This window comes from Populus nigra, chromosome 13 (assembly GCF_951802175.1).
Source record: "Populus nigra chromosome 13, ddPopNigr1.1, whole genome shotgun sequence".
Taxonomy (NCBI): domain Eukaryota; kingdom Viridiplantae; phylum Streptophyta; class Magnoliopsida; order Malpighiales; family Salicaceae; genus Populus; species Populus nigra.
In genome coordinates, this window is record NC_084864.1 from 3,455,588 (window position 1) to 3,527,101 (window position 71,514).

The 71,514-nt window shown below is 33.0% G+C and overlaps 6 protein-coding genes, 1 long non-coding RNA gene and 2 pseudogenes across 11 annotated transcripts in view; 2 read left to right on the forward strand and 7 right to left on the reverse strand.

Moving 5' to 3' along the window:
* The first annotated feature begins 502 nt into the window (after positions 1-502).
* LOC133670556 (transcription factor bHLH143-like) lies at positions 503-4,618 on the forward strand. 2 transcript variants are annotated; one of them, XM_062091069.1, is made up of 4 exons: positions 504-690; positions 1,511-2,143; positions 2,338-2,495; positions 2,595-4,618. In XM_062091069.1, the coding sequence occupies exon 4, from the start codon at positions 2,612-2,614 to the stop codon at positions 3,716-3,718; it is 1,107 nt and encodes a 368-aa protein (XP_061947053.1). In that variant the 5' UTR covers positions 504-690; positions 1,511-2,143; positions 2,338-2,495; positions 2,595-2,611; the 3' UTR covers positions 3,719-4,618. The 2 variants fall into 2 exon arrangements, with proteins under 2 accessions (XP_061947054.1, XP_061947053.1); XM_062091070.1 differs by lacking the exon at positions 2,338-2,495 and having other exon boundaries at positions 503-690; positions 2,621-4,618.
* An 8,663-nt stretch (positions 4,619-13,281) lies between these two features.
* On the forward strand, positions 13,282-14,740 carry LOC133670455 (uncharacterized). The gene is made up of 2 exons (XR_009834090.1): positions 13,282-13,956; positions 14,101-14,740. It is a non-coding gene; the product is annotated as an uncharacterized LOC133670455 (long non-coding RNA).
* A 4,156-nt stretch (positions 14,741-18,896) lies between these two features.
* Positions 18,897-22,511, reverse strand: LOC133671685 (root phototropism protein 3-like). Of its 2 annotated transcripts, none has more exons than XM_062092510.1 (4): positions 21,972-22,511; positions 21,677-21,746; positions 20,259-21,542; positions 18,897-19,611 (listed from the first exon to the last, which is right to left on the reverse strand). In XM_062092510.1, exons 1-4 carry the CDS (start codon positions 22,082-22,084, stop codon positions 19,060-19,062), a joined length of 2,019 nt encoding a protein of 672 aa, XP_061948494.1. In that variant the 5' UTR covers positions 22,085-22,511; the 3' UTR covers positions 18,897-19,059. The 2 variants fall into 2 exon arrangements, with proteins under 2 accessions (XP_061948494.1, XP_061948495.1); XM_062092511.1 differs by having other exon boundaries at positions 21,677-21,706; positions 21,972-22,110.
* An 18,353-nt stretch (positions 22,512-40,864) lies between these two features.
* On the reverse strand, positions 40,865-43,169 carry LOC133670430 (uncharacterized). The gene is made up of 2 exons (XM_062090925.1): positions 41,815-43,169; positions 40,865-41,407 (listed from the first exon to the last, which is right to left on the reverse strand). Exons 1-2 carry the CDS (start codon positions 42,985-42,987, stop codon positions 41,015-41,017), a joined length of 1,566 nt encoding a protein of 521 aa, XP_061946909.1. The 5' UTR covers positions 42,988-43,169; the 3' UTR covers positions 40,865-41,014.
* A 653-nt stretch (positions 43,170-43,822) lies between these two features.
* On the reverse strand, positions 43,823-48,418 carry LOC133671321 (serine/threonine-protein kinase PEPKR2-like; annotated as a pseudogene).
* Positions 48,419-57,178: 8,760 nt separating this feature from the next.
* Positions 57,179-60,588, reverse strand: LOC133670505 (pentatricopeptide repeat-containing protein At5g09450, mitochondrial-like). Its single transcript, XM_062091008.1, has 3 exons — positions 60,433-60,588; positions 59,999-60,287; positions 57,179-58,676 (listed from the first exon to the last, which is right to left on the reverse strand). The coding sequence occupies exons 1-3, from the start codon at positions 60,465-60,467 to the stop codon at positions 57,771-57,773; spliced, it is 1,230 nt and encodes a 409-aa protein (XP_061946992.1). The 5' UTR covers positions 60,468-60,588; the 3' UTR covers positions 57,179-57,770.
* A 953-nt stretch (positions 60,589-61,541) lies between these two features.
* LOC133670990 (uncharacterized) lies at positions 61,542-64,258 on the reverse strand. 3 transcript variants are annotated; one of them, XM_062091600.1, is made up of 3 exons: positions 64,139-64,258; positions 63,937-64,012; positions 61,542-62,868 (listed from the first exon to the last, which is right to left on the reverse strand). In XM_062091600.1, the coding sequence occupies exons 2-3, from the start codon at positions 63,994-63,996 to the stop codon at positions 61,828-61,830; spliced, it is 1,101 nt and encodes a 366-aa protein (XP_061947584.1). In that variant the 5' UTR covers positions 63,997-64,012; positions 64,139-64,258; the 3' UTR covers positions 61,542-61,827. The 3 variants fall into 3 exon arrangements, with proteins under 3 accessions (XP_061947584.1, XP_061947585.1, XP_061947583.1); XM_062091601.1 differs by lacking the exon at positions 63,937-64,012 and having other exon boundaries at positions 64,013-64,251; XM_062091599.1 differs by having other exon boundaries at positions 63,937-64,251.
* A 1,237-nt stretch (positions 64,259-65,495) lies between these two features.
* LOC133671503 (purine permease 3-like) lies at positions 65,496-70,380 on the reverse strand (annotated as a pseudogene).
* Positions 70,381-70,407: 27 nt separating this feature from the next.
* LOC133670989 (2-oxoglutarate-dependent dioxygenase 19-like) overlaps positions 70,408-71,514 on the reverse strand; it is a 7,319-nt gene continuing 6,212 nt past the window's right edge. The window contains exons 4-5 of the mRNA XM_062091598.1: positions 71,002-71,329; positions 70,408-70,881 (exon numbers count right to left, since the gene is read on the reverse strand). Of these exons, the coding sequence (XP_061947582.1) occupies positions 70,561-70,881; positions 71,002-71,329 (649 nt within the window). The 3' untranslated portion in view covers positions 70,408-70,560. The remainder of the gene's footprint in view (positions 70,882-71,001; positions 71,330-71,514) is intronic.

The following is a 71,514-nucleotide window of genomic DNA, read 5'->3' on the forward strand; positions in this document are numbered from 1 at the left end:
ATTTTTTGTTGAAAAATATAAACTACCAGAAAATCCTAGCCATACGGGCTAGGCCTAAATAGTTGGAAAAAAGTTTTTTATAGAGTAAAATCTTATTTAATTTCTTTTATTTTCTTTTATTTTTATTATCACCATGTAATTTCCTTAAACAACACGGGATCAAGTCCAAAATTTGGACCTTCTAGTAATATAAAAGGTTGCTATTTAAATTATATAAACCACCAACACAATACTTTCCCCTAGCTTTATAGTTATGTGGCATTTCATGATCTTAAGCTCAAAAAAATTATCTTAAAGAAAAAAAAAAGGTCCAACGAGAGAGAGAGAGAGAGAGAGAGAGAGAGAGAGAGAGAGAGAGACTGCTAGCGTTCCTCCATCAACGGTAAATAAATAACTAATGTTAGGTTAGCTTAACCAGGGACACAGGTCAACTACTATTCTATAAGAGTAAAGGGGCAAAATGGTCATGCAAAGCTCTATAAAATCTTAACATCTCTTAGCACGCTTAATTCTTTAGACATAACCTTCTTCTTGTACTTCCACTTTTTACTGTTCCCTCTATCTCTCCCTCTCTCTCTCTCTCTCTCTGTAATCTTTCAGTGTTTTTAAGATTTCCTTTTGAGTCAACTCAACTCTTTGTGCATTTGGATCTGAGCAAGCAAAGATCCTACCGATACTATATTTTTCACTGTAAGTGATTCAACTATAGATTTCTTAATTTTCTCTTTCTGGGTTCTTTCTCTTGCTGTGTTCTTTTTTTGCTTGATATGTTTGTTGGATTGTTGTTTAATTTGTCATTTTTTCAGCTTTTTTTTCGGTTTTATCTTCATTTTTTCTTGATGGGTTTTTGTTTTTCTGTTTGGTGCTTTTGATTTATTTTATGTAAAAAATTCCAGATTTTACGACATGGGGTTTGGTTGATTCAGGAGAGAACTTGGATTAGCTTGCTCTCTTGTTGAGATTAATTGATAGCGAGGAGAAAAGAGATAGAGTGGTTGAATTTAACTTGCGTCAATATTTATCTGAGTTATGATTTTCTTGGTTGCTTTTGCTTGGTGGGAAGATAGGATGTCGTGATAGATGCCAATTTTAGGATTTTGTTCGTCTGGTATCTTGAACATTGAAAGACTTCAATCATGTTCATGTGCATGCCTCTTTGGTTTTGTAAAGAAAAGCTGGAAGTTCAGTTTCTCCGGCTTGTTTTTGTCATCGTTGTTATCTTTATGGGATCTTAAGTTGGTCGAAAATGGTAGAACAAGAAAGCAGAATATGATGATTAAATCTTGTGTTTCTTGGTGTTGTCGAGGGGAGTTTATGAAGCGCAGTTATTTAGCTGTAGTTTCATGGTGACATCAAATTTGATTGCGAAGGTTTAAATTTGTATAGAATTTTTACGAGTCAGTTCCACATGTTTTTACTTCATATGGTTTTATCATCTCAATGCATTTCTATCGCGATTGTATCATCTACCGTCTAGCTCATTTTTTTCTTTTAATTTTACCCTTTGCAGGAAATCTGGCCATATATAAAGAGTAGATATCTGAGTATTACTCACTATTGAACTGAAGGAAAACAATATGCCTTGGTTGAGTCCACCAGTTGACGTGTTCCGCAAAGTCATGCGCTTGAACTTGTATTGCAGGGTTATTCTGTAAATCACTTTTCTAGTGAACTTGAATTTTTAGACTCTTGCCTTGTCATTCTTCACAAAAATTGTTAATGGGATTGAATCACTTTTTCATTTCTTATTGTGACATTTATAGGATTATCTGACAAGATAACTAGAAAACAATTTAACTTTCCTTAGTGTCTCTTTCTGTCTGATCCTCGTTCTGTTTTTTTCCAATTCAAGTTTTCTGTCTCTGAAACTTCTCTTGCTCCTTTTGCTGTCATTCCAAGTCCAGCACATCTTAGATCTTTGTAACAAGCTTTCCTTTGTCCTGCTTTGTATTATTAGGTAATTGTTTTGTGTTGTAACCTACATCTGGATAGTTTGAGTTTTAAGTGGTCGAAAGAAGTTATGGTGTGCCAAGCAGCAAGTCAAACAAGATTTCGGGCCCTGAAATACGAGAATGGAATTGCTGGAAAACCAACAATTATAGTTAGAGTTATTGCATGCTATCGACCATTACAGGATTGCCAGGTTAGTACAAAACATTCAATGATTCTTTTAATAGCTAACTGTTTGCGTGATGCAATTAATTGGCAGTTCCAGGAAAGTATGCTTGTCAAAGAGTTAACTTCGTATATATTTTGTCTGCAAGAGTCCTTGGATTTATTTTTGCTCAGTGTTTGGTAACGATAATAATTCATTCCTTGTTTCTGTGCTTTTTCCAGGCTGAATACTTCCGTCATTTGCTCAAACCTGTCACGTAGTTTGACTCCACGTTTTTGTTATATTATCAAGCTGCAATTTGTAGTTTTTCCTTTTCTCTTTCTTATTCCTAAAAGAAGCAGAAATTAATTGCACGTTGCAGATCAAAGGATAACTCTCGGTATGTTTGCGATTTCATACAACTGGGTCTGGAGCTAAAAATGGTAACGGATTCTTCTCCAGAGACTAATTTATTTGTCTTTTCTAATTTCACCGGCAGGTAATTCTCTTGGTTGGATGGTTAAGGCTGAAGGTTCTTGGCTTTCTCCACCACATTCTACTCGGAAATTGCCAAATTTCCATTGCATGACCACATCATTGGATCCTGCGCAACTACAATGTTTGCCAGAATGTATGAACCCTGGCACGCGCATGACTTCTGCAAATATGGCAATGCCAGGGCTGGCAGTTTCAAGCATTCCAAATTTCAAGACACAACAAGGCAATGAAGCCTACGGGTTGCCTCAGTGTTTACCCTCTAACTTCCAGAATTTTCTTCTCGCTACAAATCCATATGTCAGAGAAAATTTGTCTGTGTTTTCTTATGGGTTTGGTAGGGAGGGTGTGCGAAATCCAATCCCTGGATGCCAGAGAAGGTTCCTTGTTTTCGATCAGTCTGGTAATGAACAAAGGTTGATCTATAGTTCCTTTGGCCCTCCTGTCCCAAAACCAACTGCAGCTGATGCAAAGCCAATTCCGGGTTATTTTGACCACAACGAATATGCTGCAAAAATGGACCAGACAAAGCTAATGAAGTTGCCTGAAGTATCAGACGAGAATCACTTTACTAGTGAAGAAAGTGAGATGCATGAGGACACTGAAGAAATTAATGCCCTGCTATACTCAGATGATGACTATTATGATGAAAATGGTGGTGGCAGTGATGATGATGGTGATGATAGTGACGACGATGAGGTAAGGAGTACTGGTCACTCTCCCATTCTGATTAAAAGTCACGGGACACAAGAACAGGCAGAGACAATAATAGAGGAGGAAGGTACTAGTTCTGATGGCCCAAACAAACGGCAGAAATTGATCGATGGCGGGTACAAAAAATCATCACTAGCAGACACTGCTAGTTCAGTAAAAGTGGAAAGATTTCATGGATACGACGATGATATGGAATCGAACTATGCTAAACGGCAAAGCCAAGATGGGGAAATGATTTCCATTTTGAGCAGCAAGCAATTTAGAAAGGACAAGATTCGTGCAACGTTGAAAATTCTGGAGAGCATAATCCCTGGTGCAAAGGATAAAGAACCATTGTTGGTCCTTGATGAAGCTATAGATTACTTGAAGTCTTTGAAGCACAAGGCCAAAACTCTAGGAGTGAGCTACCTCTAAGTGTTTTTCCTCCTTCCATGTTATCATGTTAGCTAAAAAGTGAAAGGAAGGAAGGAAGGAAGGATGAAGGAGGTAGAAACTCAAGAATTCTTGGTTTGAATGATTGATGGGTTTGAAATCACTATATTAGCTTTTCTCATGTGGGGACTCCTTTTCCTACTTTTGTTCCCCAACAGCTTGTATATAATGGGCCAATAAAAGGAGAGTAGTGGTGGGATGATATGGCTGTTTTGCTCGCAAAGGTGAAGAAAAATTGCGTTTGTTTGTTGACCATAAATGATTATCTTTTAGCCTTATTGTGGATTAAAGGTTAACAAAAGTCACAAAGGACTTGAACGCATGGGTTGGTTGTAGAGGTGGGCTGTGCTGTAAATGAAGACTTCCTTTTCTTCAGTGTTGAGAACCCCCATGGATTTAGTGCATGCGCGTTAGGTAATTCGGGTCCCACTATCCACCCTTCTCTTTTTCTTTGATTTCATTGCTCTTGTCTCTGTCTCTTTACCCCCACACAAATCATGCCGGCATCAAACTCCTATTAAAAAGTAGTTCAAAGAAAACTCCTGGTGTGAGAGAAAACTCCTATTGTTGGGGTCCGCTCTTTGATCAGATGATCTCAATAAAGGCTTGTTTGTTTTCACTCATTCTACCCTGGCTTGCTCTGGTACCCGCACAGTATCGAGACATGTGACCATAGCTGTGCTGTGAAGTCCCTAAGATGGGTTTGTCAGGTTCATCTGCATTAATACTTAAGAGTGTGGAGGTGTGTTCGTAGTAGTAGTGGAGTGCCAGAGCTGAGTGTGTTTATCTTTGCTGTTGTGGTGTTGTTCCTGTTGTCCTATGTATCTAAGGTTTTTATGTGTCTGTAATGGATAAAGTGAATAAGATTCTGTTGTTGTGTGATCTTGTGAGCTGTGGCTGATGAGTAGTGTGGGGACTGGTGGATCATGAAGTTGATTTCATGGACAAACGTCTATGGCTTTGCACTGCCACTGCAATAATATGCACTTATGATAGCAGCTAAAATTTGTTGAAACGTGACTGGACACCATGTTAAAAGAGAAAAGCTGGCTCACCACTCGCCATACTCTTGCAAGGAATGGAAAGAAGAAATGGGAATTTTTTATGCTTTCTTGTTTTGTCGTTGTTACCTTGCATGATAACCCGTGTAGTACATGAAAGAAAGATTCTTGATCAAAAAGAAAAATCTAAACTGGCATGGATGGTGAATAATTGTATGCAAGTACTAGAATGATAAATCGGAAGGAGCAGTGTCATCACATCATAACCTGTTTCATTACCCTCTTGACCCCCATGCCCTGTAACTCTCTCCCACCTGCTGCAAATTTGTTTTTATTCCTTCAATGATAGAGGAGTGTGCTCAGATGTATGATATTTCCCCCTCCTTTTTCTCTCCTGTTCTTTCCCGATCGCCTCAGCACTTTCTAGACCTCCATTTTGGAGGATTTGTTGGGATAAGGTCAGTCGGATGATCATGGACCACATGCGGGTCTTGAACCAGTGAGTAGTTTTTCTAACTTTCTTCTTCTTTAACTTTATTGATGGAGTGTGTAAACGATTCCCAGTTCCTTGAAACGATGCTAACTCGGATGAAGAAAGCGTCGCGGACCAGGATATTAACAGAAACAATAAATAGCGTCTGTAGAAATCAGTATGCACGCGGACACCTAAGACTATTCACTGCGACGGTTAAATTACACTTCTGTTCTTTGAAGAAAAGATGGGAATGACTGGTAATTTGGTTTTTTTTTTTAATCATCCTTAAAGTTTCTCCATCTATTTCTATTGTTATTTAATTTAATAAATAAATTTAGTGAATATATCAAGCTAAATTTTTCATACAGGTCAAATATCATGTTCTATAATTATCTTCGAACTTTTATAATTTTGTTTTTAGTTATTGTTAACATTTTTTTTGTTTATTTACACAAATGTCTATTAAGTTATTTAATTAAATTTTTGTATAAATTTTTTGATTTATTTAGAATTTTATGTTAAAAAAACTTCTATATCCAAAAAAAAAAAAATGTGAGAATCATAGCCGAACACGGATGAAGTAGCTAGTATAAATATAAACCATGTGAAAGTTTTGGAAGTATTCACTTTGCCTAACCTAGCTCTAATGGAGTTGTGTTGTGAAGGTGGAGGATCAAAATCTCCCACAGGAAGTTGTCCCTTCCACCAAATATATATATATATATATATTTATTTATTTATATCTTCATGGAGAGGAGAGTGTAGCTGTCCAGCCTCAACTCACGTACGCAATTGGTTCATGTCGAGTGCTGCATTAGGATCGAAGAAGAGCAGCACTATCTTTTGAGAGACAAAGGAAGAGAACGCACTCTGGTCTAGCTAGGGCCTCTAGGCACAAGAAGGCTATAACTTCAAGAATGTGACAGAAGTCCACTCTCAACTCCATCTCTGTTGCAAAAGCTTAGCAGCTGAAAACACCTAAACAGGCCAGATGCATGCTAGCAGAAACAATATCAGTCAATTATCCCAGCAATCCATTGAACTTGTAGCCACTTCCTACCTCAAATCATGCATCATGTAGATGCAGATAGTCCTTCACGTAGGGTTTGGTCCTTTGCCTACAGCTAGCTATGCCTAGCGCATGCTCGATGCTGTCTGCATTGTGTGGTTCAGGTTGTAGAAGAGGTGTCAGTGTCAAGCGATCAAAGTCCTTTGTGGGATTAATTTAGGCAAAGGACATTCAATTTCTGTTGCCTTTACAGTGAGTTCGGCCAGCAATCTAAGCATCCAATTAAGGAGGTAGACGTTAGGGCTCGGGAGGAAGTACTTTTACCATTTTTTTTTTATAACCGGATATTCGATTTAATTTACACATATCCCGATTAATTTTATTCCAATTAATTTTTGAGTTCATTAAACACTCTATAATCCCGATTAATTTTATTCCAATTAATTTTTGAGTTCATTAAACACTCTACAAACCTAATTGATAAGTAAAACATTGCGGGGTGACAATTATATACAAAAAAAAAAAATTAAACCCAAATAACAAATCCATTCTTTTGCTAAACCACTACCTCAAGTGATACTTTTACCATAACTTGAACTTAAGGGTGATTTCACCTTTTGTTTTGGGAAACTAATTCCTCTGTTTAGATAACTCAAATTACATCAAAATGATTAAACTTTTAAGTAAAACTTAGTGCTTTATTTCAGATTTATTAATGAGGGCATGCTTAATTACCTCGAGTCGTGATAGAAAATCCTAGAATTAGTGGCGATTAAAACAACAAGAAGCATGTTAGAAATGAAAACAAATAAAAAGGATATTTGACATTTTTGGATTGAAGAATGCATTTGAAAAGAAGACTCAATTTCATAAAAGGAACAAAAAGTAAAAACAAAAATTAAACGAATGAAAATCAAATTTGAAAAATAAAATTAAAAGATAAACTGTAATTTTTTATTGAAGGATCAAATTAAAAATAATTTTAAATTTTAGAAAAGATCCATAATAAAAATTTAACAATAAAAAAAATAATGATGAAATTTAAAATGATAATAAAATGAGAAGTAAACTTTGGAATTTTATAAGAATAGTACAAATTTGGAAGAGAAAAAAAACAGAAGAAGAAAAAAGGTTGTTAGGAATTCACATATAAGTGTCACTTCACCACGGAGAGTACTCCAAGACGCATTGATTGTCACTGTGTAAGAGCGTGTATGACAGTGTGATTGTGGGTGCTTTTCAAATAATTTTTTGTGCCAAAATACATGTCAATGATATTTTTTTATTTTTTTAAAATTATTTTTGACATCAGCACATCAAAACGTACAAACTATATTAAATTTTAACAAAAAAAAATTAAAATTTTTTAAAAACACAGCCGCAGCCGCATTTTCAAATACGTTTTAAGGCTAGGTTTGGCTATAGAAAATGCTGGATGCTCTATCAGAGCATTGCGACCTCCTTTACTCTCTAGCACTTGAAATGCACGCATTATCCTTTTAACCTTGCACGTTAGCTTTAGTTCCCCATATTTTTATTTCATAATCAAATTGGGCACTTAAGCCCTAATTGCTATTTATCAATATAATTTAAATATATTTTGACAAACTGAGTATCAAAACTTTTCCTAGATACTGCGAGACCCTTGTATCTAGGCAATAAGAATAAACTATTAAGTTAGTTCGAAGAAAAAAAATATAATTTAAAGAAAAAAATAACCAAAATTAAAAAAACAAACATAAATATTTGTCTTACCCAAGCAAACTAGTCCCTAATGGGATAAAATTAAAGGTGCTAAAAAGTTTTCAAAGCCTCAAATTCGATCTCCTAACTCTTAATTGCTCTAAATTAATAAATATAAATTTTAATTTGTAAATTGAGCATAAAATGAGCAACAAAATATTTCCTCAACACCTCAAAGATCTTTATTTATAGGGAGATAAAACAACCCAAGAAGTCCAAACCCAGACTATTGCAATGTTAAAGGAAAAAAATTGAGGGATCAAAATATAAATTTTAAAAAAAAAAACCAAACACGGTAGATTACTATTGTAATTTATAAAAAAATAAAAATTATTTTTTTATTTGAAAATATAAATCATTGCAATCGCTATGAATATTTATTTTAACTACTGTAGAATCGTATAAAAATAGGTTTTGATCATAGAGTCTGATTTTTTTATTAGTTTTTTTAATTTAATTTTTAATTAATATCATCTCTTTTATTTTTCTAAACTATCTAGTTTAACTATTTTCTAAAAAAGTAAATTTTTTTAATGGTTTCTATAATTTTATATACCTCCAAGAAATTTTTGTAATCTATTTTTAATTATTTTATTAAATTAGTTTAAAGTAGTTGCATTTTTACTATGAATTTATAAAAATGAAAATTATATGTACTTAATAATCGTAATGAATCTCCAAGATAAATAATGAAAATACATAGAATAAAAGGTGGATATTAGAGGTACAATATTTGCATTTATATCCATCTTTTACTCCTTATTGAAAAAAAATTGCTTTCCCACTTTAGTCTTTAATTAGCTTTCATGATTTTTTTTATTTATCATTTAATATTTTTTTCATTTATTGTATTAACCACATGCATCATCTTTCTATTCCTTGTTTAACATATTATATGATATGAAAAACACACGTCTATAATGTTAATTCCTTCTTCTCTTGCATTCAAAACTATTTTGGAATATAGTGTAGGGCGTAAATATTAACTAATTTTTACTAAAAAAAATATACCTTCTTTTTATTAAATTATTAAATTTATTTGAATATACTAAAATATATAAAAATTTATTTTCAAGATCTTCTATAATTTTATTTTTTTTTATTTCAATTAATTTATGAGTTGTTCAAAAAATATTTTTAATGCCTAAAAAACTTAATTTAATTGTAACAAGGCAACATCAATTGTGGTGGTAGATAGTTATGTATATAATGATACCAATTAACATGGGATTTTTTTTTCATGAAAAGCCATTTGCATAGAACTAAGTTTCCATTAAACTTTCTCCAAAAGATCATTTTCATTTTCCAAATTCTCATCTTAGTAATAGTAATAAGAAAAAACATATGTTCTTGCTCTTTTTACTCATTTTCTTCCCTTGATGCATATATATAAAAAATTCAAACCTAATGAAGTTGTGAAAAGCTTTAAATAACATCTGAACTTTCTATAGTTATATTATGAGCTGGTGACTGACCTGTAAAATAGGTTTTTTATTAGAATAAAAAACTCTTCAATACTTAAATTAGTAAATATAAGATTGTAAAATTTGTGTGTGAAGAAAGAAAGTGTGGCAAGAAGAACAATGTTGTACATAAAATACAAGAATAATAAAGAATAATAAAGTCAAACGAGCTTGAATATACCTTTCTTTTTATTTGGTGACGTGATATTTATAAATACTTGGGGTCACCTAAGCTTACACGTAGTAACGAAAGAGAAATGATGAGAAATATTTGTTTTCCTATAAAGTTGAGTCATTAATTGATTTGGCACGCTTGATATTGATAGATAAATTTGTGTTTGAAAATAAGTCATCATTGAAAAGGATGGTCATGTTAAGAAAGTGATAGTCATTAATGAAAAAGATAGCTAGCTTGAGAGAATATAATTCAAGAGAAGTTGTTTACTGGCTATGAAATGTGGACTAGGTATAGGGGTTTGGTTAAATGCAATTTGTCACAAGTTTCAAAAAAAAAATATATTTTGATCCTTTAACTTAAAAAATCATGAAAATTATACAATTTTAGTTCCTCGAAATTTTTCCAATTCTATTTAGATACAAAAGTTTATTTTTATTATTTTTTGTTATTGATTGAGAGAGGAAAGAGAGAGATCTTTAGATTTCAGCGAAAGAAAGAGAAATATATTGTTAGCACTGATTTAGACTACCAAAATAGAAGATATTTATATCAAATTATTCTATTTGATAAAGAGAGTTAATATTATGTGTTTTTGTAAATTAAATCACCTAGTTTATAATATACTGTTGGCACTCATTTTCTTCCCTCGATGTATATATATAAAAAATTCAAACCTAATGAAGTTGTGAAAAACTTCAAATAACATCTGGACTTTTTATAGTTATATTATGAGCTGGTGACTGACATGTAAAATGAGTTTTTTTATTAGAATAAAGAACTCTTCAATATTTAAATTAGTAAATATAAGATTGAAAAATTTGTATGCCAAAAAAGAAAGTGTAGCAAGAAGAACAATGTTGTACATAAAATATGAGAATAATAAAGTCAAACGAGCTTGAATATATCTTTTTTTTTATTTGGTGACATGTGATATTTACAAATACTTGAGGTCACCTAAGCTTACACGTAGTAAAGAGAGAGAAATGATGAGAAATATTTGTTTTCCTATAAAGTTGAGTCATTAATTAATTTGACACGCTTGATATTGATGAATAAGTTTGTGTTTTAAAGTAAGTCATTATTGAAAAGGATAGTCATGTTAGGAAAGTGATAACCATTAATGAAAAAGGTAGTTAGCTTGAGAGAATATAATTCAAGAGAAGTTGTTTACCAGTGATGAAAGGTAGACTAGGTATGTTCGGTGCAATGCAACTTGTCATGAGTTTCGAAAAAAATACATTTTAGTTCTCCAACTTAAAAAATCATGAAAATTATACAATTTCAGTCCCTCAAAAGTTTTTCAATTCTATTTAGATATAAAAATTTATTTTTGTTATTTTTGGTTCTTGATTGAGAAAGGAAAGAGAGAGAGATTGCTAGATTTCAGTGTAGAGAAAGAAATATATTGTTGGTACTGATTTAAACCACTAAAATAAAAGATATTTATATCAAATTGTTCTATTTGATAATGAGAGTTAATATTATGTGTTTTTGTAAATTAAATCACCTAGTTTATATTATACTTTTTTTAAGGAAAAAAAACTATTGAATCACAATTAACAATTAATAATTATGACTCACAACCTAACAGGGATGGCCTCTAACAGCTTGCCTTCTCAGACAAATGAAAACTGTAGTTTCTTTCCAAAAACTCACCTAGTTACATCACGAGATTCAACCTTGTACTGTCTCATTGCAAGAACAGTGCCTCACTCATTTCCAGGTCTGAAGCCTGTTAGTATAGCAGTCGATCATAGTCAAACCATGTCAAGCTCTCAGCGTTTAGAGAGAATCCGCCAGACCTGGCCCCAGGTTATGGAGAAGGGACAGTCCAAGAAACTGGTGGCCTGGAAACCTGTGTTACTGGCCCTTCAGATTCCAACCTTGCCATCCTTCTCATTTCTGATGTTCTTGGTAAGAGTCCATCAAGATTTTTTTTCCCTTTTCAATTTATTGATTTCCATAATGGCTTGTGCTAGGTTTGGTTTTGAGATTACCTATAATCTAATTGATGTGGGTTTTTAACTGTGCATTTTTTTACTGTTTATTTTCTTATATTTTACAGTAAATGAAACGTGCAAAATTTTGTTTTTTTTTTTCATTTGATTCTCAATTTTTTTTTGATTCTCAAAGAGGAGGGACTAAAATAAAAAACACAACAAACATAGATAATATGTCATAAGTCTAGAAAAAGATGCACTTTGATATTCCAACATAAAAAATCACGAAAATTATATAATTTCAGTCCTTCAATTTTTTTTAATTTTATTTTGGTACAAAAGTTTAATTTTTATTTATTTTTGGTCTTTAGTTGAGATAAGAGAGAGAAATCGATAGATTCTGATGGTAGAAAAAGAAACATGTTATTAGTACTGATTTAGGCTATTAAAATGAACGATATTTATGTCAAATTATTTCATTTGATGAGGGTAGTTCATATTAGGTGTTTTTATACCTTAAAAGTTAATGTAAAAACACATATGAGCTTGATTGGATTTTGGGTTTCAGGTCGAGTTCAATTTTTTAGGTGGTTTTTTTTATGTCCATTGATAGGTTTATCATGATTTCTGAGGTGTTTTGAATTAAAAATAGGTTGAAAAATAGATTTTTGGGTTAAAATAACATAAACCTTAATTTTTCAGCCACCACATTGATCAGGGAAAAAAACGACACGTCATCTATTTTTTTCTCAAAAAAAATTGGGGCGTACAACATGTTGTCCGCCCTAGGTACAATTAAAAAAAGAGCCCAGATATGCGGGCCTGCCCCAATAGACCTGTGCTTAGGCCTTGATGAAATGGGCCAAGTGGGCTGACCTGGCTTGCTATGCCTAGCAACGTCTGACTTTTTTTTTAATTTTTTTTATTTCAATTAATTTTTTTAAAACTTAATTATATTTACATTAATACCCCTTCTTTCTTTAATTTTGTTTAGAGAGCCTTTTTAAAATGACGATGATGATTTTTTTGTTATGCATTTAATTTTTGAAGATATTTTTTATGATTTATCTATGATTGTTTTTTGTATAGATGAACTATATTTTTTAAAATAAAAAATATTTATTTTTAGATAATATTTCCAATATGCGTAGCCTTACATATTATTTCTTTTTTCCTTTTTATTTTAGTCAATCAATTTAATATGTTTGTCTATTTCTATTATCGTTTGATTAAATAAAAAAATGTTTTAATTAACAAAAATTAGCAAACATGATCGGGTAAATATCCCGTCTTGCGAGATTAAATATCTTGATTTACATTTACCTTTTGGGTTTTCATGATTATATGTATGTATAAAACTTTTGTTTTGTACTTATTTTTTTTAATTATAAAAATACATTAAAACACTTGTATATATATATTTTTATATAAAAAATAAAAATATTTTACCTATAGTAGAGCGTGGGTAACAAAATTAGTGGTTTTTTTTGTAATTATAGATATCTAGGCTAATTTATGTATATCTCGACTAATCCTCTATAACATATCTTGAGTTATTTACAAATTAGTGGTTTTCTATTTGATGTACTTGTAGGTTGTGGTTATTTACAAAGTTAGTATTTGATCGGCTTTTTATCATCAAACATCTTTTCCAAGTTATGAAGCTCCAAATTTGAGGTATGGTCCATTAGATTTTCGCAGTTTCATTGTATGATGAACTTAGACGATGGTGTTAGGGTCTGGAAAGCTGATAGAATTCTCTCTTGTGCTAGCTATAGTGAAGCTAGTTAATCTCCATTGGCTCTTGACTTTGTTGTTTAACAGAGAATAATCATCAAACAAAATAATAATGTTGAAAAAGGAAAAGGAGGAAATCCTTGACCATTTTTAAGATTCAATTCAAAATGGGGAAAAGAAAACGATGACATAGCAAGAATACTTGCCCTGATATAGACAGTTCTTAGCTTAATCAATATTAACAATTATCACTGATCTCATCAAAATATTTATGTAATTTCGTTGTTCTTCCTGGAAAGGAAGCTCGCAGCAAAGTCGCAGCTGCTGGATTCTTTGTGGTGGTTACTGATTTTTTATATGGTGATCCAGTTGATCTAAGCAAGCCTGATTTTGATAGCCACGGTGAGTTTCTAGAGCAATGGACATCACCATTTGTGGGATGTCATAGAAGTGAAATCCATGAGTTGGAGAAAAAGACTAAGTGACAGTCTTCTTACATCTGGAGGACAAAGGACATGAAGATGCGAAATTAGTAATTGCTGCTCTAAGAAGTAAAGGCATGAATTCCATTGGTGCTGCAGGTTCTTGCTGGGGAGGTGAGTCATTCTCCCCCATAGCCACGAACTTGCTCAAGTTGGAACAAGCTCAAATCTAAGACAGAGAAGAATTTAACGGTAAGATTCCCACTTTTCAATCTTCCCTTTGTTGCTTCTTAATCGTGACTGTTGTGTCTAGTTTCACCTTCCTTCTCTTGAAAATAGTTCAGGATAATTAGGGAGTGCTAAGTATTTGTGCACTGCAATTGACATGCTATACAGTTTCAGAGGTGAAGATTCCAGTTGCTTTTCTGGGAGCTGAAATTGACCGTGCTTCCCCACCAGAACAATTGAAAGAATATCTGCAAAATCTCAGGTGATGGGTCCTCAGTCCCAAGATTGATGATTGTCCCATAGAGGTTCTATGGTTTAAGGAGATAATGTTTTTTTTGTAACTCTTTTCACCTCATGACTTGGAAAATATGATTTAGCATTTTGGATTAAAGTCTCTTTGATCTTTCTATGTCACGCCGCGACGAAAAAGCTGAAGAGGACTCTCCTGCTTCCCTTGCTGTTGAGGCTCTAAATTTCATGCTCACAACGCATCAAACCTGATTTCTATATTTTGCAATTTGATAGCCATGTCAAAATACTCCCTGGCGTCAGCCATGGATGGACAGTTCGTTACAATGTTGAGGATGAAACAGCTGCCGGGAGTGCTGAAGAACCTCACGGTGACATGATACACTGGTTTACCAGTGAAAGAACCTATAATAGTTATATGGATGTTCATGGATCTCCTCCAAGTTATATGGATGTTCATGGCATGATTATTCCAGTAGTCCTTGAAAATGATCACATGTTGTTGGTTAACTCTAAATAATTATTTCCCCTTCTCATCTTATGAACTCTATTTAGATCATTTTGTGCTTGCAAGGTGGGTTCCTTGTGTACTTCGTCTTCCCTAACACTGTCAATTCCTCTATAAAGATGATGCATTTGTGTTGTTAAACTTGAATTGTTGAATTTAAGTTGATGAATATAATTTTATGCAAGGACAAAAGAACTCTAAATACTCTGCTTTTTTTTTCTTGAAAAACATAAGAGATTAATTGGACCATCACAATGAACAAAAAAGAGGGATAAGTTGCCTTTTTCATAAATAATTTCTATTTTTAACATATGTTACGCATTAAACTCATAATTTTATAATAAAATAGGCTAGCTAAGTTTTTTTCAACTCAAATTAGTTTAGATCTTAAATTAGTCTCGAATCGACTTGATATGTCAATTTAAATTTTAAAATTATAATTGCACTCTTATTTTATCATCATTGTCAAAGATCTTTATATAGTTTTAATTTTCAATTTAAATTATATATTAAATAATATATAAATAAGTGCTATTAAACTCAAATTAGTGATCCATGAATTAAAACCTTGTTTAGGTAGTATTGCATGTCAAACCATGTTAAAACATGACCTAATTAAAATCAAGCTAAGACTTTTTTTTTTTTTCAATACAACATTATTTCATTTTAAAAATAAATTAAAATTATAATGTTTTGCATTAATCCGCCTAACTTTTAACATGAATTTTGAGTTGGGTTATGAATTAAACCGTATTTTATGGTATATAAAAATATTAAAATGATAATATTTTAGATTAACTTGATAGAGAGTAAAGATTATAAATATATGTATACTCGCATAAAATTTTCAAAATAAAAAGTATGATATATATATATATATATATATATATATATATATATATATATTTCATATCATATTTTTTGGTGGAAGAAGCTGTTATATGATTTTAACCAAACTAATCAATTCTTAATTTATTAATTACTTCAACCAGTTTGATTGTATTGTCCAATTAAAATTATTTTGGTATAATAAATCCTCCTTCTGCAACAATTTGTCGTATTTTGCTATATATGCTAAGAAAAAGTTGAGTGGCAAAGATTCCATGCTCGAGGTGCCCCAATTGCAAGACAATGGTGCTCTTTTCCTATAGAGTGGATTAGAACAGTTCATGCAAGTGCTTCATGTTATACAGTAAGAGCACCCAGTTTTGTCTCCTTGACAAGCACTTCAAGCTGCCCCCCCCACCTTGAGTTTTATGTCTCCTCCTATTGACATTTTGCTTGCATGAGGAGGGTCGAGAAATTCTGTCAAGTCTGCTACTGGGTTCCACTTCGGTGACAATATAGTGCAGTCTGAAGCTAAATACATTCATTGAAAAGATTTAAGCAAATTTTCAGTGTTCAAAGAGATGAATTATTGTTCTTTTAAGCACAAACTGATGGCTTTTTACTTGTGTTATTGATTAGTTTATGCGTGTCCTATGAGCTTGTAGCTCAATCAGCATCCATATATACCCCCCTCTCCCTTCAGAGGTCTCTGGCTCGAACCTCTCCTTTGTAACCAAACCAAAATCTTTTGCAGATATTTGAATGCTGTGGCATTTGAACTTCAGATTGTTAAAATATTAAATCTGTGTTGGTTACCTCGTAAGCTATATGGGGCATGGCAGAGAATGGTCAAGAGAACAGTACAGTGTCCTGTAGAATCAGTAGAGATTTCAAATAGGAGGCTAAAAATCAGAGCTGTTTTGTGTAGATTCTTGAAGCAAATATCACAGTGAAATGCAATAAGATTCAGGGAATTTCATTTTCTTTTTAGGATTCTTGAGATGGACTGAGACCCTAATATCCAACCCCCTCCTTCTGCAAAGCATGAGAAAGTACATCAGGCTAAATTCCTTCTTGTCAAGAATTACAGTTTTTATTAACTACTTCGCCCGTGGACTGATAACCCGAGAAGAATATCAGCTTACAGAATTCATTACCAAGATATCCATGTCGGTTACAGAAAGATAGTAGCTACAGTGTTGTTGATCCTGAAAGATAGTAGCCACAGTGTTTTTCATTGATGATGATTTCTTTCTATGGACTTGCATGGATATTTCCATGTTGAAATGAGCGAATATTTCAAACAACTTGCTACGTTTATTGATTTGCTTGCGTTTCAGATGATTAATCGCCTTGATTTTCTGTGGTCAATACCCGTGGAACATGTGGGCTGTGCTGCTGTGAGATTGAGATAGTCCTCTGTCAAAAAGTTGAACTGTTCTTTCTGACCAACAGGCCCAGATACATTGATAGCCAAAAGAAGTACAGCCATCTCCACTATCTGGGGCAGGTTTGAATTTCTCATCCTTTCTTAGAACCTTTACACCTTCTAGTATCTTACCTATAACATCTATTCTACTGTTTAGCTATGATTGGCGGCTTGGTGCCTTTGTACGATACTGAATTCTCTGGCAGTGCATATCATCCATCCTTCTGTTTAGACCATTTGTTCAGTAGATGGTGACTAAACAATTCTGTGGTAACAATTCCATGCTGGTGATGTTGTCACATAGCTAGCGAGTGGTGCCACTTGAAAAGCAATTGCTTCGGTAAATGGTCACACTAGGGCACGTAATCTTGTCTCCCAGTTATTCTGTTAAAGGCACTTTCAAGGTATCACTGCCTTCAGCTTCTTCTGAAAGTAAATGTTGGCATCTGAATTAAGGATAGAAATAGAACAACCTGGATTGCTGGAAAGGATTTTGTATGCTTGAGCTGATTTCTTATTTAACTGATTATTTGTAATGAGTCTCCTGAAGAAATACTAGAGGTTTTATATATTCTTCCTGTCAATTTGCTACTTGATTCTGCACTCTTAATTTCTGAGATTGTCACTCTGCATCTACATAGTTTCAACAATGATTGAAAGTTTTGGTGGGCTATATATCACCTGGGTTTATTCGAGGATTTGTCATAATAGATGGAATAATGGTAATCAGTGCCTACAATGTCCAAGATCAGCAACATATTTGCTCCTGTGTTGAAAATAATGTAACACCATCATTAATCACTGTCACTCTTCCTACATGATTAAGGTACCATGGGACCTACTGCTTTCCGCCCATAAACAATTCTGAATTGGAAGTTGAAGGCAACTCTTCAGGACCATATCTCAGAGATGCCTGCCATTATTTGCCTATGGATATCAATGTCAATAGCACTGTTCACACCTGTTAGGTGAGTGCGGAGAGCGAATGATCTTCCGTATCTAGGTTTGTCTGATACTTGAATTCTGTCATTTGCAGTCTCTTGCCTCGACATTTTACATCAGTTACACCTTTTTCATTGAAATATGATTTAAAGCATGGATTGTCTTTTTGTGTTTGTTTCTTACTGTTTCCAATATAATCTATATCAGCTTGGAGCTGTGGACCCATAGAATCACAATTGTGAATTCTATTATCACCACTCGTTGCCTCTTTCATACTTCAGGATTTCATGTGGAAACATAGGGCCTTTCAATCAAAGACACTAACTAAGAACATGCTTTATAATCAGCAGTTCAAATCCTTTGCAGTTGAACCACAGAACGTTGGAAACCATACCAGTGTGGGTTAAGTTCATGTCCTTTTATCATGGCCATTCTAGGAACCTTGGAGCAACTCCTTCCAATAGAGAATCTTTAGAAGATTCCCTTCTTTTGGATGCTATAAATTTTCCCTGCAAGTACATTCATAGCATGGTCTCTGGCAGATGCCAGTCCAGTACATCAGAGGGCCATGTTTGGTGGTTAGCACTTGGCATCCAAAATCATCTTTTCAGGAAATTTCTAATTATGGAACACAAATTTTAGCAGATGATATCATTCATCTTGTAATTAACAGCATCAAAATCTTGTTCTTTGCTATCTTGCTGGTGAAATGCTTGATTTCTACAGGCACAAATATGATGCATCAAAAAACTATGCTGCCCACTTTTTTTATGGTGATCAAAGGAAATGTCTCATCATGTTCTTTCAGTGTCCATCCAAAAATCATTTTATGTTCTTTCACTTTTATTGTGGTTTTCCCTAAGTTTGATCTCTTTGGAGTTGGGGGAGGTACATAAATGTAGTGACACTACGCAGTTCACCAAGTGTATCGCAATCAGGAGTCTTCCTTCGAAAACTAAGTACACTTTAATGGAGAATTAACAAACTCATTGATGACACAAAAGCAGATTTTGGTAACAAATTGGACTTGTACTAGTTTTCTTAAGGTAATATCTGAAATTGAATAAAAATAGAAAGAACGAAAACCCTGCACTTCCAAAGAAACAAAGAAGTAGAAGGAAAATAAAAGTAAACAATAGGAATACAGAATCAAAATGAACTATATCACCTTTTAGGAAATAGAATTTCTCCACCTTCTAGTTGTGTTACTAGTATGTTCTCCAGGAGCTGTAGCAACCTGAGGATCGATATCATGGTTTTCCAAAGTTGTCATCTTGGTGAATTTGCTTAGTTTCTTCCACCCTGTGGTCCATGCTGACGCCTGTTTCTTATTTGTCAATTTATCAAACCGTCTCTGCAAAATGTCCATGTCATTTTGGAGCTCATGATATTTAGCCTTGACGGTTTCGAGTTCAAACTTGAGTGAGTTAATGTCCTTCTTGGCTGCTGCCCATCCTTCCTGGAATGATTGTGGCGTCCCTTCAAGTAGAGATTTTCGGTTTGATATCATAGGTTGGTACTGAGTTTCACCAGTTTCTTTCAGGGAATTGTTTGCTAATGCATTGCTTATTTTAACCTGTTCAGAAAAGAGTACTTGGACTACAACTCTAAGTGGTAGTCTTTCATTTTGAGCAGCATGCATACAGGCATCAATTGAGAGTTTTTGACAGTCCATCACACGACAGAGGCGCTTCCTTTCATGCTCAGACAGTGTTGGATGAGCCTGTTGAGTAATAATACAGAAATTGCTTAATGTGGGCATTCGTTCAGATAATATTGCAGAAGTATGGAATACTTGAACATCCTCAAAATGATTTCCAGACTACCTACAATATCATTTCTTTCCTTCCAAGCTTTCTTCGAGCAACAACTAGGCTTACATTTCTACTCCTTCCTAATCACATATTAGTTTCTTAATTAGAAACAGCTCACTATTTGCTCCTTCAAGATTATATATACATTTGTTACATTGTTACTCCTTTCACTATCCTGATGAGCTATTTCTGATAATGATGGAAAGAAATGTCTGCCTGTGGTCATGGTTTTACAAGGGGGGCATTATATATGATGATATGTCTTCTTCCTTTTTGACCCGCAGGTATGAATTTTTCAGATTTATAATTTATTTCCAATTATCATATCCTCTATGTCTGCATTTATGCATTGATATGCCTACTTATCAACAGGTGCACAACCTGGTTCTGTGTCTAGAACTCTGGTAAGCACTCTCTATTTCAAGTTATTATACTTTAAATGTTACAGCGTAAGGTTTAGAACTAGTACATAAGGCTCAAATTTGTATGCAGCATCATTCTTGCAGAGTGATAAAAATAAATGCTGAAATAATAAAAAGGGAAAGTATGGAATTACCTTAAGATAGGAATCAATTGCTCTATATAGTCCATCGTCGCAGGTCCTTGCAGAATCAGGCAAAGCTTCTGCCAGCACCTGGAATTTTGTTAGCGAAAGGTTTCTATCTCTGGACACCTCTGTAAGATAACTGTCAACAAGCCTTGCTACTCTGATCTTGGCACTTGGATTGGCACCCCTTTGAGCTCCGTCGTACATATGTTTGTCAGAAAATGATTGCGTGGCAGGACTTGAACTTTCTATCTGCTCTTGAACCAGAAAATGCTCGAGAAGTCTCTGAACCAGATCCACATCATACGAAGTTTCATTTTTATTGTAAGAGGGAATTAGAAGATCTGCCAATGTAGCCTGTTCGAACTGCATTCCTACGCGCTTCTCCAATTCAGTTACCAGAGCAGGTGCCACTTTCAACATGTTTGCCATTCTCAGCAGGCGAAGAAGGAAGCTGCAAGAGACACTATCCTTCTGTGGTGGAATTATGCTGATCAGGCTCTCGACGATCATCCGTTGATCTTTGGTTTCAGCTGTTGGGGTGTCATCTTTAGAAACTGCCACAACCATATGGAGTCCACCTTTCCAACTACTGCCACCACTACTATTGCTGCTATTGCTTGCTTCATCTATAGAACTTCCCCCATCTTTAATCAAACCTGGAAGCCACTTTCCTGTGTAATGCATTATAGCAGCTCCAATCAATTCAAACCTCATCCCCTTTACCTTGATTGCAGTAATGACTCTAACAAAGTGATCAATCCTAAGGATTGAAACATCTTCAAACCACCAATCAGGCGGAACTTGCGAGTTTCTACTAGGACTTGAATCCTTCATCTCATTCCATTTTGGACTAGAAACTTTAGGGGGTTTTCCGGTGTATGCCCACCTTATTCCTTTAGGATTTGCGCAAGCCTTCCAAGCGATGGACTCACTACATCTTCGAACAATCTGAAGATTCTCTGCCCATGGTGAGAGCTTCTCACAACTTTTCAATACCACTATAGAATCTCTCCACGAGGATAGCACCACATAACTGAGAAATGCTTCGGTCTTGAAAGTAAGATTGCCTTCTTCCAAGTCCTCTGTCATTTCAAGGTACTCTGCAGCACATCTTAGGCCAGAGATATTGGCAGCTGTTAGATCAACGGCTATGCCATAGCAGAATTTTGCTGCAAGCTCAAAGGCCTCTGGTCCACCCGGAAGATCATCCAATGCCACCTTGTTGAGGCCCAGGTCACGCGATTCATATATTAGTCTATTCATCTTTCCACTTCTTGAAAGCAATGGATACTTTCACGGAAAAAGAAATAACAAAGGAGGGTTAGTAAACACAATTCTTAAAAACTATCTGTTAGTTGTTGAATTCTGAAATTTAAAAGCTTAAACGGAGTGAAATTCAAGCATCACGGGAGGAGAATAAGTACCTTATGCAAGTGGAAATTTACATCTCCAACCTGAACTAGAAAATCACTTGGAATATCAGTCGCAACATACCTGCATATTAATCACATCCCATCTAAGTTTTCAGAAGTTCAAGTACAAAACAAGCTAAACTATTGGCTGAAGAAGAACCGTTTCAAACTCTTATCCATGCTCAAACTTTGTCATGATACTATAGACATGCCATAGAAAAAGAAAAGCAACCAAGGAAAGGTTGAAGAATTTCACAGTTTATAGAGCATGAAACCTTACTAAAGTTACCATCTTTCACATACATACCACGAGTGATCTCTTAGCTCAAATCCATCATTCTTGACACCATGCTTGCTTGAGGAAAGGATTCCATTTTCATAATCTCTACCAGTAACAGATTCACTCTCAGAGTCCCACATGATGATGCTGGGCCAAGAAAATCCAAGAAAGCCCGAGCAGGGATTTTCTCGGCAAAAGGGCTCTTCTAAATCAGAGTTAAAGCAGAGAAAACGAGTAGGAAAAGCAGGCAAAACAACAAGTGAAGCACAGGGAGTTGATGAACAAGAAAAGGAGAAGAATCCCACATGGGGTGCTTGGGATTATCTTTTATATTACAGGCTGTGAAGTAATGGGCATGGATTTGAGCACTGTTTTTGGATCATTTTGAACGAGTCCTGTCTTGGATTTTCTTGGACACTTTTCTACCTAGCTGTGTGCATAAAAGACAGAGAGATTCAGCTTCTAATCTTTCATATCATGCTTTTTATGATTTATTTTCTCTTTGTGTTTTCTTTTTCAATCATAATTTTCTGCTACTATTTATTACACAATCCCAAAACAGACAATCATTCCTGTGTGGACAAGGGAGAATGAGAAGTTGATTTTTACGTATATTTATGGAGGGGGGACCGTCACTCTTAATGATTTTGGCTCCTTCCCAATCGCCTGTAAACACCTCAACTAAAAGCCTTCACTTCCCCTGTATTCAAAGCATATTTTTCAGCAAAAAGTTGATTAGCAAGTGAATGGTTTCCTCCTAGTTCACGCTAATCACATAATTCATCGTTAATTCCAGTCAATTTAGATCAATTTTCCAAGTCAATGAGACTAGACATATGGGAAAAGTCCTTTTCTTTTAATTGAATTTGATAAAGCCCATTACGTGGGTCTCTCTTGATAGGAGTTGTCGTGCTATTTTTTAAACTATTTGTTTTTGCAGTGATAAAATGCTTTTTTAAAAAAAAAATCCGTGTTTTAAATTAGATTTTTTAGGTATTTTTAGTTTTTTTTAATGTATTGATATCAAAAATAAATTTTAAAAAATTATTTTTATATATTTTCAAATAAAAAAGTATTTAAAAAACATATTGTTTTATTTAAGATAATTTTTAAAATTATATTTTTTACGATTTCATTCTCCTTTGATTTTTTTATTAGATTTGATTATTATTATTTTTACTTTTTTTCAAGTGATTTTTATTTTCAATTTCATCATTCAACATTAAGTTGGTTGAGATTGAGTTTCTTAAACGAACTCGGGCTTAAAATTTCACGAATTGCAAATCTGGAAGATTAACCTAGATTTAAAAGATTCGTTCGAGTTTGCTTAGTTTTTTTAAGGTCATGTATATTCAATTTTATTCTTCAATATTTATTTAATCGAAGAATGATCTTTTTTATTTTTTTTTAGAATTTCTCACCTTTTTTAATGATTTAATATACGAAGAAGAAGGTGAAATCTAAAATTAAAAATACATAAACTAAATCTAAAATGAGAGAGTAAAATCAGTTTATCACAAAAAAACAATCTCATTTCCTGAGTGGACAAGAGAGAATGAAAGGCTAATTTTGAGGCAGCAAGAACTATATATTTGTGGGGGGATGAACAATTACTTTTAATGATTTTGGCTCCTTCCCAATCCCATGAAAATACCTCAAATAGTAAATTTAGATAGATTTGAGTGTCCAGACATGAACATGTACAGGCATACAAAAGGGAGATCAAATTTCAATCTTCTGTGGCATAAATGGTAGGTCCATTATTTCGATGTGTTTTTCTTGCAGTACTGGCAGCAAGAAATAATAAGCTTGTCTCCCATACTGGCTAGCAGGATTAATAACAAGTTTTTTTTTTGTTTTTTGTTTAATTAATATGGGTATTCGTGTTAAATTGTATGTATCTTCATTAATTCTACAGGCTCTCGCATCCTGAAATTAATGAAAAAATATTATTGACATTACCACGTAAAAATTTTCTAAAATTTTTTTTATATTACAGATTTGATCAATTGAGCTATCCTTAGAGTTAATGTCCAGTGTGTTTATATTTTATTATTATTATTGACATTACCACGTAAAAATTAATGAAAAAATATTTAAAAAATAATAATATTATATTTTTTCACACAAAATATAATTTAAAAAACAAGCGAAGACAAAATGACTCCATATATTCTTCCTGTTTGATCCTGGCCCTACCTTCCACTATTTATTTTTCTCCTTTTTCTGTGAGTGTTTGTTTATATGGACCTATGTGTATCTTCTTTTCTATATTCTTTTTTTTTTTCTAGTTTTACAGCAAAAAAAAATTTCATATTGAATTATGCCCACTTAATTTTGCAGTTTGATCGAAAATAGGTTTTTTACATGGAAATTAAGAGATTCAATATGAAGATTTAATTTAGTTTTAAATTTTAATATTAATGGAAAAACAAGAAACACGTTCTTTACTTTAGAGGAAATAAAGTTCTTTAAAGGTATAAAATCATAGCATTAAGATAAAAGAATATATTAACTATAAAAAAAAGGAGGGGATTTTACTGTATCTCTATTTACAAAGCACTATTTATTAAAATAGTATTTTGCTTTGTTTTTTTTTTAATTAATTTTTTTTGTTTATTCTTTTTTTAATATTAGATTTTTTTATTTAGTTATCATACTTTCGTGACACGGATACCAAGTTTAACATGTTAATCTAGTTTAATGGGTTAACCCAGTTGACTCAGTTTTTTTTCTATTTTTAATTAGTTTTTTCTTTCAATTTCATCATTTAATATTGATTTGATTGAGAATTAAACTTCATGATTTGTTTTGTTTACTTTTCTTTAGATTATCTTGATCTCATGACATGAGAATAATACTTAATGGATTAACCCGAGTTAACTCGAGTTGTTTTTTGTATCTTTTATTTAATTGATTTTTTTTTAATTTTATCATTCAATATTTGATCGGTTGAAAATTGAGTTTTATAATCTATTTTGATTTTTTTTTATAAGAATATCTTGGTCTTAAAATCAAAGTAATGAGTTTTGACATTTTAATCCTGGTTAAATCAGGTCGGGTTTTTTTTCTTTCTAAAATATTATATTGGTCTCATTAACTGGGTCACGAGTCCTTCAACATTGGTTGTCTTATGACCCGAGTCGCGGGTTAATCTAATTGACTCATTTTTTCCTTTTCTTTTTAGTTGACTCTTTTTTCCCAAATTCATCAATTAATATTGTGTTTAATTGAGAATTAGGTTTCATGATTTGTTTTGATTTTTTTTTCATTAGGTTAGCATGGTCTCATAACTCGGTAATAATGCTTAATGATTAACTCGGGTTAACTTGGCTTATTTTTTATGTTATTTTTTTATTTAAATTTTTATAATTTTCTTTGTTCAATATTAGGTCCGGCATGGACGACTGATAATCAAGTTTTAAAATTTGTTTTGACTTTCTGTCCATATGGTTATCTTAATCTGAAGACCAAAGTAGCAGATTTGACAAGTTAACCTGGGTTAAATCATGTTATATTTTTATAATTTTTATATAAAGTTATCTCAGTTTGATGATGACCCGGGTTATGGGTTTGGTGAATTGGTTTAGGTTGTTTTTTATGTTCTTTTTTAATTGATTTTTTTTAATCTCATCCTTCAGTATTGGCCTGGATCGGGATTGAAATTTGTAATTTGTTTCGATTTGTTTTTCATGAGGTTATCTCGGTCTTATGACCCAGGTTGTAAGTTTGACATATTAACCCATATCATTTTTTAGGTCCATTTTTAATTGATTTTTTTTATATAATTTCATCATTCAATATTGAATTGATTTGAAATTAGGTTTAATAATTTATTTTGATTTGCTTTCTATAGGGTTATTATAATCTCATAACCCGGGTCATGAATTTGACACGTTAACCCAGGTTATCCAAGGTCAATCCATATGTTATTATTTTAAAATTCAAAAAAGATATCATCTTGAAATTTTGTTTAGTCAAAATTTGTTTTTATATGTTATATGGGTTAGTTTTTGACTAGTAAAGTCAACCGAGTTATATCAAGTAAATTATAACACAATTATTTTTTTTTTATTATAAAAAAAATAACAATATCTAAATTTTTTTTTTTACGTTCAAGAAAAATTTCACTTGACTTGTAAATTATCACGGTCAATCATCTAGTATATCGCAAGACTATACCACGGGCAATCATCTAGTATATCCCAAGACTATTTTTTTAGATTATTTTTAAAAAAATATGTTAATTTTTTTTTTCAGAATAATAATGTTGATCCGTAAAATTTTTATATGGTATAGATTTGACACATTCACATCTTCTTTCATTTTAGACTTGAGCTTTTGTGGATCCCACACAAGTTATATTACGCTAACCTCATAAATGTTGAAGCTGCAATTAAAGACATGGCAGGAATTCTTGGAAGAAGGACTCTTCGTAATTGTGTTCTAAAACGGTTTTTTTAAAATAATTGATTCTTTTATATTTTTTAATTATTTTAATTTATTGATGTTAAAAAAATTAAAAAATATATTTTTAATATATTTTTAAATTAAAAAATTTTAAAAAACAACTATTTTAACATTGAATAAGGTGGGACAAGCATTTTATGAACTTTGATATGCATAATTTGTGTGCACTAGTTGGATTATTATTGTTACTATTATTATTTTTAAAATGAATTTCTATGCACTCAGAAATACTCTCTAAATATTTTATGAACTTTCCCATTGTCTAAATATTTTATGAATTTTCATTTTTTTTTAATTTGATTAATGAGGTGTGTGGGATTAATTAATCTTAAATAAAATTATTTTTTATGCCTTACCAATTTAAAATCTTAAATGAATTTTTGTTTTTATATAAATTTTCAGATTTTTCTTTGGCTTAGCTAATCTTAACCTTTTGGTCTTACATGCATTGTGTAATGAAAAACTCAAAGTGAACCCGAGGTGTTTAAATTAGCCAATTTCTTCTGAATTGATGCATTTTAGGTTGTGTTTGGTATGAAGTAAAAATCAAATTGAAGAAAAAATGTAAAGAGAATAAGATTTAAGGGTGAAGTGTTAAGAGTATAAAAAAATATTAAAAATAAATTTTTAAGAATGTTTGACAGGGTTCAAAAAAATTATTGATAATGATAGACCTAAATATAAATTAAATTAATTTTAAATTAAATAACATATATTTGTGGTTTAAAGTTGAAATGGAAGAATAAACAAGAGTAAAATAATTTTTAATTCAAAATAGAGCGGGAATGATGTAAAACAAAATCAACCTTGAAAATTCTCTTACCCTTCCTTCTAAGTTAATCCGGAAATTTTCAACCAATCTAATATTAAAAAATAAAATAAATAAAAATAATAATAATTCAAGTCAACTCGGACTAATATGTTAAACCTACAACTTAGATTACGAGACCAATATAACTTCATAAAAAAGAAATAAAAAATTTAAAAGCTTCATTTAAAAAAAAATCCAATTTTAAAGGTTGAAATCGAGAAAAAAAATTAAATTTATAAAACTAAGATAACTTCATAGAAAATAAATTGAGGATAAGTATGAAGTCTAATTTCCAAACAACCTAATATTCAAGAATGAAATTAAAAAAAAAATTAAGTTGATGGAGGGGGTATATATATATATATATATATATATATATATATATATATAACCAAGTCAACTTGTCAAATCCGCAATTCAGATCATGAGATCAGGATAACTCCGTACAAAACAAATAAAAAAAATGACGAAGCCCATTTAAAAAGATATTTAATTAGAAACGACCTAAGAAAAGAATATAGACAGTTCAGGTCAACCTATCAAACATGTGATTTTAGTCAAGAGATAAAGATAACTCTATAGAAAGTAAAAAAAATTACGAATGCTAATTTTCAACTAATACAATGTCAAATAATGAAATAAATAAACATTAATTAAAAAAGCGGTAAAAAAAACCAAATCAACTCGAGTTAACTTATTAAACTCGTGATCTAAGTCATGAAATCGAAATAAATTCATAAAAAGCAAATCAAATAAAATTATAAAACTCATTTTTAATTGATCTAATATTAAATATTGAAATCGAGAAGATAAAAAAATTAAATTCATGAGACCGATATATAACCTAATATAAAAAAATCAAAAAAATAAAATTATAAAGCATAATTTTCAAAATACCCTAATATAAAAAGATGAAATTAAAAAAAAATAAAAAACATAAAATACTATTTTAGTGAAAGGTGTTTTATGAGTTTGGTTAGGGTGATTAAGCCACATTCTTTATTGTTTTGTTAATTAGAAGGTAACGAACTTTTACTGTTCCTTGAACGGTAAAATTAATGTTCATTGAATAGTGCATATTTTTTTGCAAGATAACGAAAAATTTCCATCAGTAATTTAAAATAAAAACGGTGACAGAATAAAAAAAAAATCAATTATTTTCGGTATTGCTGACGTGTCGGGCATCCCCTCAAGACCGAGATCCCACGAGATATACAAAACCCAAATAAAAAATCTAAGAAAAAATAATTCAGTTTATCTTTTTTTCAAGATGATGGTTTAGAAGTAATTTTTAAAAATATTTTTAAAAAAATTTAAATTTTTTTTATCTTTAATTAATATATTTTTAATATTTTTAAATTATTTTAATACATTAAACTCAAAAATAATTTTTTAAAAATAAAAAAATATTATTAACATATTTTTCTAAATAAAAAACAAAAACAAACAACTATAACCGCACTTATACCCACCCTCTTTATCTTTTACCCATCTCATACAAAATTAAATCTTCAAACCCATTAAAATCCATTTTTCTTCAATAAAAAAAACCCAGAATCTCTAATTTCTTCCATTTAATAGCCTAAAAGAAAAAATAAACATAGGGTTTTGGCACACTGAGCGTTATAGGCCTCAAACACGTCCGAAATCCTCCAAATAGAATGGGTTCCTTCATTGTTTGAACTGTGAAGTTCTCAGCCTCCCTTCTCTGTCAAATTTGGAGACATCTCCAAAAATAAAGAAAGAGAGGCAGCAAGTTCCCTTCTCGGGACCCAAACACAGTAAATATGCTTTTTAGAGTTTAACAAAAATTGCATCAACAAATCAATTTAATGTAAAGGAAAAAAGGGACTGAGGGGATTGATCTGAGAGCGAGAGAAGTGAAAAGAAAAAAGAAAAATGATTATTCCATGTTTAGGAAAAGAAAAGAGATGAAAAGAAAAAGGGTGATCGTTCTAGAGAGAGAGAGGAGAAGAGATGAGCTTTTTAGAGAGAGATAAGAGATGCATAAATGGGTTCGGTTTATTTTTTAATATATATATATAAAAGGATAATTTATTTATTTTTTGTCGGATTTAAAAATTTATGCTAGTCTAAAATGTAAATTATTATTTTTTAAAATATAATTGGTAAGTGAAAAATAAAATAAACTACAAGTCGATCCTCAATTTGCACGAGAGAATCAATTGACACCAACATAATAATTGGGCGATGGGCCGATGGCCATGTGGGGATTCTCCCCGACAAGCAGTCACGACAAGCTAGGAAAAACTATTTTTTTAAATAAGAAATATTTTAAACAATACTTAAAAAAAAACATATATATATATATATATATAGAGAGAGAGAGAGAGAGAGAGGCAACTACACAAATATAGTATAAAAAAGTAATTTTCATTTAAAATCATGCCCCCGCACCGTGGTACGGTAAAGTTGTATTATGAAAAATTTATTAATATTTGTTGGATAATTAGAATTCTTTAAATGATTTAGAATCTACTATAAATACATATAATGAATTTTTATTTTAACATATAAATAAAAAAAATCTTTATTTTTATGGATATAGTATATTATTGAACAATATTAAATTAAATTTTATATTCTTTTGGTTTATCTACATGTGCAATATTATATTTCTCACAACAATGGCAATTGTTTTTAATGTTTAACTAATCATTTAATAACATTTAAGATGAATGGTTCTGCAAAGAAGTTTGTGTGTGTGTAAACTAGTGTATTGTTTTTTTTTTTTTTAAGATTAACATAGGTGTTTGTCAGCTTGCACACACCTCGAGTAATTCTACGAGTTTTGAAGTTAATGATCATATAAACCTTTAATAATCCTGATAAAACTTAAACTTGTAATAATTAAAAAATAAATTCAAAATTTAACTAATTGAGGTAGACGTAAATAAATATCATTTCATAAGATGTGAAATTCTAGAAATTAATTTTGAGTTACTTTATAATCTAAGATATTTATTTATGTATAACTCAATTTGCAAAGAAGTAAATTTCGAGTTACTTTATAATCCAAAAAAAAGAGAGTGATTTGGATCGTACAATAAGTATTTTTTAAAATCAATTTTAAGTGTTATTATGGGTACTATAATTATAATTGTTTTGCATATATGCTATTGAAATGATATTTGTCCAAGTTGATTCAAAGATTAATCCAGAAAAGGATGTTGTATTGAGTTATTAGGTTAATTTATTGATAATTAAATCAACTCAGGTTAATTGTTTTTATTAAAATAATATTATTTCATTTTCTTTTCTTTATTTTTTTTTAAAAAATATTATTGGTTTTTTCCTATCATCGAGTTTATGAAATTTACTAAAAATTAATTTAAATAAATCTAGCTTTATCAAATCAATATCTTATTTATTTTCATAAACTGATTTTTATGGATGATATACTGGAACTCCAACCTCTATATGAAATGGGTTTTGCATTGTTGCTGAGGAGCTAGTAGATATGAAATTCTGCTGGTAACAAGGTGTGTCTCCCCCATTAATCTATTTGTATTAGGAGTGAATAAAAAAAATAAAAAAACTGAGAAAACCGAGAAAACTAGATAAAAAATAACCGAAAAAACAGAACCGTGAAAAAAACCGATTAAAATCTTGAAAAAACTGGCTGGTTTGGTTCGGTTTTATAAGCCTAAAAACTGAAAAAACCGAACCGAACCGAACCCAAACTGAAAAAAAACAAAAAAAAACTGAGCTAAACCGGTTTTTATCCTAAAAAACCAAACTGAACCGAAAATAATCACTCCTAATTTGTATCATTGGAGCGCTTGCTCATGTTTAGTAAGCTCGTTTAAAAGAAGGCTAACATATTTACCTAGGTTGATAAAATATAATATTGATTTTATTTACATAAATATATTTAATTTTAATATTCATTAAATATTTAACTAATGAATCTAGAGTAAAGAAAAGTTTCTAAAATAAATATTATTTTTTTTATATAAAAAAACCGTTGATTTTATTTATCTTGTTAGGTTTTGAATCGAGTTTAACAAAGTCATCAAAAATCCATTCAAATCAATCGAGCTCCACCAAATTAATATCTTATTCAATTCAACTAAAAACTCTATTTAAATCAAGCTTAAAGTTTATAATTTTCAAGCTAATTGGCCGACCAGTCTAGCTGGCCGAGCTTAACCATAATGGTTGAAATACAGGGCAGCTAGGGGTTTGAAGGGTGGTGGTATTGGGTGTCGCAAAACTTACATTATAATTATTCTCTTTAAGTTTCATAATATAAAAATTCAGTTCAGTTACATAATAATTATAAATTTTTCATATAAAATTCATAATAAAATACACATTAATTCATCAAAATCTATTTTACATCCCATTACCACGTAACATGTTGTACATAATATATGGATATAGATCAGCATTGATAGTTTAAATTTATCATAATAGATCGTTTTTTAAAACAAAAAAATAGTTTTTTTCTTAAAAGAAATAACTTTTAATTTTACAAATATCAATCTTTACTGACAACAATTAATAACTAATTCAATTAAAATTAATATAGCCTTTAATTAATTTAAAATAATCAAATCAATATCTATTATTTAAAAACAATTCAAAACTATTAAAAAATTAAGGGGCTGTTGTTGCACAAAGAAAACAAGCACTCCAATAATGAATTCCATTTCCTCTGAGGGTGTTGTTTGAGTCCCACTTGCACGTTGCTTTTGTGGAACGTTTTGCAGTTTTGGGCGGCGAAGTTTTTGTTTCATAAAGTGGTGGTTCGATGAGGAGACAAGATTGAAAGACGATGCGACTATGTTTCTCTGCCTGAGGATGCTTGACCATTTTCCACATGCAGTACACGTATTAGCATTATCCGGTCCTATACTAAAAGAAATTAGTATTTTATTTTTATTATTTTTATTATTTATCAAGACATGAATCATTATGAATTAGAGCAATATAATGATATAATTATCCTTACAAAAAAAAACTTACTAATCATATAGTTGATGGTGAAATTATCTTTTTTGTAGGATATATTTGACATTGAAAGAATAATTGAGGATAAAATAACCTATATTTGACATGTCAGCTAGACCCCAAACACTTGAGTTTGGCAAAGCAGTTATATCTTAGGGGCTCGGGTTAGGCATGGCCACCAGACCCCAATGCCTTGGGTCTGGAAACATTATTAGATCAAGGTGTCATGGGTATGATAGGGATGCCAAACTCATGTTAATTAGGTCTGATAGGGGATGTCATTCCCAAGAAATTTAGGTCTGACACTAACAAATCCAAATAACTTGGGTCTAGAAGGTGATGTAATACCCAAGAAACTTGGGTGTGGCATGACCGAACCCTAGGAGCTAGGATCTGGTAGGAGTGCCAAACCCAAGTTACTTTGGTTTGGAAGGGGATGCATACCCAAGAAACGTGGATCTTGTTATTCTTATTCTTATTCTTATTATTATTACTATGATTATTAGTATTATTCTTCTTATTAAATTTGAAAAAAAATATTATTACTATTGAAGAAAAACTATATATTTAATTTGAAGGGTAAAATTACAAATTATAAGAACTTGGATCAGACATGTTTAATATTATTATTATTATTAATATTTTCATTATTATTAATATAATAATTGAAAAAAGATATTATTACTATTGAGAAAAATCATATATTTGATTTGAAGGGTTAAATAAAAAATTGTTGTTGTTGTTGTTGTTACTCGTTTTATTATTGTTAATATTATTTATATAATTATTAATAAATTTGAAAAAAAATATTATTACCATTAAAAAAATGGTAATAAGGTCACACTTGAGTTTGACACTACTACACCCCACCCCAGGATCTAGGGTCTGGCAAGGGTGCCAGACCTAAGTTACTTGGGTACGGCACGACCGAACCCCAAGAACTAGGGTCTGGCAAGGGTGCCAGATCCAAGTTACTTGGGTACGGCACGACCGAACCCCAAAAGCTAGGGTCTGGCAGGGGTGCCAGATCTAAGTTACTTAGGTCTGGAAGGGAATGTCATACCTAAGGAACGTGATTTTTTATTATTATTTTCATTATTGTTAATATTATTTATATAATTATTAATAATTTTTTTTTAAAATATTATTACTATTGTAAAAAAAAAAGTAATAAGATCACATCTGAGTTTGATACGGTCACACCCCAAGAATTAGGATATGGCAGGAGCGCCAGACCCAAGTAACTTGGGCCTGACATTTTTGTCAGGTCCAATGCTCTTGGGTCTGGCATGACCACTAAATCCAAAAAATTTAAAATATTTTTTATACTTTTAATATTTTTTTTTTAAAATATATTTCAATAGTCCAGTTGAAGCACCAAAAGCTACTCGGCTGCAGGGATTTCGAAAGAAGGGTTCAAATATGGACAAAGCCTAACCAAATAGATATTGGCCCACTGTATTTAGAGTTGGGTCCATTCTTGGATTGAATGGCCGAACGAAAACCATGCAGTTTTTCCTCAAATCACTCCCTGCATTGGCTTTGTAGCGCCCTTCAATTGGTGTTTGATGTGAAGGCACATTAGCGGGAAGAGAAAAGAGTGAAGGGCTGATCAGTGTGTTACAGGGCAACAACTAACTAATGGGTTCACACGGGGGAAATTCAAATTAAGGGAACAATTGATAGAACAGTGGGTTTTAGTGTAAGTCATTAAGTCCAAAATGATGCATTTTATATAGTTTATAATTCTGTTATAAGTCACGTGGAAAGGAAAGAAATCACGAGCTGGTTGTTAGGCTCCTATGTATATATAATAGCATTCTGTTGCAACAGATGCATAGAATAATATTGAACCAATTCCTTTTCTTTCGGTAAGTCTTCCCTCACACCTTCTATGTGCTTTCACCGCTTCTTCTCCATCTTCCTTCTTCTTCTTCTTCTTCTTCGTCTAATTCTTCTGCTTTATCTCTTGAAAACCAAGCTAGTTGCTCCAAGTGGTATTAGAGCTACATCTTCAGACTCAAAATGTCTCCTGAAACGAGATCCCAAGATGCAAGAAGGGTGGATGAAGCCATCAATCCGGAGCAACCCCAAGCATATGATCACATCCAACAACAACTTAATGATACTAGGGCCAATGCTAATACACGCTTTAGAGAACTTAAAGAAGCTATGGATGCCCTTGTTTCTTGGGTAGACACAACATTGCAGAAGACCCAACCTTCTTCAGGGGAGTGCAGCTTACCTCATGCTCCTTAGTTTCCCCCTACAAGAGATTCCCCTGCTCGTTTCAACTGGATTAATGAAGGTACTCCTCCTCAATATCAATTACGTAGACCAAAACAAGAGTTTTCTATTTTTTAGGGAGAGGATGTCCTTAAATGGATTTATAAGTGTAACAAGTACTTTGATGTGGAAGAAATTGCTGAGCAAGACAAGCTCAAATTAGCTTTCTATTATCTAGATGGCGTGACCCTATGCTGACATCAAAATTACATAAGAAGCTTGGGAGGATGGGTAGTATCTTGGTCAGAATATGTGGAGGCTCTATGCTGCAGGTTTGGGGGAGAGAAAAACCCTTTAGAGGAACTCATTGAACTTAAACAGAAAAATGACTTAGAAACCTATATCAAGGATTTCGATATCCTCTGGAATCGATCTGAAATTTCTGAGAAAAATGCTTTGGTATTCTTCATAGGAGGGCTGTATGTAGAAGTTAAGAATATGATCAAGATGTTTGAGCCAAAGTCCTTGAAGCAAGTATATACTTTAGCTAGATTACAGGACAATACCCTCACCTATAGACATTATGGCTCTAATCCTAACAAACAGACTTATCATCCAACCACCTTTGCTTACCCAAACAAACCTGCTACCCCTTCCAGCTACAACAAAAATTGCCCACCGAATTCCCAAGTACCAATCTTAAACCACCACAAGCAGGTCTCTTACCAAACCCCCCACCTTACAACCCCAACATTACCCAAAGAACCACTAGACCCATAAGAAATAGAGACTTGGATGAGAGGAGGGCTAAGGGCCTTTGTTTTTAGTGCGATGAGAAGTTTACTAGGGCATAGATGCCAGAATAAGAAACTATATTCCCTATGTATTATGGAAGAGAGTGGGGAGGGTAGTGAAGACGAGGGAGCCACTGACCTGGACCCTGACACCTATAATCCTCATATATCCCTCAATGCATTAGAAGGAGTAACTGGCCTTAACATATTGCGGGTCATAGACAGGGTCGAAAAACAACCTCTAATTATCTTGGTAGATTCTGGCAGTACACACAATTCCATCAACAATCACATAACAGACAGATTGCATTGTAATCTTATAAACATTAAGGCTCTAACAGTGCAGGTAGCTGATGGTGGGATCATGGCTTGCACTTCTGTGTGTAGCAACTTCCAATGGTCCATCCAGGGAGTCGATTTTGTGACTGATGTATTTACCTTGGATCTTAAAAATTGTGATATGATATTGGGCATTCAATGGCTAGCTACATTAAAAACCATTGTATGCAACTATAAAGAAATATGGATGGCATTTATATAGCAAGGTCAAGAGGTTTTTATCAAGGGAAATGATCCAGTAACCATGGAAACTGTCAGACTAAAACAACTTAATGGTTTGTTATGTAGTACTAGTCTGGTTTCTGAAATTAACCTATACAGCCTACGCTCTATTAACAGTTAGGAACGGAGAAAAATCCAACATCTACTGGGTTACAACTTGGCCTTGCTAAAAATACAGCTTTCACCAATCTGCAGGCGGAATACCAGGAGCTGTTTGAAAAACGAAAGAGCTTGCCTCCTCCTCGCAGCCATGATCACAGTATACCTCTTAAAGAAGGCTCTAATCCAGTCAATCTCAAACCCTATCGATATTCCAGTCTACAAAAGGATGTGGTAGAGCATATGGTTAGAGAAATGTTGGGCTCAGGAACCATTCAACATAGGCATAGCCCTTTTTCTTCCCTAATCGTCTTAATCAAGAAGAAGGACGGATCATAGAGATTATGCATTGACTACAGGGCATTAAACCAGCTCACAATCAAAGATAAGTTCCCTATTCCTTTAATAGATGAACTCTTAGAAGAATTGGTGGGTGCTTCAGTTTTTCTAAGATTGATCTCCGCTCTGGTTATCACCAGACCCGAATGGCTCCTGAAGACATCTACAAGACTGCGTTCAAGACACATAATGGGCACTATGAATTCTTGGTCATGCCTTTTGGCTTGACTAACACCCATGCCACATTTCAAAGTCTAATGAACGACTTATTTAGGGACCAACTGAGGAAGTTTATTCTTGTTTTTTTATGACATTCTTATTTACAGTAATTCCATGACAGAGCACCTATGCCATCTCAGGACTGTCTTCACAATTCTACAGACTAACCTGCTGTATGCCAAGGCCAGCAAATGTGTTTTTTTACAGCCCCCAAGTTGAGTATCTAGGCTATGTCATTTCGACAGTAGGGGTGTCGACTGATCCCTATAAGATTAAAGCCATCCTTGATTGGCCTTTTCCATGCAACATTAAACAACTACGGGGTTTTTTGGGTCTCATTGGATACTACAGGAGATTTGTTAAGGGTTATGGTATCATTTGCAAACCCTTAACTCAATTGCTGAAGAAGGATGCCTACAGATGGAATGAGGAAGCCACATCAGCCTTCAATCAACTGAAAAATACAATGACTCAACCTCCAGTACTGACGCTGCCAAACTTGACGAAACAGTTCATCATCGAGACAGATGCTAGCAGCAGAGGCATGGGGGCAGTCCTCATGCAAGAAGGCCATCCGATTGCATTCATTAGCAAATCCTTTGGGGTTAAGCAGCAAGCACTTTCCTTCTATGAAAGGGAACTACTTGCTATTCTACTATCAGTTACTAAATGGCGACACTACTTATGGGGCATCCATTTTATTATATGTACTGATCATATTAGTCTTAAATATCTGTTGGAACAAAAGGTGACTTACCCATCACAACATGTGTGGCTCGCCAAACTCTTTGGGTTTGACTATGAGATTGAGTTCAAGAAAGGGAAGGACAATGTGGTTGTTGATGCCCTCTCAAGGGTATCTTGTGAAGCTCTTAGTACCCTTGCAGTCTCTTCTCTTTCTACTACACTCTTAGAAGACATCAAGCAATCTTAGCAGATTGATAAGAATGTGCAGACTCTTATTTAGGAATTAAACTTGTAGCCTAACTCTCATCCTTACTACTCTTAGGTTAACCAGCTCCTATGCAGAAAAGGTAAGCTTGTGGTAGGCCAACATGAACCTCTTCAAACTCAAATCATTTCTCTATATCATGACTCAACTGCAGGAGGCCATTCAGGCACTACTGTTACAGCAAAAAGGGTGGCCAATGGGTTTTATTGGAAGGGCCAGCAAAAGCATGTTAGACAATACATCAGGGAATGCCCCGTTTGCCAACAAAACAAGTCTGAAAATATACGCACTCCTGGGTTACTACAACCCCTCCGTATACCTACAGCTCTTTTCATTGATATTAGTATGGATTTCATGGAGAGGCTCCTTAAATCTGAAGGGCGGGAGGTTATCTTTATGGTGGTGGACAGATTTAGCAAATATGCACACTTCATGGCTATTCCATACCCCTATACTGCCTGTTCTGTAGCCCGAGTGTTTCTAGACAATGTTTACAAATTGTATGGGTTCCCAGCCACCATTGTTAGCAATAGGGACACAATCTTTCTCAATCTCTTCTGGAAAGAGCTATTTGCTAGACAAGGCGTCAAGTTATGCTATTCAACAGCCTACCACCCCCAATCAGATGGCCAGATAGAGGTGGTCAATAAGTGTCTCGAAAACTACCTGTGTTGCATAACAGGTACTTCACCAATACGGTGGGTTTAGTGGCTTCCCTTAACCGAATGGTGGTACAACACCAACTACCATACGACCACCAAATCCACCCCATATGAAATCCTTTACGGTTACCCTACCCCTTTACACATTCCCTACTTCCCAAAAGACTTACCTGTCGACACAGTGGATAATTTCTTATGCAAAAAGGAACAAATTCTATATGCAATCAAGAAAAACCTACAGAATGCAGGGCATAGAATGATTCAACTTGTAAACAAACACAAAAATGAAAGACAATTTGCTATTGGCGATCTAGTCTACCTCAAACTGCAACCATACAGACAGAAAACTCTCGGCCACAGACATTCTCAAAAATTAGCTTCCAAATACTACGATCCATACAAAGTTTTAGCAAGAATTGGTACCGTGGCTTATAAATTAAAGTTACCCACCTCTGCATCCATCCACCATGTGTTTCATGTGTCACTGTTGAAGAAGAAGGTGGGCAATCGGGAGGTGCACCCCACATTGCATGCTCTGCCCTCTGAACCTCTTCTCCTTCCACAGGCTATTTTGGATCGCCGGATGGTCAAGAAGAATCTACAAGCAACCACCCAACTCCTCGTTCATTGGACAGGTCTTACACCTGTTGAAGCTACCTGGGAGTTTGCTAACGAGCTAGCCCTCCGATTTCCACAATTCGACCTTGAGAACAAGGTCCATTTGAAGGGGGGAATTGTTACAGGGCAACAACTAACTAATGGGTTCACACAGGGGAAATTCAAATAAAAGGAACAGTTGATAGAATGGTGTGTTTTAGTGTAAGTCATTAAGTCCAAAACGATGTGTTTTATAAAGTTTATAATTCTGTTATAAGTCACGTGGAAAGGAAAGAAATCATGAGCTGGTTGTTAGGCTCCTCTGTATATATAATAGCATTTTGTTGCAACAGATGCATAGAATAATATTGAACCAATTCCTTTTCTTTCGGTAAGTCTTCCCTCACACCTTCTCTGTGCTTTCATCGCTTCTTCTCCATCTTCCTTCTTCTTCTTCTTCTTTGTCTACTTCTTCTGCTCTATCTCTTGACAACCAAGCTAGTTGCTCCATAGTGGCAAGCCTGGGGCTGTGATCCGCCGTTTTTGTAGCGGTTCTATGTACGGAGGAGATGAAATTGTTTCAGTTCCAGCTTATGGTTCATAGATAAGATTGGTATTTGTAGTGGTTTTGCACGCAATGAAACAGTAGATAGACATGGCTAATGAGTTTCGAGATGGAAAGAGAGATTTTGCATTAAGGATATGGGACATCTTCATTAAGATTTTGTGGTGTTGTTTCCCTTAAGTTTTATTTTACAGAGAAAATTATGTTTTGATCTTATTATATATTGTCCTGATTAAGGGTAATAAACGAGAAATAATTAGATACAATATAAATTATATGAATGTATTTAAATAACAAGAGAGGATTTATCACCTTAAATGAATTAGAAAAAATATTTCATATGTTCTCAAATAGTATTGATTATAAATCCTTACGCAGGGTGGAATAAAATTTGAAAAGAGTTTTAAGTCTTATCCAAATAATCAATGACTATGGTATTGAAAACAAATATGTTTTGAAAAAGTAGACACACTCTATGCTATAATGTCTAGATCGCAACATTATTGATGAAGATATAATAATTACACTGAAAAACTAATCATTAAAATGTTAAGACAAACTATTTATGATTTTTCTAACATCTAGAGGATCATGATAGGTTACTAGACATTATACTTAATCTTTAAGTATAAATCAATCAATTGTTAAATTAAAAATAAATTAATTTGTTTAATTTATTTAATCTTATTTTATTTAAAATTGTAATTTATATTTGAACCGACTTATTAGGAAACCTAATGAGTCATAAACATGAAAAAGGTAAAAAATTAAACTGAGATGATTAATCAAGTATGACTTGATTGTAAATAAGTTTTAGAAATTTAAGACTAAAATATAATTTATACAGTGAATTATAATTCTAGACCTTGAAAAATCAAGTAAGGATTTGATTGAATAAATTTCTAAAACTGTCCTGCAACAATTATATATATATATATATATATATATATATATATATATAATTAAGGGAGAAAATTGATATTTTATCATTTATAGAGTTTTCAAGTTTTCTTATAAATAGAATGTTATGCCTCTTATTTTATGTATTATTGAACAAAAAAAACTACGTAAGTTATAATAGAAAACACAAAAGAAAGCACTCAAAAGCATAACAATTACTCTCTGTTAAAAGGATTTAGGAGATTTCTTATTAGTGGTTAGTATGAATTATTGTTAGAAGAATATTTGATCTTAAGATAATATTCGTATAAACTCTAAACAAATTTAGATTTTTTTAACAAGATCCTTAGAACTCTTTAAATTTATTCTTTTCACCGGGTATATATATATATATATATATATATATATATATATATATATATATATATAGTAATTGTTATGCTTTTGAGTGTTTTCTTTTGTGTTTTCTATTATAACTTACATAATTTTGTTTTTTTTTCAATAATACATAAAATAAAAAGCATAACATTCTATTTATAAAAAAACTTAAAAACTCTATAAATAACAAAATATCAATTTAATTTCCCCCTCTATTTATAAATGACCCATCATCAGTTTGTGTGACAAGGTACGTACTCAGCTTTTATCGGATAATTTTAGCCATTAAAATGCGTTTTTTGATCAGGATCCTAGAGAAGAGGTCACAGTATTAATGAATTCAAGGGAATGTATGTGAAAACAGTGGGGAAATTAAAAAATCCAAGCTTAGTACAAATTAATTCTAAGGTAAAACTTGCTTCACTAGTTGGTTTGATATTGTTGTCCCATGACAAAGTATACATTGAAAAGGAACAAAAATGAAACCAAGAAATTGCCTTAGAGAGGAACAGGTTACTAGCTAGCCACAAGCACAAGCAGAAGTTGAAGCAATGGTTTTTCCTGCTACCTCCTCCAACTTCCTTATTTTGACTTCATTGAGAACATCTCTAGCCCACTCAGAAAAGTAAGTTTCATTGAATCCAACCTTGCTATTCTTGTAAATTGACATGCACCGGCGGTCATCTTCGGCGTAGGGGCATTCATCGCCGTTAGGGTCCCGCCATGCGCCTTGGTGTCGCATCCCAGACCAGCTAGCAATCCAATGATAAACATATTGGCCTACGCCAGCAACTTTTAACCATCCCTTGGGGAAGAACTCCATGACACTGCTGTTTTTGTCCATGAGAAACATGTTGGTTAATTGAGCACCATGAGTGGATACCAGAATATCTGTCAAGCTCATAATCTTCACCTGAAAATAATCACCGATTGTATTGGATTCATTATAGGTCAGTAATTTAATTAAAGTATATTTGGTTATAGATTTCAAAAGTATTTTTAAATAAATTTAAAGTTTTTTTATTTGATGTTGTCGTATTGTTTTGACGTGTTGATATTAAAAATAAATTTTTTTAACACTTTAAAAAACAACCACTACCACAATATACACGTCATCAGCCACTTTATGAGCACAAATGTGTCTATACATCTTCAAATCAATAGTCCTGAGTGCTCTGCTAAAACCCTTTTCCCCTTAAGGTTGTCAATGGCATTCTCTTAAGTGGGATTAGCACATATCCCACTAACTAATTAATCTAATGTGTTTTAGGCTCTTGTGAATGAAAGAGAGGAAATAAAAACATGTAGAATTTCACTAACCTGCTCACAAAATGTTAGATTGTTGGAGTATGCCACCATCAACCTGCATCCATCTACCTTAGCGCACTCCTTTTCAAAGATTCCAATCACTGCGGACTCATTCGTGAATGATCTTGAACCAGTCCTCATGAATAAGGTCATGCCAACCACCGGCAAACCTTGCTTATTTACTTCAGGAATACGGCCCTCTAAGCTTACATTACAATAAATCCTAGCTTTGCATCTCATCAAATCGTAAGTCTCAGTCCTCCTGTCCCTTGACATGCCTCCTTCATTGTGCCTCATAACCACAGCTTTTTCAAAGCAAAGTGGTTGGCCATCGTTAACCCCTTCAAAGCTTTCAGTGTATGGGGCTCCACCGAATGTGGCCCCTGTTAGGGTCCTCAGCCATGGACCCATTTCGAACCTTAGCTCACCCCAGTGGTACAAAATCCATCTACTAGGCGATTCACACCCATTTCTTATATGCCAAGCAACAAATGGTACCATAGCTGATAACCCATGCCAAATGTTGTCGTAGTCATAATGGTTATACGATACAAAAGTTAGGCCTTTCAGAAGCGTGGCATTGAAAGGCAAGGCTTCTGGCCATGCAAGTGCATAGGAATTCCAGGAACCATCATGTGTCTCCTTTCCTTTCAAGCAAAGTAGCCTACGTTTTGATGATTCTGAAGGAAACTGCTGATATTGCACCCCACCCTCTTCACGAGTATCATACATGGAGCTCATGAACCACGTGTGACCTTGAAGAGCTTTATCCGCATAACGTAAGTCCTTAAGTGGAAGAAATGTAACCGACTGCCGGAGTTTTTCAGCCATGGATTCATGTTCTTGAGTGCAATTGGTGACTCTTTCCCATTGGTGCACGAAAGACCATGGTGAAGATGTCGTCCGGGCATGGAGGGACTGGATGTGGTAGAGAGTGAAGAGAGAAACACAAAGGGCTAGAAGGAAGATAGAGAGCTTAGGGGAGTATAAACAAATTAAGACTGACATGGTCGTGCGTTTTTTAGGAAATGAAGGTTTTTTGAGAGTGGGATTTGCGGGTCTGCTTAGTTCTACAGTTGATTTAGCCATGATGTAATGGGAGTCTCTCTCTCTCTCGAAAGTGAGAAATCGTGACAAGGAGATTAGATCATCAGATCCCCATATCATGCATAAATTCTCTAGCATAAAAACTATGGAATTGAGTCGAAAAGAAGCCTCCCAATTGCAGGTTAAAAAGGAATTGAATGGAAACAAGACAATCCAAAGAAAGTAAACAAAACAAAAGATTAAAAAGGGGACAGGATAGACTCAATCATGTGAATGTATCTGTAACTTGCATAGCTTTATAAAAAGTGAAATAACTTGCATAACTTGCATATGCAGTTTCTGCACATGTCCTAAAATAGGCCCAACTTATAAGAATTAAGAAGGGTACTGTCCATGGTAAATTTAACATTTCGTTCAATTGTTTATCTGTTTGCGTTGAAGCATATGGTATTCGACTTGAAAGTCTAATTTCATGGATAATTATCAACCATGCAATATTTTATTGTTTTCTTGACTTCTAAAAGCAGATTTTGCCAGTACAAAAGTCCACACAATTATGATTGCTCCAATTACTTTATTCATTGGTTATTTCGGTTTTTTTTTTTTGGTTAAGAAAACATATGCAAAGTGCTCCTTTTTATGCAATTCAGTTACATATAATAAAGAAGTTTCAGCCAAGGTCATGGTAACTTGAAAGTCATGGAAGAAAAAATACAAGCAATTGACAGAGTGAGAGAGAAAGATGTGCAGAATGAGAAGATCCAAAGGTACTAACAAAAACCGAAACCTGAAGTTACTTCTAATGATTTCCGTGTTTAATGTTCTTTCAAGTTGATACAATACTGCTTTGGGACCACCCCCCACCCACCACTTTTTGGAGTCTACTCAAAATCAACTACTAGATCCCAAGAATTCCACCCAAAAAAGTACATGTAGTTAAAGAACCAAAATCAATCCAGACAAAGACAAGTGGTTCTGCAACTCGAAATCGCACACAGCTTTCATGTTAGGCTTTATTTGTTGAAAAAATTAACATTGAACTGAAGCTTCAGGTAAACATAACAAGTAGAAAGAAATGCTATTTACACAGGAAGCTTAGAAGCCACATTTTCCTAGCATTCCAGGTCAGACTAGATACGGAGAGGAGTCAAAACAGGAGCTCGTCGATAAAATACCACTTTCTTACAGATAAAGGGAAAAAAATGAGTTACCACTTCCTTTCACCTGAAAGGTGTTTTATTGTTGCGGTCTTTAGTTCCTTCTCTAAGTTGCAAGAAATCTCCAGCCACAGTTGTCTTCAAATTCCAGTTACAACTAACAATGGCAATGCCTGGCAGCTGAGTCAGCATTTTTACACTGGAGGTCAAAATGCTGTACAGAGGTTGTTAATCTTAATGTTAGAGGAACACTCTTGCCGGATAGGGCTTGTAGGCCAACACAACCTGCTTCTCTTTGGCTCAGATATCCTCACTCGTGATATTGCCGCTGTGAGACATCAATCAATCCACAGTCGTGCTCTACCAACCTTGACCTTGAACCATCAGATGATAAAAGCGGGCTACAGTCATCACTGAGAAAGCCATTGGCTGTTATCTTGGATCGATCCGACTCCAATTCAGTTGTGAGAGTTAGTTGTTGAGAAGTCAGTGTTACATGGTCTTGAAACTTTGATTTTGGGGTATGTTCCTTTTGTGTTGGTTCTGTATAGAACACGATCCATGGATGTCCTGCAAAATCATGCATTCGATCATACACACTCGTACTGTAATAAAATTACACATGGAGATAGAGCACTTGGATTTCATTCAGTCTTGAAAGAAATAAAAGCTGAAGGAGCATCAAATAGTTGGATGTTAGCAAATTAATGACATGAGAATTGATCCATTTGGAAGTTGAATTAAGATTTATGAAATACAGCACAGGTCCAAATCAAACTAGTAGCAAGGCAGTTGTTCTTTACATATGTCCATGTCATAATATTGTGCACGCACATATTCAGACATCTTCATATTGCATGACTATCAAAATAAATGAATGCCTGGAAATATCATCAGAAACATGTCACCATCCAGGTTGAACTCAGACTTGCAGGCATTGATGCAACTGGACAAGATAATTGATGAAATTTGATTAATTCCACCGAGGTCCTAAAAATTGGTCATGTACTGAAGGGGGGAAAAAAACAAAAACTAACATTTTCTTGTCTAAATAGCAGCAAAAAGGGCTTCAAACCCATAGTATGGCCTGATGGTTCTCCTCTTCTGATAAACCCCATATCTTATATAACAATACAGTGCACACAATTTATTTTAACTCTTGGCTTTTGGTTCCACCTCAGCTGGTAAATCAGCTTTAACTTAATGCTCTCTTAATTTTGATGATCTGATTCCTAGTTTTATCCTCTTAAGCACTAAATCAGTCTGAGTTCTTTACATATGCCCATGTCATAATATTGTGCACGCACATATTCAGACATCTTCATATTGCATGACTATCAAAATAAATGAATGCCTGGAAATATCATCAGAAACATGTCACCATCCAGGTTGAACTCAGACTTGCAGGCATTGATGCAACTGGATAAGATAATTGAGGAAATTTGATTAATTCCACTGAGGTCCTAAAAATTGGTCATGTACTTAAGGGGGGAAAAAAACAAAAACTAACACTTTCTTGTCTAAATAGCAGCAAAAAGGGCTTCAAACCCATAGTATGGCCTGATGGTTCTCCTCTTCTGATAAACCCCATATCTTATATAACAATACAGCGCACACAATTTATTTTAACTCTTGGCTTTTGGTTCCACCTCAGCTGGCAAATCAGCTTAACTTAATGCTCTCTTAATTTTGATGATCTGATTCCTAGTTTTATCCTCTTAAGCACTAAAACTAGATTGGCCTATAAAAGATTTAGAATTCAAACAGAGAGAAAAAAAAAAAAAAAAAACTGGGAGCATTTACTGGAACATGGTAAATGGTGAGATGCAGCTAGGCTATCTTCAAGGGAATTTGATTAAAAAAAGTGAATATTCTTTCAACTGATAATGTTCTTTGAATCAAGTGTCATTCTGATAATTGAAGTTAGAGAGACAGGCCTAGAACCATTTCTTTAATCAAGTTTGCTAAAGTGGCGAAGACGCTTACCAAGTATTTCATCAGCAGTTAGTCTTGCTGAAACATCCCTCGTCAACATATGAGCAATCAAATCCCGCGCAGGTTGAGATACTGATTCCCATAATTCACTTTTGAAGTCAAGGTTGACCTTCTTAATGGCCTCAAACACAGCTTCCAACGAATCACCTTGAAATGGAAGCACACCTACCAACAGAGCATGAAGCAAGACACCAGCACTCCAGATATCAACCTTTTCGGAATAATCACCAGCTAAAACTTCTGGGGCAACATAAGCAGGACTTCCAACTGCACCTCTGAGGCCCTGACCTGCAGGAAAGAAACACAAGTTTACTTATCAAAGCACACAACACATAATCAAGTCTTCAGAGAAACATAACAGCGGAAATGACACCAGTATTGAAGAAGTGAAGAATGCGGAAGATATTGGAAAACCTTTGTGCATACAGTAAACAGTAAAAATAAAAGGAATTTGAGAAATAAAAAAAAAAGATCTGAAAGGTATAGAATACATACACTCGTATATCCGGGTAAGTGTGAATGTGCTTGGATGTAGCGAAATACAACAGAAATATTAACAAAAGCATTATTACCATTTGACATCCTCACAGCTAGACCAAAGTCAGCTAGCTTCATCTGCCCAGAGGTTGCAAGGAGGATATTTTCTGGCTTTATGTCCCGATGAACAACGCCCATGTCATGGCAATATTTGATAACTGAAACAATTTCCTTTAGTATATTAGCAGCTCTGTGCTCTGGATACTGCCTTTCCTTAGCCATCTTGTCCAGCAACCGTCCCTCGGGACAGAGCTCCATCACAAGATAAAAAGATTCTAAATCCTCATACACTGCCTTCAATGTCACAACACCAGGATGACCTGAGAGGTGCTGCATAATTTCCACTTCCCGATGCACAAGTTCCTCTCCCTTGCGCAGCATTTTGCACGCAAACACTTCTCCAGTCACTTTACTTCTACACAGAACCACTGACCCAAACTTTCCTTGCCCAATATATGCACCCAAGTCATACTCTTCCTCAATTTTTTTCTTCCTGCCCAATTGAGTCGCTGCATCAATACAGCCAATTTTCCTCTTAAGACCCCTACAAGATGGATCTGCAGAGACACTCCTACAGGGTGGAACAGTGAAAACACCTTTAACTACACTTCTACCAGAACCTACAACTTCTTTATCCTCACCTTCCTTGTACTTCTTCCTCTGCCTTGAATAATCTCCCAATGAAAAGTGCGACAAAATAACTGTTAATGGAGGGAGGGACTTGACAGATGAAGGCAAAATTTCTTGGCCTTTTCTCTTCCTCCTTAAGGACTCCATCAAGCTTTATCAAGCAATTCCAAAACACTCCAAAACCATATGCAACCCAGAAGATTGCTGCATCTTTAAACTAATAAAACTGCTCCAACAGTTTAAAAAGGCAACCTAAAACTCTCTTCAAGTGAAATCAAAGCAATAAGAACTCTATCACAAGACTGGATCTTTGCGTCCATTGTGCATTTCCAGCAAATGGGTATCAATCAAAACACTCTTTTACTCTGCTTAATACTAAAAAATCCCAACCATGGTTCAAAAATCATTTCAAAACTACACTATTTTTTTTAAGGTACTAAACAAGGAAGTCTGGACATTTGAACACCAGATGCCTCTTGTTCAGCTTCCAATCCATATTCGTCATAGATTCACAGACTTCAGACATTGATTGACTTTGATTGACTTTGATTCATAACCAAAACCTGCAAACATTACAATCATCCCAACATGAGAATGAGAGAGTTAAGCAAAACATAAAAGGCCAATACTTGCTTAAGCAGTTTCACATAAAGGAATATACTGACAGATCCCATAATCAAATATGAAATTTTACTTCTTTAGTACCTAACAGAACTACACTCTCCACTTCAACAAACCAAACACAAGTCACCAACACCACAACCAACATAAGAAAGAGTAAACAAAACTAAAAGCAAAGCAGACAAAACCCATCTTGTTTGCTTGAATATTATTAAACCCACCTTCTTTAGTATACTGGCGAAAAAAGGAACTAAAAATGAAAAAAAAAACAAAAAACAAAAAAACAGTTCACATGAAGGTAAGACATAAGCGGGTTTGGTCTAGTTAATGCCATTCATTCTCTCTAACCCGAAAAAAGAAAAGGAAAATAAAAGGAACCCACTTTCCTTGTGTTCTTATTTTCCCAAGAAACAAACAGAAACTGGACAAAGAAGGATGTGAAAGTAACACCATACCTTCATAGAGCAGAAAATGAGAAAAAGATTGGAACTTTATGGTTTTTAAGGAGGATTAAAGAAGGAAAGGGAAAGTTTCATTCTACTAGTAAAACTATTTTGTTGATTATAAAAGATATTTGGCAAAAAAAATTTAGAGGGACAGGCTATAAGCCTTTATCAATGCCTTCATGATTTTAGTGATGGCATGTTGCAAAAATTACTTATATGGTCCAGATACTTTCTATAATCATATGCCGTAAAACACACAAGTATTTCCTAAATTGTGTAATTATTATATTACCCCCAATTGAAGAAAAAAAAAAAGGGCGGAGAAGACCGCAATCATTTACGGCAATGGTCAATCCCAATCCGATCATTACACCGGTCAAAAATACTATTAAACAAAACAAGAGTTTACGACAAAGAATTTAGAGACATTATTATATTATTATACTTTATTATTATTATTATATTATTATACTCCACACTTAAAAAATATCAGCCCTTCAACATGGTTTTGCACAATGAAAAGGTGATTTTACTTATTAGCAGGCAAAGTAGCATCATGTCTTGCATCTAGGGATATGATAGGTTTTTTCATAGGATATATTGGTTATTATATAAAAGGGAGGGGCTCGATTTATTATTATTATTATTATTTTTTGCATTTTCTTTACATATTGTGATTGCTTGATTGTCTTTAAAAGACACAGAAAGAAAAAACCTTGCATCTTTTTAGTTTTGACTTTGATTTTAAATAAATAAGTTACTTTATTGCCTTTAAAAATTAAAAATAATTGTCTTTAATTTAGGAGCTTCTTTATCTTTTAAATGTGGTTATTTGATAGTTATTGGACGTCAGGGAAAGTAGGGTAATATAATAAATAAATTTTAAAAAAATTCAAAAGAATAGTGTCGGTCGTCTTTGAACGGAGCATGTGGCGTTATCCGGTAGCCCCAACCATGATTCTAGAGCGGCTTCCAAAGCATCTCAATGTCCTCTTCAAGGATTAGCAACTTGTGTAGCACTATAGTAACCAATGTGGCACGTGGCTTTTTTTTCCCGCTCTCCTACTTGATTTTTATGCTGAAATTAGAAAAAAATCAAATCAACCCCTAAAGTTTGCTATACTTAAGATTTCATCACAGTTTTCTTTATTATAATTTTTTAAATTTAGAGCACTTTATGAAATTAAGGGGTTTTTTCAATTTCATCTATATTCTCTTTGTTGCATTTTTTTTCTAGAATAGTTTATTAAATTAAGAATTGTTTTCAATTTTATCATTTAATTTTTTAGATGTTGAGCTCCTAGGTTGAGTCCAGGTCAAGAATTTAACGAATTGCGGGAACTCGGATTTACAAGGTTCACTCATGCTTACTTGGTTTTTTTTCTCTTTTTTTAAGCTCTTTTTTTTCATATTTCATCTTCTAAACATTATTTTTTACTCTCTTTTCACAGGATTTATCTTTCTTTTTAAAATAAGAAGGGTTGTCTCAGGGGTTTTTTCCGGTCTTTGTTAAATTTCGCTTCTATAAAAGGAATTTTATTTTTTAATTAAAGTAAATTTATTGATTTCATCCTCTAGCGGTTAGTTTGAGGCAATAACTAAAGGAATTTTGTTTTTTCTAATTAATATTTTTTGGAAATTGGTATTCTTTGTTATTTTTACCTTTTCTTTCTATAGAGTTATTTTGATATCATATTTCAGGTCATGGATTCAACAAGTTTGCTAGGTTTGACTTGAGCTTTTTTTTCATTGCTTTTTAATATTATTTTTATCTCGAGTCAATGAAAAAAATCTTAGATTAAAAAAAAACTTAAATTGGCATCGTCTTGATAAGCCTACAGTGTAGCATAGGCCACCTATCTAGTACAATATACTAAAAGTGATCATCTTTTTTATTTATTGTCCACCCTTTAAAAGTACACTGTAGATTGGAGTAGTGTTTTCTTTTATATAATTTTCACTTTGTTCTTTTAACTTTTATTTTGAGTAATTTGGTCTTTTTTAGTCCAAATTAGCTCCTAATTGTATATTTTTAGGATGAACAATTGAATTTAAAGATAGAAAATTGAAGTGAAAATCTTGGGTAACATATTGCGTATTTTTTAGTCCCTCATTTTTTTTCGATATTAGATAACTAGTCCCTTGAATTTCAAGAAAATACATTTTGGTATCTTATTTTATTTCCTCTTTTTTCAATCATTTTTTTTTGTGGGAGGAGAGAGAGGGAGTCATCGGATTCTAGTTTAGGGAAAGAAAATGGTAATTGGAGAAGATTCTGGACACCAAAATAATTGATTTTTATGTCAAAAGGTTACCTATGATAAAGGGGGTTACAATTAGGTTGTTATACCTTTTAAACACCTAAAGAAAACAGACGTGGGCTCGGGAAGATTTTCTTTTTCGAGTGGATTTTGGGTTTTAGGGCGGTTCTTTAGGTTTTGGTGGCTATGGATTGATTTAACAATGTTTATAAGGTGTTTTCTAAGTGTGTTTGGGTCAAAATGAGTTTAAAATGAGTTTTTAGGTAAAAAAATAAAGAACTTCATTTTTCTAGCCACCATAGTCTCTGAATTCTAGGTTGCGCAGATAACTTATCATTTGTTGATGCAGGCGACACATTTTTTTTTTTAAATGCCCTATTAAACTTAAGAAAATAAAACTTGTGTGTGAGTCATTGCTTTATTGGGTCAAGCGCTAAGCATGGCTTACTAGGCTCAATAGCGTCTGGCCTGATTGTTTTTTTTTCATTTTTTAAGAAAAAATAATGCATTATTTGAATGTATTTTTTCAAATAAAATTTGGGTTTATATTTTAAGTAGATTATGATTATTTTTAAATGATATTGGAGGTGTTTAATTTTTAAAGAGATAGGTATGATTCATTTGTGATTTTTTTTTAATTTTATATAGATTAAATTTGTTTTTTTTTGTAATATTGATTTTTTTATAAGATTTTTTATGTGTGTATCCTTGAATTGGTTTTTTTATTATTTAATAAATTTTACGTGTTTGTTGGTTTCTATTACAAATTTTATATTTTTTCCCTCTAATTAAATTTTTTATTTCAATTTTAACCCTCATTATTTTTATTGTGGATTTTTTTGTTGTTTTTTGTGTAATTTTAACCCTCATGATTTTTTCATGTATAGTAGTGCTTTTAATCTTATAACGCGAGTCATGGTTTAAAAAGTTAACATGAATTGACTTTTTTTTTGTTTTTTTTTCTTTCTATATAATTATCATATTCTCATTTAATTTTTACTTTGTTAACAATAAGATCAATGAGATATTTTGGGAATATTATGAAGATATATTTCCATAATATTGGCAAGCGTTCATCGTTTACGTTGAATTGTTTTTTTTTTCTACTTTATTTATTATAGTTATCTTATTTTGTAATGATATTATTAAATTAACTGAGTTTATTAAACCTATTCGAGCCAATTATATGAATATTATATATATTTTTTTTAATAAATGTTTACATTGTTTTAATTTTTTTTATATGATAAAAAAAAGGTTGGTCATCGCGCAGTGCAAGCCACTTAACTAAGTAAAGCTAAAAGATATTAATGTTTTACTGTGGATTATGAATATTGCAATCCATAGTAAAACAATTGTTTTACCCTTTAAAAACCAAAGAATTGAACATACACTCAGAGGTAAAATCATGTTTTTATATATTTATTGCATAATATAATTACACTTATGCTCTAAAAAAAAATAACTCAGCTAATGTCTAAAGGATGTTTTTGGATTTGCACATTTATGTACATTGTAATTACCATATAGCTCATGAGATCATGTTTTTTTTTGCCTACAGTAAAGGGTATTTTTGGTTTTTTAACTTTAATTTTCTTGTAATTATCTTACGTTAAGAGTGTTTTGGTCTTTCTATAATTCAAAAAAAGAAAAGTTGACGCATGCATCAATGTTTTACTGTGTACTATAAACAATGCAATCCACAATAAAACAGTTATTTTGTCTAAAGATTGTTTTTGAATTTTTATATTTTTTATACAATGTAATTACCACATAGCTCCTAGGATCAATTTTTTTCCCCTAAGATAAAGGGGTAGTTTTGGTTTTTCAATCTTGATTTTCTTGCAATTATCTTGCCCAAGGTAAAGGGGTATTTTTCTTCCGGCCGGCGCATGTCAATATCAGCATAGAGGAGTTTAAGCAACAATTTTTCTCTCTCCTCTTTTTTTCTTTTTCCCACCTAAAAGGGGTGCTGACCATGCAAAATAATGAAAAAAATTAAAAAAAAAAGTATTAAGAATAAAAAATAGATAAAACATTATATATATATATATATATATATATATATATATATATATATATATATATATATAGCATAACCTATTGAATTGCGTGTGATTTATTTGGATGCGCTGTTACTTACACCATAACAATAACATAACCCACCAAAATTCTATCTCTTTTATTATTTTCTCAATTATGCTATGGCATGTGTTACTTAAAAAAAAAAAAAAAACTCTCGTAATGGAAAAATAATAATGTATTTGTGAGTTATTTAGTATTTTTTTTTATTTAAAAAAAAAACACTCTAACAGCTAAATCTTAAATTTTACATGAAAGTTTTTAGTTTTAAATTTCAAAAGAGTTGGACGATGATGATTGTAGATGAATATTTTTTATTATGTAATTTATGCCCCATAGTTTTTAGTTTTTAGTTTTAAATTTCAAAAGATGTTGATAATTTTTGGAAGTGTAGTAAAATTTATTTTTTTAAAATATGTTTTTGTTTAAAAATATATTAAGATAATTTTTGAATTATTTTTTATAATAACATATTAAAATAATAAAAAACACTAAAATATCAATTTAAAACTAAAAATTCAAAAACAAATTTAAAAGCTTGTTTTCTATGTATAAATGGTCCTTCTATCTTTAAAAGCATGGTTAAAAGATGGTGAAAAAGGCCTTTGAAATGTCCTTCTCTAGTTTTTACTAGTTGAATGCCCGCACGCTACGTGGGTTTATTTTTTATTTTCATAAAAAATATTATAAAAATTTATAACACAAAAAATAATATTTTTAATATTAATAATAATTTTGTTTTTAAATTTATTAATTATTTTATTAATAATATTAATTATAATAAAAATAATAATATTTATAGCATAAATAATTATATTAAAAATTCCAAGGATGATTATAACACAATAATAATATTTTTTTATATCAATACTTTGAGTTATAATAAAAATAATAATATTTATAACACAAATAATAATATTTTTGATATGAACACTTTGAATTATAAGAAAAATAATAATATTTATAACACACATTATTATATTAAAAAAACTGAAGAATATTTATAACATAAATTATTTGGGTCCTGGCAAGGACCCAAGTGAATTGGGCCCTGAGGCAGGACGCATTGCCATTTGGTCATACGTTGGACTACTTGCATTGGATCCAATGGAGGACCCATTACCATTATGTCTTAGCGCAAGACCCAAGCGAATTGGGTTTTGACAACGGACCATTATCATTGGTCCTGACGCAGATGCATAGGCAGTGCAGCCCAAGTGTCAGGTCTCGCTACGTTGGACGCGAGTATGGTTGTGCGCCCTTGGCAAGCCATTCCTAGCCCCATGTGGCACTCGGGTCTAACCCAGTGCAAAGGTAAGCAACCCAGGTGTCAAGTGTCCTCACATGGGGCTGCGGAGTGGATCCCACCCAAGACAAGGGCCGGCTGACCCAGCGCAAGGGCAGACAACTCAGGCGCTAGGTGTCCTCCCGTGAGGGCATGAGCCTGGCTCCCACCCAGGGCAGAGCAAGCCAGCCTCAGTGCCACATAGGCACTTAGGTCAGACCCAGTGCAAGGGCAGGAAAGCCCAAACACCATAAATATTATTATTTTTATTATAGTTGAAGGTATTAATATTAAAAATACTATTATTTATGTTATAAATATTAATATTTCTACTATAGTTCAAAGCATGAATATCAAAATTATTATTATTTGTGGTATAAATATTATTATTTGCAGTACAAATATTTTTATTATAATTGAAAGTATTAATATTTATTTTTATTGTAGTTCAAAGTATTAATATAAAAAATATTATTATTTGTGGTACAAAGATTATTATTTTTATTATCATTGAAAGTATTACTACTAAAATAGTATTATTTGTGGTATAAATATTATTATTTGCGGTATAAATATTTTTTTATTGTTATAATTGAAAATATTAATATTAAAAATAATATTATTTGTGTTCTGAATATTATGATTTTTATTATAATTCAAAGTATTAATATCAATAATACTATTATTTGGGGTATAAATATTACCATTTTTATTACAATTGAACAAATAATATTTAGAACACAAATTATAATTTGATATTAATACTTTCAACTATAATAAAAATAATAATATTTATAAGGGAAATAATTATATTTAGAAATCCAAGACCTAATAGCCCTGGGTCCTGACAAAGGACGCAAGAAAATTGGGTTCTGACGCAGGACCCATTAGCCCTGGGAGCAAGGCAAGCCAACCTCAGCGCCACATGGTGTGCGGGTCTGACCCAGCGCAAGGGCAGGCAGCCCAAGCACCAGGTGCCCCATGTTGGGGTGCGGACCTGGCTCTCACCCAGGGCAAGGGAAGGCAGCCCCAACACCACGTGGCGCTCGGGTCTAACCCAATGCAAGGGCAATCAACCCAAGCACCAGGTGTCCTCACATGGGGGCGTGAGCCTGACTTACGCCCATGACAGCCTTGTCAAAACTTGAAGCGACAATTTTCTCCCCAAGCATACCTTCAATGGGAAATGCATCCCAGTTAAAAAGACAACCCCACTCCTCTCTCGCTACCCTTGTAACTCTATGTGATAAAGACTGAGTTGTTATTACACTATTCCAATCTACAGTATCTTATGTCTAGGTAAATAGTAAGATAGGCTTTTAGTATATTGTATAATTTCAACAGAACTACCATTCTTCTTCTGCTTAACTTTCAAAGCTGCACGTTTCTCTAAGAGTATGTTTGACAGTGTGGTAGCGGTTGCTTTTCAAATAACTTTTCGTGTCGAAATGCATGCTAATGATGTTTTTTTATTTTTTAAAAATCATTTTTAACATTAGCACATCAAAACGATCCAAAATATATAAATCATATTAAATTTTTTTAAAAACATTGATTTTTTTTGGAACGCGGTTTGCACCGCGTTCCCAAATGGTTTCTAAGCCGGTGTGCCATTAACAACGCCTCATTGCTATTTTCATAAATTTCTGTAACTTTATCGCAATTATTTTTTATGTTAAAGGTTTAGTTTTTTTTAATGTATTTAATATTATTATTAAAACCGATTTAATGAATCATTTTAAATTCTTTTGACTTGATTCTTTAGATTTAAAATTAACTATAAAAATTGTTTTGATATAATTTAATTTACTTAAAGGGTTTAAAATCAATTTGAATAACCAATAAAAAAACATGATTTGATTTAAAAAAAATTCTTTTGATATATTTATTTTAATATTAAGATGGCATGATATTAGATTAACCTAAGTTTTACGACTTAACCCTCAAAACTTGTAACTTGAATCATGAACTTCATTGAATTTAACAATTTTGTTTTCTGTTAAAAAAATCTTTTTTATATAAAGATATAATAACAAAAATAAATACTCGTAAAATTAAGTATCAACCAAATATTATGACATTTGTTTGAGACTGTAATAATCTCTTAGAAAAAAAAAATTATGAAGATAAATTTAAAACCAACAAAATATTAAATGATGAAATTAAAAAAAAAACAAAAAATGATTCAATTAAAAAAAATTGAAAGATGAAATTTAAAAGTAAATGAACTATTTGACATTGTTATTGAACTCGACCAACAAGTCAACCTTAAAATTTCATGACCAAACTCCTTACTTGGTCTAGGTTTAAAATTAATCTGCAACAAATTTGCCCCTACATGACTTAATGTGTCAAAAGATAACTTGAACGACCAATAAAAAAAATCAAAATAATATTTTTTTTTAATATTGAGATGATAACACATTATATTGACCCAAACTTCACTACTTAACTCACCAAACCAACAACCGGAATCTTGACTTCACTGGATATAAAAACTATTTTTAAATTATTTTTTATTTAATGATATGATAACAAAAATAAACGCTAATTAAATTAAGCACCAACCAAATCAATACATCTATCAGAGGCTGTGATAATCTATTAAAAAACAATTAAAACATATTATTGCGATCAAATTCAAAATTAATAAAATATTAAAAGACAAAATAAAAAAATAAAAAACATAAAAACAATCCATCTAAAGAAAAAACCATTGAAAGATAGATTTAGAAAAAGGAAAAAAGAAAAAGAAAGAATTAAAAAAGAGGGAAAAAAAGAGCACTTTCTTAATTGTTCACAAGTACAGTTAAATAGGTGAAAAAAACCCTAATTTTTTTTAGTATAGTAGTTAATTTCTAATTATATAATTTTTTTTTATCTCATACAATTATGCTAAAAAAATCAAATGAAAAAGGAAAAGGAGTCTAAAGGCTAATTTGTAAAAAAACAAAATTGACAAAAAAAAAAAAAGAAATAAAGAAAATCTAAGGATCAATTTTTTTTTTAAAAAGTGATGTGCTTCACTGTTCATAGCACCATCACAAAATCCAATTCTTTTAGTTTGTGAGTTAATACCATCCAATTCATACACTATCATGCAACATTATAGTTCCAATGAGTAATTTTACACGAAACTTGCACCATATTTTGGAACCTGTCAAAGCAAAGTACATTTATAGTGCCTTCTAAAACATTACAGACATTTTCTGTGTAGATTTGCATGACTTGTAAAAAGTACAAAATTTGTATGCTGCTGGGTTTGAAAAGGGGTAAAAAAATGAAATGATCAGAGAGTCTAATGCAATAACAAGATGGTAAAAGAGGTTCTCATTTCTATACTTGGCAGCACACACAACAGACATATTTGAACACTCCCCTACCGCCTCCAGACCACAATATTAAAACAGCAAACTTATTGCACATCTTCGGCCACAAATCAACGCCAGCACAAGAGACAGGATCCATTTGCCTCAGAAAGAAAACATCTCTATATCTGCAAAAAGGATTTTACTAGCACAAGCCATGAACGACCAAAAACAAATAGCAGCAACATCAACTGCATTTATTCTCTTCTCTCAGAATCCAATCCTCATACATCTCTTTATCTATTCCAATCCTAATAGTTTCGGTTCCGTTTCCAATTACGTTGTTTAGTGCTGAAATGCTCAAAAGGACTTTACAGGGACTAAGAAAAAGAAACATAAATATGAATTTCCGAGTTTCAAGAAAATGACCAGTAGTACACCCGCACCACAGCATATTAGTTTGCAGTATAATCAATTCTTGCTCTTGGATATGCAGCAAACCAGTGAGAAATGCAAGTGTATTTATTCTCTTTATGGAATGTCCATAAAGGCATTGCTAATGTCATTGTTTCCTAGCCAAGATAATCTGAGTCAAGCGCTTACTCTGATATATGTTTGGGGTCACAATTCCTCTCAATCAGTAGCATATGGAAGTTGTTGGCAATTTCAGTTAGTCCCAAACAAGAGATCGCGTCCAAAAGCCTATTGCATGCAGAGATATCAAAGTCTGTAGTGCTAGATTGTTTCCATTGATCAACAATTTCTCCCACTTCTTTCAAATGGCCAAGCATCAGATATGAAGAAAGAATGCATACAAAGTTTCTGCTCGTCATTTTCTGGTTAGTCATTCTCAAGGATTTCCAGATTTGGTCGATTTTATCTTTCTTCCCTAAACCTGCATATAGGATAACAAGGAAATCATACGTTATCCATTCTCTTTGAGTGATTTTTTTCTCAGCTTCAACTACAGCGGCGGTGCTGGACTCTGCATTCACAAGATGACCTGCTGTGACATATATGTTCACTATCTTAATGTATCTCATCCAATCATCATTAACACCAGAGTCTTGGCTCATCTCATCCAAAATCCTTCTAACTTTATCAATATTTAGAGCTGCAGCACATGAACTTATCCAGAGATTGTAAGTGAAGATATCAGGAGCAACCTTCTGATGTTTCAGTTCTTCAACAACTTGAGAGACTTTCTCCAGCTGTCCAACTGACATGTATAAAGTCATCATCTCATTGTACATGAGAGCACTGAAGGACAAGTTTGATCCCTTTATTCTCTTGTAAAATTCCTCAGCCTTTTCAATCAATTTTGCCGCAGCATAAGAGTGGAGGAGAGCAGTGTAGGTTTCGGTAGTTTTTGCTGCAAGAGGTAAACCATCAAAGTAGCGCTCAGCAGCATCAACACCAAAAACTTTTGTCATCAAGTCAATACGGCTTGCATGGTCAGTGTCTGATAACTCAAATTCTTCATGTGCAACCATCCATTCTGATATCTGCAGTAATATATTGGTTATATGACAGAAGAACATATACGTTTTTGAATCAAAAGATACTGTGAAAAGTGAAATATTTTCAGAACGGGAAATTTTGATTAAAATTTCCTAACCAATGCTTTTGACTTCAGTAATAACTATAGGACAGGGAGAAAAGCATGTGTCATGAAAGCCAACCATTATGGGAATTTCAAGTTTAATTTCTTATGCCTGTTAATAAGCCATTGACCAAACAGAGTATCAACTTTTCTATAAAACAAACTGCAGCTATGACTTGCGAGTTTCACCATTGAATTCTTTCTAGCATAGTCATCATTTTATCATATAGTTATTTCAACAAAAATGATCTCCAAGAATCGTGATCATGGGACATAAAACTAGTTCATCACTTTCTTCAGATAAGAGTGAGGATTCACTAATAAATCATCTCCATGAGCCCTGTAACTCCACCACAGCAGCCCAAATACTCAAGCCTCTCCCATTATCAATCTATATCATTGGTAATATTGTCCTTTCTTCATTCAATCAACCTTAAGGTTTAGCATCTCCTGTGAGCTAGCAGCGCACCCCACACACCTTTTCCTCACCCTAACCATCAAAACTTGTTTTAAGATGTTCATTTTAATCATCTCAGCCATTATTCATAAAATAGAGACTCCCCTCACAACATTTTGTATCAATGCACACAAATTTTAGAAATGTTCCCTCCTATATTCTTTCCTTGGACAATGGATGTGTACGTGAGTGACTGACTATCCTTACCAATGAAATACTTAAAAAATATATTTAATATGATTTCTAGTTCAACAATAAAAAACCTGAATTTTACATGACACGGTCAAACATAAATTCTTCAACCTGAAAGCACTGTATATCCACAAATTATGCTGCTTCCAGTAAAGTGACTATTACAAAGACTAACAAGAATTTTAAATCTTATAAACAACATTACTTAAAGTAGAAAGAACAGTAAGAACTGGAAGAAAAGATAGGTAGAGCCACAACGAAAAGCACACAAACCCCAACAAGATGCAAATTTTTTGTCCCAGGACCAAAAACATCTACCACTTATCATCTGAACAAAAATAAAATCCTACACCAAAATTGTGATCATTCTTTGCTCTATTTTAACTGTTACAGCCAATTACGTTCATAAGCAGGTGCAGTTTGTAAGATCCATGAATCATGATTCTCTTCCTATACATCACCATAAAGCACCAAACTTTTTACTCAGCAGTACTCAATTACTCCAACTCTATTACTTTCTAAGCATCCAAATAAAAGGGTATCCAAAAAGAGCAAACAAATAACAGAATTCAAACCTCAAGTGCATGCTTGAAACGCTGAGACTTCCTTAGCTCTTTAGAGATATGCCTTAACTCAGAAGCAGAAACAGTGTTTCCTTCTCTGACCCATTTATCTATAACATTTGTTACACTTCTCTTCGGTAGTCTAAGCCTGAAAATTCTACCCTTCAAGTCATCTTCATTTTCCTTTGATTTCAATTCCTCTCCTTCAAGGAATTCACTTTCACTTCTTAAAGCACCACCTGAAGAAAGAAACCTAACAGGTTTCCATTTCTCTAATGCACATAGAGATCTCAGTTTGGATCTTTTTGTGTTTTGGAAATGAGAAAATGAGTAAAGTTAGGTACTTTGAATTAAGAAAATAGTTTTGTTTCAATGGATTTTCTTGGAAACCAAACAGAGAATTGGTAAAATGAAGAGTGGGAAAAAAGGGGGGTTTTGGAGATTACCTTGTGAGAGAGAGGAAGAGCGACCCAGATGCCATGAGCTGTATGTAAGTGAGTGTTTTCTTTCGGGTTTCAAGGGCTACTTGATTCTTCTTCGAACATGAGAGGGTGCTTGGCCTGCCATGTGCAAAATGTTCTTGATTTACTAGAAGGGTAGAAAGAAAGAAAATGGTAAATGCAATATATATTAGGTGTTCTATTACTGAGAGTTTTAAACTAAATGTTTTTTTTTTTTAATTTAAGTCCTGGATTGTTAATATAATAGTTATTATAGATTTACATACTTGTTAATCTTAAATATGTAACAACTACAAATTAAAAATGCATTAGCAATTATAAATCAACAAGTTTTGCCTCCTTTCTTTCAAACACATGATATGAGAAATGAATAAGATAAAACTTTGGATTAAAATAAAAAAAAAATTAAAAAATTGAGATTTATCATGAATTTTATCCGTGTTTTACATTTTACTCATCTATTTTTGAATTTATCTCTATTAAAAATGTCACCCACAACTCATTAAATTAATCATAAAAAAATTCAATTAAAAAAAACTATGAATGCAATTGGGAAATAAATTGAGGTGGTTGACTGTTGATATTAGGGATACCATGATACATAATGTTAAGTGAATCTCAACCATGAATTTTTAAATTAATTGTTAAGATTTGTTTTTAGAGAAAAACAAACTATTTTTTTTTTAAATCTTATTGGTGAAGTGAAATCCTAATTTAAATATGATATATGAAATTGAATATTTAGTAAAGATATCACTTCCTTTGTCCTATGATGATTGACCCTCTTGGATTTCAAAAAACAAACTTCTTTTTTCTTAGACCCCTTTTATAATTAATTTTATTGATTAAATTTTTTTAAAAGTTAGAATTTAGAAAATTTAAGTATATTTTTCATAATTCTCTTTAAATTCATTACTAATATCAAATAAAAAAAAACTGCAGACACACAAAACAGTTGAGATTAAAACAACATTTGTAAAGCTTTCTTCTAGTAAGAACTTAACCATCTGTAATGTCTACCACTTCATGCTCATGGAGATGAACCTCAGCTACAGCCCATAAGCCTGTTTATGATATTTCAGAACTATGGTATCTCTGTACTAATGATCAGTTCCTCATGGAGCTATCAATCCATTGAGAAGTAACATTACAATGTCTGGGTGAATCTATTACACAAGAAGAAAGTTAAACTGCATCTGTGAAAACTATTTTCTAGTACAAAGCTTCTCTACAAATCATTATTGTTGAATCACATATGTCCCTTGCTTGGCAAAAGTACTGGATCCAGTGTTCATGTCCAAACCGTACTAATTGCCAATGAAACCAACGAGGATAAACTAACAGCACAGCAACCTCGAAGTCAAAAAATAATTAGAACCCTCAGGCACCGTTTTCAGGAGACCTTTTCTGCTCCCGCAACTCCTTGTCAGCCTTCCTCAAGAACTGGTCCCAACCACTCCCTGGGCTAGTATCCAAGTAATCTCGCGGGACTGCTGTTTTCAGACTTGGCCGAATTCCACACTGGTTCTCCACGATTCTGAAATTCACCCCATCCTCCTCTTCCCTGAGATTCTGCTCCAGTTCCTCCCATGTAAAAAGCAGCGGGAGTGTAAATGCACCCCATGGGTTAAAATCCAATATCTTAGCACGCCCATCCTTCATCACATAGACATCAAAGGTGTAATTTTCTGATTCAAATTTTAGTCTCACGTTATCTGTGAAAAATTCCTCAATCAACCACAGAAGGTCATTTTTCTTCTCAAGGAGTGTGGGATAAAATGTAGTCACTTCTCTCTGTGAAATTCCAACTAGTTGCTTATCCCGAACAATGCAACGAAATTCCATCTCAGGCAAGAAAGATGAATACCACTTGCGAAGAGCAAGAAAGAAACTTGGGGGTCTTGACAAGGTTTTGTCACTGCATGTGTCATAGGCGTGGCACAAATCATGGACCAGTGAGTCAGATGACCGAAGCAATAATGCTATCTCACTGAACGAAGTGCAGCGAAGGGAACCAGATGGACTTATCCAAGCAGAGTCTTTTGGAGCACTCCAGTTCAGCTTAGGAAAAACTGCACCTCCAAGGGTTTTAATTGACTCCTTAATGTTCAATTCAAGTTCTGGGAAAGAAGGGGGCAATGGTGGTTGTTCTGATTCATCTCCAGATCCTTCTGACACCTGATAGTCTTCTTCATCTACAGGGTTGTGAATTCTATTGGGCAGGGCATCTTCGCCTGAGATAGAATGAGGGAGGAGGAAAGGACCGGAATCATCAAGAAGGTACACGACAAAAGATTCTGGAAGTTCATGGATTACTGTTTTAATGGATACAGACTTGAATTTTGGGTACCATTCCTGAATCTGGCAACAATTCACATCTTCTTCCTTCATTGTCCCTGGTTTAATTGCTTCTCCTGCTATCTGGTATAGAACAAGATATGCACATCATTAGCAACTATCATATATTATTTCATCATATATTCTGTTCTTTCAACTCAATCTACTAATAGATGGGATTACTTGACTCTTACAAGGTCACTTTTGAAGAAAATGATGTGATCATTTGAAAAAACAATAACCACCAATTCATGGTTGTGTTCCCACATAAATCATGCAACAATTCTCCTTTTGTTGTGTATCCATTCCATAAATGATAAAATTATGTTAAACTAAATTCTTTACGTATCCTGTCAAAGCCTTCACAATGGCACCTAACATAAACAAGCAGCTCCCATGTAGCAAAAATATAGGAGCCAAGGAACTAATCTCATATAAAACTCAGAATCTACGAAGAATGAACATTAAAAAACTAGATCTAACAGTTAGCAGCATGTGCGCTCATGACAAGGAAAAAAGATTTCCATACAAAAATTACTAAATTTGGTCCCAACTTTTTTTACAGGTTGCATTTATTGCAATATCCATCATCAACGTATCTTTGAATTCCCAGGCTCCAGCAATAAAAACTTATATCCACAGAAGCTATTCAACTGCATAGACCATTTTCAATCTAAAAATACAGGACAAATCACAATACTTCGAGAGCTGATATACGCGGTTTTGACACTCCTAGAGGACATGTAATAGGTGTTATACCAACCTGACATTTCCCAGCGTATGTACTTAGATTCACCAATTCAATTGGCAGTTCAAAGGATTCAAGAAACATATTATAGCAACATCCTGAAAACTGCTTGAAGCAATTCCATATGAGCTGATAGATAGATTCTAACAAAGTGCTAGTATGGACTTGAATCAATAACAGGTATCATCATGAAGTTAATGCCAACTAAACTATAATGCAGACACCATAAACATCTCAATGTAAGTTTCATTCATCAACAAGTGCAAGAACTCAATACCAAAATACAACAGATATTTCAGTAATCCCATCAAGATTTTTTCTACAATTTCTACACTTTAAAGCACACAATCATTTTCCGTGGGAAAAATTCATATAACCAAGATGATACCCCAGCCATGACTTACCAACACTAAATATCTTTGCTTGTTCATAGAAGAATTAGCCAGAAAATGAATAGCCCACATGAGAGAAACATCAAACCTTAAAGCATAAACTCCTAATAAAACCTAAGCATGTTGTAGAAATCTGCAAGACTCGAACTTTACACAAACATGTTGAAATACAACAAGCAAAATCTGTCTTAAATAGAAAACCCAGAAGAGTTACAGTGATTCTCGTTCTTGCTTGTGTATAACGTTGTGATTTTGGAGAAACTGAGGTGAGGAAGAGAGTTTTGCGTGGCGAAAGGCTAGTGCTTTATTATTTTTTCAGCAGGAGCTGTAATTTTTTACAGAGGCGGGGATTTTAGCCGGTGGTAGTGTTGGGAATTGAGAGTAATTATCAAGGATAAAATAGGAAACCAGGTAGCGAAGTCGTAAGCGACATGCCGTTTATATCAACTGAAGTGAACTACATGTAGTTCCCAGTCAGTTAAATTGCCTTTCCATAAACTACATGCCATTCATTCCAAATTTGCTTACAGTTTCTCCCACACTCAATTAGTTCCTCTCCTGCCATGATAGTATTCATTTTTTTTAATCTATATTTTTTACAATTTTAATTTCATCGTATTTTTAGGGTTTATATTTATTGTACATTGAATTTTATAATTTATTTTTTATAAAATTATCTCATACTATAATTAAAACTGCAAGTTTGATGGATTAACTCGAAATTTTTTTAATTGATTTTTTTAATTTTATTTTTTAACATTGAGTTGATTGGAAATTAGACTTCATGATTTGTTTCGGTCTGGTTTCTATGAGGTTATCTCATCTCATAACTCGGGTCACGAGTTTAACGAGTTAATCTTGATTGACTCGAGTTATTTTTTATGTTTTTTTTAATCAATTTTTTTTCAATCTTATCTTCCAATATTTGGTTGATTAAGAAGTAAAATTCACAATTTGTATCAATTTATTTTCTATTGGGTTATCTTAGTTTGTACCTGGGTTACAAGCTTGATAGGTTAAACCGGGTTGACTTGGGTCATTTTCTTGAATATTTTTTAATTGATTTATTTTTCAGTTTTATCATTCAATATTGAATGTATTGGAAATTGAACTTCGTAATTTGTTTTGATTTGCTTATTATAGGGTTATCATGATCTCATAATTTAGTATGTGGATTGACAAGTAAACTTATATTGACTCAAATAAATATAATATGTTATCGTCTCAATATTTATTAAAATAATCTCATCTTAAATATTTATTTTGAATCAAAATATATTTTTATCAATTATTTGAATTGTATTTAAACCCGTAAAGATGATTATGGTTTAATTTTTTTATATCGAAAAAAATATTAGTGCTGGATTCTACAGGGAGAAAACCGACATGACAACATCACCATTGTTTGCCTTATTGCTGGCCTTATGAGATAAGAAGAGAAAGGAAAAGTAAAATCAAACTAGAAATGGTCTTAATCTCAATAAACAACTATTGAATCATCGTTCCTCAAGCAAACATCCTTAATTCAGAAGCATGGTTATTTGTTTTTAGGTTCTGTTGGGTCTCAATTATCAGCAGAGATAAAGAATGTTCAGAAGCGTCATGGTTTTTGAATGTGCAAAACTTCTAGTATAATGCTTCTTCTTCTTCTTCTTCTTCTGTTGGAGCTCACCATAGAAGTAAGAAAAGAAGCCCCAGAGAGACAGAACAAGAGAAATTGCTTTTTCAGCATGGAACTTCTCATGGTAGAACAGCACAGCTAGAGACTCTGTCACTGGCAGCAGGGTGGCAATTATAATACCAGAAAGCAATGAGGAGCCGTAGAAAGTCACACCAATGGCTCCCATGAAGAAGCATTGCCACAAGATTGCACTAAAAATAATCGCCACGTGATATTTTTCTTGCCCAAGTTCACATGCACTTGCCTCCTTTGGAATTTCCTGCATTAAAAAGACACTCTCCGAAGGATTGGATTGCCTGCATTAATAAGCAAAAGACACTCTCCGAAGGATTGGATTGCCTGCATTAATAAGCAACTAATTATTATGTGTGCGTGTACGAGCATGTATGCCGTAGAGACTGACCTGAAAGTCCTTGTGTACAAACATCCCAGCAGCACAGAATGCAGTCGCGAAGAAAGACATAACCATCTGAATCTCCACAACCAAAGTATAGGTGATGGTTTGCTTAGCTTTTTTGTATGTCAGCTCAACTACTGGTAGCACAAACCCATAAAGTGCTGCAGTTCCAAGAGTCATGAAAACTCCCAAGAAGTACTGCTTGTTGGTTTCATGAGCAGGGCGATCGGAACTTGTGTGAAGAACTAGTATAACAGCTCCAATGGTCAACAAGAAAATTGCATTGATGGTAAAAGATGGGAACTTTTGCTCGACCAAAACAAAAGCAAATCCAGCAGTATAAGCTAACTGGGTGGCAATTATAAAAGCAGAAGTGGAAACAGGAAGGAGAGAAACACCATAGGCGGAAAAGAAATCATCCAAGGCCAGTAAGAACACCGAGAACAGCGGAAGCTAGGAAGAGCCTAGAGCTTACATAGAAGAGCTTGGTCGTAGCACCCTCCTTGCTTCGGCGAAACATGAATGGAACAATGAGAGGAAATAGGACAAATGGCCAACCAACAGTTTGCAGAAAGCTTGATATCCAAACACTCTTGTCTCTTACCACCCTTCAAGAAATTATAGCCGCTGGATAAGAGGGCTGCCGCAGTTTCCGAGGGCCAGCAATGCACCATTCAATATGAGTAGGGATTTCTTCAGGACTTCTCATTTTCTCTGCTTCTGCTAATGCTGGGTTACTACTACTGCTATTCTCCATCTCTGTGTGCCCACTCTTTAGGCCTTAACAATCACTGCAAATCATAAAATGGGACTTTGAGAAAATGATATTGGAAAAATATTCTAAACAGGATTGTGAGGTTTGAAATCTTAACTTAGCTGCAATTGACAGGTTAAAATTCTTTGAAGAGACAATGGACCTTTATTTTGCAGCTCCCCAACACTCTTATCGATTGCAGTAACCTAAAGGGAAAATGAACACCTACAAGCCATCACTCAATTCAATTCAATCATTATTCTTTTGATTTCTCATTTTGATCATTGACTCTTTTGTTAGAGTTTTGTTGGTTTTTAATTTTGTTTTTCAATCAATATTTATGTTTTTTTTTAATTTTTCCCTCATTCTTTTGATTTCTTTTCCTTTTGTTTTTTTCTTCAATTTAACCCTTCAATTTAATTTTTTTAGATGCCCTCGTTTTTTTAATTTTAATTTTCACTCTCATTCTTTTAATTACATTTTTTATGTGGTCGATTTTTTTCGTGTTTGATTTTTCGGGATTATATTTCATCATTTTTCTATTTTTCATGCTTTAGATTTAGTCATAAGAGTCACATGTTTTAAGTGTTAATATGATTAGTTTTACCCTCATTTTCTTTTATGATTTTATCATTTTACATTATTATTATTTTGAAAAAATAGTTTTGCGGTTATCTTTAATTTCTATTCAATTGGTTTATCTCGATCTCATTACTTAGACCACGGGTTTCACAAGTGTAACACTCCACCTCACTAGCAAGATATTATCTGCTTTGGCCCACGGGCCCCACGGATTTGTTTTTGGTCCCAAAACGCATCTTACTAGTTAATGTGAGCATGCTCATATAAGACCCTCCCCAAAGTTTTCACTCGCCGATATGAGATATTACAATCCACCCCCCTTAAGGAGCCAGGCGACCACGTCGGCACCATCGAACAACCAGTGAGCCGGGCTCTGATACCAAATGTAACACTCCACCCCACTAGCAAGATATTGTCCGTTTTAACCCACGGGCTTCATGGATTTGTTCTTGGCAGCCACACATAGCCCCAAAACACATCTTACTAGTCAAGATGGGCATGCTCATATAAGACCCTCCCCTAAGTCCTCACCCGCCGATATGGAATATTACAACAAGTCTTTTTTGGATGAAGATTTTTTTTTGTTTTGTAATTAATTTTTGCATATTTTTTATTTTATTGTATGCAAATAAGTTTTGTTTTTGTAAAAAAAAAATAGTTATTTTGAAATAATATTTTGAATATGTTCGTCCATGCATATTTTTTTTCCTTTTATTTTATTAACTCAGTTTCATATGTGTTTTTATTTCTATTATCTTTGATTGATTTTAATAAATAAGTTCAGTGGACACAAACGAGTAAATTATCTTGATCTACGTTCAACTCTCAGTTTTTTCGCTTTCTCTTTTAATTATTATTAACGACTTTTTATTTATTTATATGCATAGATTATTATTAGATGTTTGGATAAACTTTTTGATTTACACTTAGAATTCTTTTTATATAAAAATACATATCAAAATAGCCTTTGTAGTCGAGTGTTTTTCTTAAAATAAAATTACAACCCGTTGTGGAGTGCACGTCAGATCAAATTTTTATTTCTCTCTAATTGCTTTTTGCTTTTTTTTTTTCATGAATTCATTTTTTAAACATTTGATTTATTAGAGATTCAGTTTCATATGATCTTATCGTTCTACAATTGTTTTTGTTTTTTAAAAAATATTGGTTTGGTGATTATTTTTAATTTCTTTTATATGGGTTTATTTTGATCTCATGATCTAGGTCACGAGTTTTACATGCTATTTTTTAATATAAGGGTTTTTTTAGAATTATTTTGTTTGAGTTTTATTTTTCAAGATATTATCCTAATTCATTTATAATTCTTTTTTGATTTATATAAATGAAGTTTATTTTTAAAAATAAAAAATATTCATTTTTAAATAATATTGTTGATTTGTTTGGCCTTGCATATTTTTTATAAGACGTGAGTTTATTCAGTCATTTTTATTAGTGTTTATCTTTTAGGTCATAAATTTTTTAGGATGTGAATATATCTTTTATTGATTAAGTAAACAAACTTAGTCAACATAATTGAGTGAATATCTTATTTTGTGTGATTAAATATCTTAATCTGCATTCATATCTTAATTTTCTCAATTTCTCTTTAGGTTATTGTCAATGATTTTTTTTTCATTTATTTACATAAATGATTATTAATTTATTTAATTAAATGCTTGCATTGGCTTTTCAATTTACACTTTAATTTTTTTATGTTAAAAACACAAAAAAACAACCTACATATCCAATATTTTTTTGGAAAAAAACCCATGACATATAACACGAGTTAAATGACTAGTTTGAGTGCTATGCAGAGTGGAAACGAATTAGAACTTTGTCTTTTTGGTACAAATATTTTTTTTTTGTGTCTGATTACTATAACAGGGGAGACAAACACTAAAAGTATGAGACATAGAACAAAAATTTACTTCAAAATTGTTTTAACAGATTTATTTTATGTCTTTCTTCATCTCTCTAACTAAATATATTTTTATTTTTTAAATAGTATTTAATTACTATCACATTATAAAAAAGACAAAAATATTTTTAGTTAAAAAGATAGAGACATAAAAATAAATTTGTTCCTTGATAAGTTTAAAGTGAGTTTCTATACTTCCAAAACAGGAGGTATAAAAAGGGCATGTCTTCAAATACAATATTTTTTATTCATAAAATATCATTGTAAAAAACTCTCAACTCTAAAATTATCAAACTAAGATATGTATGGATAAAAATGATTATTATCATAGTTTTAAAACTTAACTTGGGGGTCAATACGGAACAAGGTACAGGTCATAGTTCGGGAGAGTTAACTTAGATTGACTTAGGTAAAAGTAAGAATAAAAATTATTATTATTATTATAATTTTAAAACCCGACCCAGGGTTGATCTAGGACAAAGCTTAGGTCATGGGTTTGAAGAGTCAACTCAGATTGACCGGGTCCATATAAAGATAAAAAAAATTATTATCATAGTTTTAAAACACGACTCGAGATTTTACTCGAGACAAGGTTTGAGTCATAGGTCGAGAGGGTCAATCAGGTTGATTTGTGTCAACGTATAGATAATAATAATAATTATTATAATTTTAAAACTTGATTTGGAAGTTAAACCAAGACAAGGCCCGGGCCAAGATAACAATCTAAATTTACTCAAAATCTTTTTTTAAAAATAATAATAATAATCAAAATACTTTGTTTTGACAAAAACAATTTTAAAAAATCAACATGTTTTTTATCTATATTTTATTTTAGATCGAACCAGATTCTTACCCCATCAAGTCAGATCAATTTTCCCTTTATGTATTTAAATTCAGATTAGTTCAGGTCCATATCTTGGGTCAGCTGGGTATCACATCAACCTGACTGGAGAGCTCCCTAGAGGTAAGAAATGATGCCTCAGGAGATAAAACAAGAGAAAGTCCTTTTTTTTGACATGAAATTTCTCACGGTGGAAAACAACAGCTAAAGCCCCTGTCATTTGCAGCAGGGCAGCCAGTGTAATACCATGCATGGAACAACGCAAACGAGCTGCGTGAAGAGACATAGCTATAAGAGGGCACTGCAAACAAGAAGCACATAATATTTTGCTTTCCTGAGCTCCACTGTCTACATAACAAGCAAGAGTGAGATGGTCTTAAGACCTTAAGACCGACCCACTTCTTATATTTTACAAGAAGTCTTTATTTTGATTACAATCACATTCTTCATCCATTCATTTTCGCATTCATGAAATCACAGAAGTATCATTATTACGTTCATGGTTTGGTACACACACAGAAGCAGTAGCTAAACTGCTGGATCGAACTCGATCCAAGCAAGATTTCCCATCCAGCTTGTTGCTTTGCTGAAGTTCCAGGTAGTCTTTGTATTTCATGCCAACGTATGCTGCTGGCTCATTGCCTTTACTGCTCACTAATAACTCTGTTGCTGGGCTAACGACTGAGTCTAGTGATGGTCCATGTATCATAGCTATGGATATCCTTGTAGCCTTGCTGTTCACCATTGCTCGGTGCAGAACACTCTTGTACCTTCCATTGCTCAAAATCTAGTAACAAAAAAACACGAACTTCACATTTTTAACAGGATTATTAAGCCTTAGGAATCTTGGATCGACTCCAAGCCTAACTGTAATAAAGGATAACATGACCAGGAAGTGAGAATGCACCTCAAGCTGATCTCCAGTGTTAACCAGGAAGGAGTTGGGGAGGGCACAGACATTGACCCACTTCCCTTCGCGTTGAATTTGAATGCCACCAATTCCATTGTAGATTAGAAGTGTCAACAAGCCATGATCTGAATGAGGGGGCAAGCCTATTGCAAGCTCTGGCTGTGGACAAGTTGGATACAAGTTTGCAACAAATATTTGTTTCCCCTGTTCCAAATTCAGTGCCTTGTCTATATAGCTTCCTTCCAATCCCAAACTTTCGGATATTCCTTTCAGTAACCCCCTTGCTACTTCTCTGACTCTCTGGGAGTACTCTAATGAAATCTCACTACATAAAAAAAGATCCAACCAAAAACTTGAAATTCTATAAGCTTAAGATACCTCTACTTTAATCATGAATTTTCTCACAAGATTCTGTCTTATCTCAAAAGAAAAAGAATATCTTTTCACCTTTGAATTCACTTGAAAGGAACACGCATTAGAACTAAAAGCTACTAATGAAGGGGGTGATGA

Excerpts from the sequence above, each read along its gene's own strand:
- LOC133670556 (XM_062091070.1), top strand. The coding sequence starts at position 2,021 with ATGGTGTGCCAAGCAGCAAGTCAAACAAGATTTCGGGCCCTGAAATAC. Across the intron at positions 2,144-2,620 it reads GACCATTACAGGATTGCCAG|GCTGAAGGTTCTTGGCTTTC; the intron begins GTTAGTACAAAA and ends TGGATGGTTAAG.
- LOC133671685 (XM_062092510.1), bottom strand. The coding sequence starts at position 22,084 with ATGTGGGACTCTGAGAGTGAATCTGTTACTGGTAGAGATTATGAAAAT. Across the intron at positions 21,747-21,971 it reads GAGCTAAGAGATCACTCGTG|GTATGTTGCGACTGATATTC; the intron begins GTATGTATGTGA and ends ATTAATATGCAG. Across the intron at positions 21,543-21,676 it reads TAAATTTCCACTTGCATAAG|TATCCATTGCTTTCAAGAAG; the intron begins GTACTTATTCTC and ends TTTCCGTGAAAG.
- LOC133670430 (XM_062090925.1), bottom strand. The coding sequence starts at position 42,987 with ATGCTAGAGAATTTATGCATGATATGGGGATCTGATGATCTAATCTCC. Across the intron at positions 41,408-41,814 it reads ATCTAACATTTTGTGAGCAG|GTGAAGATTATGAGCTTGAC; the intron begins GTTAGTGAAATT and ends GATTATTTTCAG.
- LOC133670505 (XM_062091008.1), bottom strand. The coding sequence starts at position 60,467 with ATGGCATCTGGGTCGCTCTTCCTCTCTCTCACAAG. Across the intron at positions 60,288-60,432 it reads CTCTTCCTCTCTCTCACAAG|ATCCAAACTGAGATCTCTAT; the intron begins GTAATCTCCAAA and ends AAACACAAAAAG. Across the intron at positions 58,677-59,998 it reads GTTTCAAGCATGCACTTGAG|ATATCAGAATGGATGGTTGC; the intron begins GTTTGAATTCTG and ends ATATTACTGCAG.
- LOC133670990 (XM_062091600.1), bottom strand. The coding sequence starts at position 63,996 with ATGTGGGCTATTCATTTTCTGGCTAATTCTTCTATGAACAAGCAAAGA. Across the intron at positions 62,869-63,936 it reads AGCAAAGATATTTAGTGTTG|ATAGCAGGAGAAGCAATTAA; the intron begins GTAAGTCATGGC and ends GTTCTATACCAG.